This window comes from Bufo gargarizans, chromosome 2, assembly GCF_014858855.1.
Source record: "Bufo gargarizans isolate SCDJY-AF-19 chromosome 2, ASM1485885v1, whole genome shotgun sequence".
Lineage (NCBI taxonomy): Eukaryota > Metazoa > Chordata > Amphibia > Anura > Bufonidae > Bufo > Bufo gargarizans.
In genome coordinates this window covers 319,430,333-319,502,421 of record NC_058081.1, presented here as the reverse complement: position 1 = coordinate 319,502,421, position 72,089 = coordinate 319,430,333, and positions in this window count along the sequence as shown.

Below are 72,089 nucleotides of genomic sequence, written 5' to 3'. Positions count from 1 at the left end.
AGCTGCTATTAACCTGCAATTTCTGAGGCTGGTGACTCGGATGAACTTATCCTCCGCAGCAGAGGTGACTCTTGGTCTTCCTTTCCTGGGGCGGTCCGCATGTGAGCCAGTAACTTTGTAGGGCTTGATGGTTTTTGTGACTGCACTTGGGGACACTTTCAAAGTTTTCCCAATTTTTTGGACTGACTGACCTTCATTTCTTAAAGTAATGATGGCTACTCGTTTTTCTTTTCTACTTGGCTGCTTTTTTCTTGCCATAATACAAATTCTAACAGTCTATTCAGTAGGACTATCAGCTGTGTATCAACCTGACTTCTCCACAACTCAACTGATGGTCCCAACCCCATTTAGAAGGTAAGAAATCACACTTATTAAACCTGACAGGGCACACCTGTGAAGTGAAAACTATTTCAGGTGACTACCTCTTGAAGCTCATCAAGAGAATGCCAAGAGTGTGCAAAGCAGTAATCAAAGCAATAGGTGGCTACTTTGAAGAACCTAGAATATGACATATTTTCAGTTGTTTCACACTTTTTTGTTATGTATATGATTCCACATGTGTTAATTCATAGATTTGATGCCTTCAGTGTGAATCTACAATTTCCATAGTTATTAAAATAAAGAAAACTCTTTGAATGAGAAGGTGTGTCCAAACTTTTGGTCTGTACTGTATATACATAAAAAACAGTTCAATAAGCAGAAATATATTTCTCAATCTTTACTTTGTTTTGGCTGCACTTTTGATTTTTTTCCCCTATAATTAAAATTTGTAGTCTTACAATTCTAACATGAATTCTAAAATTTTTGTATATATTTGCTCTGCACTAAGCCACATTTGCAGAGGCTTATAGGTGCCAGAATAATAGAAACAACCCAGAAGTGATGTCATGTAAAAAAAACTTTGACTCCAAGTAATAGGGCGTGTAACAACAATGACTGAGCTCTCCCTCATGAATATTTGTTAGTGTTAATAATCTGCCCTTCCCTGTCCCTGCTCTGCAGAACCTAACCTTGCATAAAAACACAGTCACATGAACACATCCTAGCTGACACAGGCAGAAGATCTGCACTAAATAAATCACAAACATGTATACATCACACACTGCAATACATACATCACACACATATATACATCACACACGTACACATTACATACTGCAATACATACATCACACATACAGTAAGGTCGATAAATATTGGGACATCAACACAATTCTATCATTTTTGGCTCTATACACCACCACAATGGATTTGAAATGAAACAAACAAGATGTGCTTTAACTGCAGACTGTCAGCTTTAATTTGAGGGTATTTAAATCCAAATCAGGTGAACGGTGTAGGAATTATAACAGTTTGCATATGTGCCTCCCACTTGTTAAGAAACCAAAAGTAATGGGACAGAATAAACATCATAAATCAAACTTTCACTTTTTAATACTTGGTTGCAAATCCTTTGCAGTCAATTACAGCCTGAAGTCTGGAACGCATAGACATCACCAGATGTTAGGTTTCATCCCTGGTGATGCTCTGCCAGTTCTCTACTGCAACTGTCTTCAGTTCCTGCTTGTTCTTGGGGCATTTTCCCTTCAGTTTTGTCTTCAGCAAGTGAAATGCATGCTCAATCGGATTCAGGTCACGTGATTGGCTTGGCAATTGCATAACATTTCACTTCTTTCCCTTAAAAAACTCTTTGGTTGCTTTTGCAGTATGCTTTAGGTCATTGTCTATCTGCACTGTGAAGCGTGTTCAATGAATTCTGAAACATTTGTCTGAATATGAGCAGATAATCTTGCCTGAAACACTTCAGAATTCATCCTCCTGCTTTTGTCAGCAGTCATATCATCAATAAATACAAGAGAACCAGTTCCATTGGCAGCCATACATGCCCACGCCTTGACACTACCACCAACATGCTTCACTGATGAGGTGGTATGCTTAGGATCATGAGCAGTTTCTTTCCTTCTCCATACTCTTCTCTTCCCAACACTCTGGTACAAGATGATCTTGGTCTCATCTGTCTATAGGATGTTGTTCCAGAACTGTGAAGGCTTTTTTAGATGTCATTTGGCAAACTCTAATCTGGCCTTCCTGTTTTTGAGGCTCACCAATGGTTTACATCTTGTTGTAAACCTTCTGCATTTACTCTGGTGAAGTCTTCTCTTGATTTTTGACATTAACACACATACACCTACCTCCTGGAGAGAGTTGTTGATCTGGCCAACTGTTGTGAAGGGTGTTTTCTTCACCAGGGAAAGAATTCTTCGGTTATCCACCACAGTTGTTTTCCGCGGTCTTCTGGGTCTTTTGGTGTTGCTGAGCTCACCGGTGCGTTCCTTCTTTTTAAGAATGTTCCAAACAGTAATTTTGGCCACGCCTAATGTTTTTGCTATTTCTCTGATGGGTTTGTTTTGTTTTTTCAGCCTAATGACGGCTTGCTTCACAGACAGTGACAGCTCTTTGGATCTCATCTTGAGAGTTGACAGCAACAGATTCAAATTGCAAATAGCACACTTGAAATGAACTCTGGACCTTTTATCTGCTCATTGTAATTGGGATAATGAGGGAATAACACACCCGGCCATGGAACAGCTGAGAAGCCAATTGTCCCATTACTTTTGGGTCCCTTAACAAGTGGGAGGCGCATATGCAAACTGTTGTAATTCCTACACCGTTCACCTGATTTGGATGTAAATTCCCTCAAAATAAAGCTGACAGTCTGCAGTTAAAGCACACCTTGTCTGTTTCATTTCAAATCCATTGTGGTGGTGTATAGAGCCAAACATGTTAGAATTGTGTCGATGTCCCAATATTTATGGACCTGACTGTATATTTACACATCACACACGTACCCATTACACACTGCAATACATACATTACACATATACATTACACCCTGCACTACATACATCACACGCTGCACCACACATATCACAAGCTGCAAAATACGCATCACTAGTTGCACCATACACATCACACGCTGCACCATATACATCACACGCTGCACCATATACATAGAAACATAGAATGTGTTGGCAGATAAGAACCATTTGGCCCATCTAGTCTGCCCAATATACTGAATACTATGAATAGCCCCTGGCCCTATCTTATATGAAGGATGGCCTTATGCCTATCCCATGCATGCTTAAACTCCTTCACTGTATTTGCAGCTACCACTTCTGCAGGAAGGCTATTCCATGCATCCACTACTCTCTCAGTAAAGTAATACTTCCTGATATTACTTTTAAACCTTTGCCCCTCTAATTTAAAACTATGTCCTATTGTAGCAGTTTTTCTTCTTTTAAATATCCTCTCCTCTTTTACCTTGTTAATTACCTTTATGTATTTAAAAGTTTCTATCATATCCCCTCTGTTTCTATTTTAGTTGCCAGATTTTTGACCATTCCTCTAGTTTTCCTAAATCCTTTTCCATTTGGTGTTTCCCTCCAGGAACATCAACCCTGTTACAAATATTTGTGTCATCAGCAAAAAAAAACACCATCGAGGCCTTCTGCAATTTCGCTGATAAAGATATTAAACAATATAGGTCCCAGAACAGATCCCTGAGGTACCCCACTGGTAACAAGACCATGGTCTGAATATACTCCATTGACTACAACCCTCTGTTGTCTGTCCCTCAGCCACTGCCTAATCCATTCAACAATATGGGAGTCCAAGCATAAAGACTGCAATTTATTGATAAGCTTTATATGTGGGACGGTATCAAAAGTCTTACTAAAGTCCAGATAATGTCTGCTGCACCGCTGCCATCTATTATTTTAGTCACCCAATCAAAAAAATCAATAAGATTAGTTTGACATGATCTCCATGAAGTAAACCCATGCTGTTTTTCATCTTTCAATCCATGGGATTTTAGATGTTCCACAATCCACTCTTAAGTATGGTTTCCATTAATTTCCCCACTATTGATGTCAGGCTTACTGGCCTATAGTTGCCCGATTCCTCCCTACTACATTTCTTGTGAATGGGCACAACATTTGCTCATTTCCAATCTTCTGGGACGACTCCTGTTGCCAGTGATTGGTTAAATAAATCTGTGGATGGTTTTGCTAGTTCACCGCTGAGCTCTTTTAATAGCTTTGGGTGTATCCCATCAGGCCCCTGTGACTTATTTGTATTAATTTTAGACAGCTGACTTAGAACCTCTTCATCTATAAAGACGCATGCATTAAAAGATTCATTAGTCTTCTTTCCTAACTGAGGTCCTTTTCCTTCATTTTCCTTTGTAAAAACTGAACAGAAGTATTCATTGAGGCAGTCAGCTAGTTCTTTATCTTCTTCCATATACCTTCCTTCTTTTGTTTTTAATTTTGTAATTCCTTGTTTTAGTTTCCTTTTTTCATTTATGTATCTGAAGAATGCCTTATTGCCTTTTTTCCCTGACTGAGCTAATTTCTCTTCTGCCTGTGCTTTAGAAGCCCTTATAACTAGAGTTGAGCGAACACCTGGATGTTCGGGTTCGAGAAGTTCGGCCGAACATCCCGGAAATGTTCGGGTTCGGGATCCGAACCCGATCCGAACTTCGTCCCGAACCCGAACCCCATTGAAGTCAATGGGGACCCGAACTTTTCGGCACTAAAACGGCTGTAAAACAGCCCAGGAAAGGGCTAGAGGGCTGCAAAAGGCAGCAACATGTAGGTAAATCCCCTGCAAACAAATGTGGATAGGGAAATTAATTAAAATAAAAATTAAATAAATAAAAATTAACCAAAATCAATTGGAGAGAGGTTCCATAGCAGAGAATCTGGCTTCCCGTCACCCACCACTGGAACAGTCCATTCTCAGATATTTAGGCCCCGGCACCCAGGCAGAGGAGAGAGGTCCCGTAACAGACAATCTGGCTTCATGTCAGCAGAGAATCAGTCTTCATGTCATAGCAGAGAATCAGGCTTCACGTCACCCACCACTGTAAGAGTCCATTTTCATAAATTTAGGCCCAGCACCCAGGCAGAGGAGAGAGGTCCCGTAACAGACAATCTGGCTTCATGTCAGCAGAGAATCAGTCTTCATATCATAGCAGAGAATCTGGCTTCCCGTTACCCACCACTGGAACAGTCCATTCTCAGATATTTAGGCCCCGGCACCCAGGCAGAGGAGAGAGGTCCCGTAACAGACAATCTGGCTTCATGTCAGCAGAGAATCAGTCTTCATATCATAGCAGAGAATCAGGCTTCACGTCAGCCACCACTGCAACAGTCCATTGTCATAAATTCAGGCCCAGCACCCAGGCAGAGGAGAGAGGTCCCGTAACAGACAATCTGGCTTCATGTCAGCAGAGAATCAGTCTGCATGTCATAGCAGAGAATGAGGCTTCACGTCACCCACCACTGCAACAGTCCATTTTCATAAATTTAGGCCCAGCACCCAGGCAGAGGAGAGAGGTCCCGTAACAGAGGATCTGGCTTCATGTCAGCAGAGAATCAGTCTGCATGTCATAGCAGAGAATCAGGCTTCACGTCAGCCACCACTGCAACAGTCCATTGTCATAAATTTAGGCCCAGCACCCAGGCAGAGGAGAGAGGTCCCGTAACAGACAATCTGGCTTCATGTCAGCAGAGAATTAGTCTGCATGTCATAGCAGAGAATCAGGCTTCACGTCAGCCACCACTGCAACAATCCATTGGCATATATTTAGGCCTAGCACACAGGCAGAGGAGAGAGGTCCCGTAACAGACAATCTGGCTTCATGTCAGCAGAGAATCAGTCTTCATATCATAGCAGAGAATCAGGCTTCACGTCAGCCACCAATGCAACAGTCCATTGTCAGATATTTAGGCCCAGCACCCAGGCAGAGGAGAGAGGTCCCGTAACAGACAATCTGGCTTCATGTCAGCAGAGAATCAGTCTGCATGTCATAGCAGAGAATGAGGCTTCACGTCACCCACCACTGCAACAGTCCATTTTCATAAATTTAGGCCCAGCACCCAGGCAGAGGAGAGAGGTCCCGTAACAGAGGATCTGGCTTCATGTCAGCAGAGAATCAGTCTGCATGTCATAGCAGAGAATCAGGCTTCACGTCAGCCACCACTGCAACAGTCCATTGTCATAAATTCAGGCCCAGCACCCAGGCAGAGGAGAGAGGTCCCGTAACAGACAATCTGGCTTCATGTCACCAGAGAATCAGTCTGCATGTCATAGCAGAGAATGAGGCTTCACGTCAGCCACCACTGCAACAATCCATTGGCATATATTTAGGCCTAGCACACAGGCAGAGGAGAGGTTCATTCAACTTTGGGTAGCCTTGCAATATAATGGTAAAATGAAAATAAAAATAGGATTGAATGAGGAAGTGCCCTGGAGTCCAATAATATATGGTTATGGGGAGGTAGTTAATGTCTAATCTGGACAAGGGACGGACAGGTCCTGTGGGATCCATGCCTGGTTCATTTTTATGAACGTCAGCTTGTCCACATTGGCTGTAGACAGGCGGCTGCGTTTGTCTGTAATGACGCCCCCTGCCGTGCTGAATACACGTTCAGACAAAACGCTGGCTGCCGGGCAGGCCAGCACCTCCAAGGCATAAAAGGCTAGCTCTGGCCACGTGGACCCAGAAGTTGAATGGGGCCGAACCATCAGTCAGTACGTGGAGGGGTGTGCACACGTACTGTTCCACCATGTTAGTGAAATGTTGCCTCCTGCTAACACGTTGCGTATCAGGTGGTGGTGCAGTTAGCTGTGGCGTGTTGACAAAAGTTTTCCACATCTCTGCCATGCTAACCCTGCCCTCAGAGGAGCTGGCCGTGACACAGCTGCCTTGGCGACCTCTTGCTCCTCCTCTGCCTTGGCCTTGGGCTTCCACTTGTTCCCCTGTGACATTTGGGAATGCTCTCAGTAGCGCGTCTACCAACGTGCGCTTGTACTCGCGCATCTTCCTATCACGCTCCAGTGCAGGAAGTAAGGTGGGCACATTGTCTTTGTAGCGTGGATCCAGCAGGGTGGCAACCCAGTAGTCCGCACAGGTTAAAATGTGGGCAACTCTGCTGTCGTTGCGCAGGCACTGCAGCATGTAGTCGCTCATGTGTGCCAGGCTGCCCAGGGGTAAGGACAAGCTGTCCTCTGTGGGAGGCGTATCGTCATCGTCCTGCCTTTCCCCCCAGCCACGCACCAGTGATGGACCCGAGCTGCGTTGGGTGCCACCCCGCTGTGACCATGCTTCATCCTCATCCTCCTCCACCTCCTCCTCATCCTCGTCCTCCTCGTCCTCCAGTAGTGGGCCCTGGCTGGCCACATTTGTACCTGGCCTCTGCTGTTGCCAAAAACCTCCCTCTGAGTCACTTCGAAGAGACTGGCCTGAAAGTGCTAAAAATGACCCCTCTTCCTCCTCCTCCTCCTCCTCCTCCTGGGCCACCTCCTCTTCCATCATCGCCCTAAGTGTTTTCTCAAGGAGACATAGAAGTGGTATTGTAACGCTGATAACGGTGTCATCGCCACTGGCCATGTTGGTGGAGTACTCGAAACAGCGCAACAGGGCACACAGGTCTCGCATGGAGGCCCAGTCATTGGTGGTGAAGTGGTGCTGTTCTGTAGTGCGACTGACCCGTGCGTGCTGCAGCTGAAACTCCACTATGGCCTGCTGCTGCTCGCACAGTCTGTCCAGCATGTGCAAGGTGGAGTTCCACCTGGTGGGCACGTCGCATATGAGGCGGTGAGCGGGAAGGCCGAAGTTACGCTGTAGCGCAGACAGGCGAGCAGCGGCAGGATGTGAACGCCGGAAGCGCGAACAGACGGCCCGCACTTTATGCAGCAGCTCTGACATGTCGGGGTAGTTGTGAATGAACTTCTGCACCACCAAATTCAGCACATGCGCCAAGCAAGGGATGTGCGTCAAATTGGCTAGTCCCAGAGCTGCAACGAGATTTCGCCCATTATCACACACCACCAGGCCGGGCTTGAGGCTCACCGGCAGCAACCACTCGTCGGTCTGTTGTTCAATACCCCGCCACAACTCCTGTGCGGTGTGGGGCCTGTCCCCCAAACATATGAGTTTCAGAATGGCCTGCTGACGTTTACCCCGGGCTGTGCTGAAGTTGGTGGTGAAGGTGTGTGGCTGACTGGATGAGCAGGTGGAAGAAGAGGAGGAGGAAGCCGAGAAGGAGGAGGTGGCAACAGGAGGCAAAGAATGTTGCCCTGCGATCCTTGGCGGCGGAAGGACGTGCGCCAAACAGCTCTCCGCCTGGGGCCCAGCTGCCACTACATTTACCCAGTGTGCAGTTAGGGAGATATAGCGTCCCTGGCCGTGCTTACTGGTCCACGTATCTGTGGTTAGGTGGACCTTGCTACAGATGGCGTTGCGCAGTGCACACTTGATTTTATCGGATACTTGGTTGTGCAGGGAAGGCACGGCTCTCTTGGAGAAGTAGTGCCGGCTGGGAACAACATACTGTGGGACAGCAAGCGACATGAGCTGTTTGAAGCTGTCTGTGTCCACCAGCCTAAATGACAGCATTTCATAGGCCAGTAGTTTAGAAATGCTGGCATTCAGGGCCAGGGATCGAGGGTGGCTAGGTGGGAATTTACGCTTTCTATCAAATGTTTGTGAGATGGAGAGCTGAACGCTGGCGTGTGACATGGTTGAGACGCTTGGTGACGGAGGTGGTGGTGGTGGTGTTGGTGGTACATCCCCTGTTTGCTGGGCGGCAGGTGCCAACGTTCCTCCAGAGGCGGAGGAAGAGGCCGAGGCGGCAGCAGCAGAATAGGCCGAGGCGGCAGCAGCAGAAGAGGTAGCAGGGGGAGCCTGAGTGACTTCCTTGGTTTTAAGGTGTTTACTCCACTGCAGTTCATGCTTTGCATGCAGGTGCCTGGTCATGCAGGTTGTGCTCAGGTTCAGAACGTTAATGCCTCGCTTCAGGCTCTGATGGCACAGCGTGCAAACCACTCGGGTCTTGTCGTCAGCACATTGTTTGAAGAAGTGCCATGCCAGGGAACTCCTTGAAGCTGCCTTTGGGGTGCTCGGTCCCAGATGGCGGCGGTCAGTAGCAGGCGGAGTCTCTTGGCGGCGGGTGTTCTGCTTTTGCCCACTGCTCCCTCTTTTGCTACGCTGTTGGCTCGGTCTCACCACTGCCTCTTCCTCCGAACTGTGAAAGTCAGTGGCACGACCTTCATTCCATGTGGGGTCTAGGACCTCATCGTCCCCTGCATCGTCTTCCACCCAGTCTTGATCCCTGACCTCCTGTTCAGTCTGCACACTGCAGAAAGACGCAGCAGTTGGCACCTGTGTTTCGTCATCATCAGAGACATGCTGAGGTGGTATTCCCATGTCCTCATCATCAGGAAACATAAGTGGTTGTGCGTCAGTGCATTCTATGTCTTTCACCGCTGGGGAAGGGCTAGGTGGATGCCCTTGGGAAACCCTGCCAGCGGAGTCTTCAAACAGCATAAGAGACTGCTGCATAACTTGAGGCTGAGACAGTTTCCCTGGTATGCATGGGGGTGATGTGACAGACTGATGGGGTTGGTTTTCAGGCGCCATCTGTGCGCTTTCTGCAGAAGACTGGGTGGGAGATAATGTGAACGTGCTGGATCCACTGTCGGCCACCCAATTGACTAATGCCTGTACCTGCTCAGGCCTTACCATCCTTAGAACGGCATTGGGCCCCACCATATATCGCTGTAAATTCTGGCGGCTACTGGGACCTGAGGTAGTTGGTACACTAGGACGTGTGGATGTGGCAGAACGGCCACGTCCTCTCCCAGCACCAGAGGGTCCACTAACACCACCACGACCATGTCCACGTCCGCGTCCCTTACTAGATGTTTTTCTCATTGTTATGGTTCACCACAACAACAAATATATTATTTGGCCCAATGTATTGTATTCAAATTCAGCGGGATATAAATTTGAGGCCTAGTATTTAGGCGCTGGGTGACCGGTATGGATTTAGTGACAGAATTAGACTTGGAAATGCACAGAAGCGTGTGTGTGAAGTTATTCTGAATGACCCTATGTGCACCTTGAATATTATATACCCTTTTTGGGATAGATTTCAAATAGCTCTGATATAGCAGGAACCACTAAATTATGAAATTGCTAAATTGGGAATTGTATTTCAACCCAGAACAAAAAATGTGCTTTGACGGACACTAAATATCTTGCCCAGCAACAACAGTACAGCGGTAACGAGAGATTTAGCAGGATATAAATTTGAGGCCTAGTATTTAGGCGCTGGGTGACAGGTATGGGTTTAGTGACAGAATTAGACTTGGAAATACACAGTAGCGGGTGTGTGTGAAGTTATTCTGAATGACCCAATGTGCACCTTGAATATTATATACCCTTTTAGGGATAGATTTCAAATAGCTCTGATATAGCAGAAACCACTAAATTATGAAATTGCTAAATTGGGAATTGTATTTCAACCCAGAACAAAAAATGTGCTTTGACGGACACTAAATATCTTGCCCAGCAACAACAGTACAGCGGTAACGAGAGATTTAGCAGGATATAAATTTGAGGCCTAGTATTTAGGCGCTGGGTGACAGGTATGGGTTTAGTGACAGAATTAGACTTGGAAATACACAGTAGAGGGTGTGTGTGAAGTTATTCTGAATGACCCTATGTGCACCTTGAATATTATATACCCTTTTTGGGATAGATTTCAAATAGCTCTGATATAGCAGAAACCACTAAATTATGAAATTGCTAAATTGGGAATTGTATTTCAACCCAGAACAAAAAATGTGCTTTGACGGACACTAAATATCTTGCCCAGCAACAACAGTACAGCGGTAACTAGAGATTTAGCAGGATATAAATTTGAGGCCTAGTATTTAGGCGCTGGGTGACAGGTATGGGTTTAGTGACAGAATTAGACTTGGAAATACACAGTAGCGGGTGTGTGTGAAGTTATTCTGAATGACCCAATGTGCACCTTGAATATTATATACCCTTTTAGGGATAGATTTCAAATAGCTCTGATATAGCAGAAACCACTAAATTATGAAATTGCTAAATTGGGAATTGTATTTCAACCCAGAACAAAAAATGTGCTTTGACGGACACTAAATATCTTGCCCAGCAACAACAGTACAGCGGTAACGAGAGATTTAGCAGGATATAAATTTGAGGCCTAGTATTTAGGCGCTGGGTGACAGGTATGGGTTTAGTGACAGAATTAGACTTGGAAATACACAGTAGCGGGTGTGTGTGAAGTTATTCTGAATGACCCAATGTGCACCTTGAATATTATATACCCTTTTAGGGATAGATTTCAAATAGCTCTGATATAGCAGAAACCACTAAATTATGAAATTGCTAAATTGGGAATTGTACTTCAACCCAGAACAAAAAATGTGCTTTGACGGACACTAAATAACTTTCCCAGCTACAACAGGACAGCGGTAACGAGAGATTTAGCGGGATATAAATTTGAGGCCTAGTATTTAGGCGCTGGGTGACAGGTATGGGTTTAGTGACAGAATTAGACTTGGAAATACACAGTAGCGGGTGTGTGTGAAGTTATTCTGAATGACCCTATGTGCACCTTCAATATGATCTACCCTTTTAGGGATAGATTTCAAATAGCTCTGATATAGCAGAAACCACTAAATTATGAAATTGCTAAATTGGGAATTGTATTTCAACCCAGAACAAAAAATGTGCTTTGACGGACACTAAATAACTTTCCCAGCTACAACAGGACAGCGGTAACGAGAGATTTAGCAGGATATAAATTTGAGGCCTAGTATTTAGGCGCTGGGTGACAGGTATGGGTTTAGTGACAGAATTAGACTTGAAAATACACAGTAGCGGGTGTGTGTGAAGTTATTCTGAATGACCCAATGTGCACCTTGAATATTATATACCCTTTTAGGGATAGATTTCAAATAGCTCTGATATAGCAGAAACCACTAAATTATGAAATTGCTAAATTGGGAATTGTACTTCAACCCAGAACAAAAAATGTGCTTTGACGGACACTAAATAACTTTCCCAGCTACAACAGGACAGCGGTAACGAGAGATTTAGCGGGATATAAATTTGAGGCCTAGTATTTAGGCGCTGGGTGACCGGTATGGATTTAGTGACAGAATTAGACTGGGATATGGCCAAAAAATAACCACACTATTGCTGGTTAAATGCACTTGGTGACGGGCGCAGCTTGCCCCTGATGTAGTATATGGCCAAAAAATGAACAGACTATTGCTGGTTAAATGCACTTGGTGTCACAGCTTGACCAACCACACTACTGAGGGTTAAATGCACTTGGTGACGGGCGCAGCTTGCCCCTGATGTAGTATATGGCCAAAAAATAAACAGACTATTGCTGGTTAAATGCACTTGGTGTGACAGCTTCACCCTGATGTAGGCTTTAGCCAGAAAACAACCACACCATTGAGGGTTAAATGCACTTGGTGACAGGCGCAGCTTGCCCCTGATTTTGTATATGGCCAAAAAATGAACAGACTATTGCTGGTTAAATGCACTTGGTGTGACAGCTTCACCCTGATGTAGGCTTTAGCCCAAAAACAACCACACCATTGAGGGTTAAATGCACTTGGTGACAGGCGCAGCTTGCCCCTGATTTTGTATATGGCCAAAAAATGAACAGACTATTGCTGGTTAAATGCACTTGGTGTGACAGCTTCACCCTGATGTAGGCTTTAGCCAAAAAACAACCACACCATTGAGGGTTAAATGCACTTGGTGACAGGCGCAGCTTGCCCCTGATTTTGTATATGGCCAAAAAATGAACAGACTATTGCTGGTTAAATGCACTTGGTGTGACAGCTTCACCCTGATGTAGGCTTTAGCCAAAAAACAACCACACCATTGAGGGTTAAATGCACTTGGTGACAGGCGCAGCTTGCCCCTGATTTTGTATATGGCCAAAAAATGAACAGACTATTGCTGGTTAAATGCACTTGGTGTGACAGCTTCACCCTGATGTAGGCTTTAGCCAAAAAACAACCACACCATTGAGGGTTAAATGCACTTGGTCGCAGCTTGTGCTGGCGCACCACAAGACACAAAATGGCCGCCGATCACCCCAGAAAAATGTGACTGACAAACGGTCTGGGCAGCCTAAAAACAGTGAGCAATTGAGGATCAGCAGCTCAATGATCCACAGCTGCAGATCGATCAGTTAATCAAGTCCTTTGGAGGAGTTAATCTGCCTAATCTCGCCCTACTGTCGCAGCCGCAACCTCTCCCTACGCTAATCAGAGCAGAGTGACGGGCGGCGCTATGTGACTCCAGCTTAAATAGAGGCTGGGTCACATGGTGCTCTGGCCAATCACAGCCATGCCAATAGTAGGCATGGCTGTGATGGCCTCTTGGGGCAAGTAGTATGACGCTTGTTGATTGGCTGCTTTGCAGCCTTTCAAAAAGCGCCAAGAAAGCGTCACAAAAGCGCCAAGAAAGCGACGAACACCGAACCCGAACCCGGACTTTTACGAAAATGTCCGGGTTCGGGTCCGTGTCACGGACACCCCAAAATTCGGTACGAACCCGAACTATACAGTTCGAGTTCGCTCATCCCTACTTATAACTTGTTTGGCCTCTCTCTGCCTAATCTTATAAATTTGCCTGTCATCCTCGTTTTTTTTTTTTTTTTTTTTTATAATTCCTAAATGCTTTCTTTTGGTTTTTAATGATTTTGGCCACTTCTGCTGAGTACCACAGTGGTCTCTTCCTTTTTTTGCTTTTACTGACAAGCCTAATGCAATTTTCTGTTGCCTTCAATAGTGTCACTTTAAAGTAGTCCCATTTCTCCTGGACTCCAATGAAACTGTTCCAATCTGATAGGGACTCGTACATGTATGCGGTGCAATATGTAGTGAATGCAGACTGGCTACTATAGCTAAGTGATAAAATACAGGGAAGATCCGCCATATTGGACTGGACAAGTAATGGCTCCCTGCATAAATACCCACCTCTTAGGTGCCATCATCTAATGGTTTTTGTCATACGATCAACATACACAACAGATGCCATACTGTGAAATCCAGTACCATGGAGTAAGAAAAAATTTTTTTTTATATATATAATACTTTGTTTTAGGACTCAGCAGGATGAGAAAGCACAGTGTACCATGTTTTTCCATCCTACAAAGTCCAGCAAAAAAACATGTAGGCTAACATATATTTTTTTATATATAAATTATTTATACTGTATGTATGTTAAAAGAGATATTTATTTACCAATCTATGTACATTTATATAGCTGATATATATATATATATATATATATATATATATTTGTGTGAGGCACTTACGGTAGTACAGTGAAGAACCTAAGGAATCAGGGAATAAGCGTAGTCGGTTGTGGTGTGCCGAAACCGAGGATGAGGTAGGCCTGAGAAAGAAGAGGGCCCACCCAAGGAAAGAGATGTGGAAGAAATGAGTTATAAATGAGTGGAGTGGTGGGAGGGTCAAGTTCAGACCTCGGACGGTGCAGGAGCCAGGTAGAGGGGTGCCCTAAATAGGCTGGAGGCGGACCTCAGCCCCTCCCACAAATCCAGGCCAAAGCCTTCACACTTGTGTGAGGCACTTACGGTAGTACAGTGAAGAACCTAGGGAATCAGGGAATAAGCGTAGTCGGTTGTGGTGTGCCGAAACCGAGGATGAGGTAGGCCTGAGAAAGAAGAGGGCAAAAATAAAATAAACAGTTTATTGTATTCGATGACTTCCAGCGCCCCAATTTCTTAATGACATGAGCCGGGATGTTGGCACTGGAGGCCGTGGACGCGGCCCCGATCAGAAAGGAGTGCCCTGAGTAGTTGGATGCGTTGAGGCCTAGTTGAGTGAGGGATGACCTGACATAGGTCATAAAGGTGGTGGTGGTGAGTACAGACCCATGCAGTTGAAGTAGTGGCTGAAAGGGTAGGAACTTGTGGTGCTGTTTGTAAGCGTCCAGAACCCCGACTGGGCACCATCTGTTCTGCGTAGGGTAATATGGAATGTTCACGGGTGAGAGCTGACTGCTTTTGGAGTGAGGTAAGGTTAGGATATAATGATCCCCGTGTTTCACAGAGGTCGTGGTGAATTCCCCGGGCCTCAGGAATCCTGTAGAAGGCCAGGTACATCGCTGTTTTGATGATGGAGTTGGTATCAGCTTCAAAAGGTCTGGTGTCTAGTAAGTCGGATAATGCCTTGAAAATGTGACTGTTAATGGGTAGTCTCTGTGTCGGCCGTGCGGGTTCTGTCTTCTGAATGCCTTTGAGTATGGTTTTGATCTGGTGCGAGGCCATGAAACTGATGTTGTTAGGGTGTATGATCAGCATATGATGTTGAATGCTGGTGAGATAGAGTTTGATGGTGTTGTATGATATTTTGAGCTTGAGGTGGCAAAAAGAAGCAAACCCCAGCAGAGAAGTCATGACAAATGGGTGCGTGATGTTGTGTTCCAACAGGAACTTGTTAAAAAGTGTGAACGCTCTGTTGTATGACCTGCGTGTGTTGTCTGATAGTGCAGAATGGGATAATGACTGGCTATGGCGCATGATGACATCTAATCCAGAATGAGCTGGTGAAATGACGGGGTGATGGAGGCCGTGGGTGACGCTGACGGGAGAGCCTGATGAAACGCCTGAAATTGGAAACGAGACAGATTGTCAGCTGCCGTATTGCACCTTCCCGGGACATGGAAGCAGTGTATGAAGAAATTGTTGCAAGCTGCCAACCAAGTAAGCCTGCGCAGGAACCTCATGATTGTGAGGGATTTGGACCGACCCTTGTTAATGATCTGGCAGGTTGCCTGGTTGTCTGAGTAGCATCGGACCGACCTGTTTGCCCATGAATGACCCCACGCCACGGCGGCCGCCACGATGGGGTAGATCTCGAACAGAGCCGAGGTAGTGGAAAATCCTTCCAAACCCTGGACCGCAGGAGGCCAGCTACCCCACAGCCAATCGTTCCCAAAAATGGCCGCAAAGCCTGTGGTGGATGCCGCGTCTGACCAGATAGATGGGGAAGAGTCCGATAGCTGAGGGAGGAACATGCTCCTGCCGTTCCAGGTGGACAGAAATCTTCTCCACATACCCAGATCTGCAGTGGCGTGGGCATCCAGGGGCAGCCTGTGAGAGTCGTGAAGAAAAAAGGGGAAAAGGCGCAGAAGCCGTGAAATGAACGAGCGACCCTGGGGGATGATGCGCATGGCAAAGTTCAGGGAACCCAATAGGGACTGTAATTCCTTGCGATTGCAGTTGCCGAGTTGAAGGTAGTTGTATGTGGTCGAGAATAACCTGGATCTTCCCGGGTGGCAAACTGGCTTGCATAGAGGCAGAATCCAACTGAATGCCCAAGAAGGTGATGACTGTGTCCGGCCCCTCTGTTTTCTTAGTGGAGATGGGTACCCCAAGTTCCCCGAGCAGCTTGATGGTGGCCCTGAGGCTGGCGGGAGGGGAGATGTTTTTCTCCACGAGTAGAAAGTCATCAAGGTAATGCAAGACCATCGGGCATCTTGCTACGTTTAAGAGCAACCAGCATAGTGCCTCCGCGAATGTGTCAAAAATGGCCGGGCTACTCTTGGATCCGAAGGTCAACCGGGAGAAAAAATAATAGTTTCCGGACCACTTGATGCCATGAAGGTGCCACAGTGACGGGTGAATTGGTAGCAATTTGAACGCATTGGCGATGTCGGTTTTGCTGAGCCATGCTCCGACCCCTGCTTGCCTGATGGCGGTGATGGCGTGATCTATGGTGGTGTATTGGAGTGAGAATTCCTTGGACGGAATGAGGGAGTTGAGACTGGGGTCGGCTGAACCGTGTGGTGCCGATAAATCGATGATTAGCCTCTGTTTCTGGGAAGATTTCCCGGTGACGATGCCAATGGGATTGGTGCGCCATGTGGTGAATGGGGGGGTCTTGAATGGTCCTAGCACGAAGCCCTCTGCGACTTCCTGGGCTTTGAGGGCGTCAATTGCGGTGGGGTTGCCTTGGGCGGATAGGAGATTTGGACACTCCAGGGTGCCCGTCTGCATGTGCAGGATGCCCGTGTGGAAGCCTTCTGTCAGCCCTGCCACGAGGAAATCCGTGAGATGCCTGGATGGGTGCTGAGACATAAATGCTGTAAAAACCAGCATTTTTATGGTCGATATATATGGTTTAGAAAACATTTTATTTGGACACATTGATTTGGCATGTGCCCGGAAACAATTGGTACAAATGTGCAACAACCTACACCCGCTATAATTGCAGGATCCCACATTAAAATTGTTGCAAATCTGGGACTTGCCCAGAAACTTGATTGGCCGCCCCAGCTTGTCCCGGCCTGATTTCTCTGTGACCCCGGAGGGGCCGGCCGCTTGAGAGGGGGCCTGTCTGTCCACCGCGTTCGGGCAGAAATTGGTGGTGTGGGCAGTGGAGGAGCAGTGCGCACAGGCTGGCGTCCTCAGGCCTGCAAAGTGTCGGCAAAAAATGACAGTGTCGATTCTTGCCCAGTTGGAGCGAACTCCGTACTGGGAGAAAGCCCCTGCCACCTTTGCCGAAAAAGATCTATGGTAGTCATAGAATGCCGACCCCCCATATTTGTTGCCCAGGTCTACCAGTTTGTGTATGTAGAGGTCGAACTCCTCCCTTCTGTTAGGGTAGACCGTGCAGATGACATCCCTGTAGATGCCGAAAGCCAAAACAAATTCTGGAATAGACAGTTTTCTATTGAGACGGGCATCCCTGGATTTGACCACAACTGAGACATCGTCGTAGGCATAAGTTTTGTTCTCGACAATATCTTGAGAGGCAATCAGGAGGGAGGCCAGGTTCACATCCTTACCTTCCAGAATGTCCCTTTTCAAGTGCTCCGGTATCATGTGCGCCGGGCTGACTTCTTGGTCATCTGGGTTGATGGATGGCACGCCCACTGGCAAACTGGATGGTGTCGGTGACGCTGCCGGTGGTGGCCCTGCCAAGGAGAGGGACGTGGTGACCGACTCCAGCCTCTCCAACCTGTCGTTGACCCTGGACATGGACGTCATCAAAGAGGCCAGCATGGCGTGTATATCCCCCGTGCTGGACTGGCTAGGTCCTTCCCCTGCCTCCGCGTTACTGGTTGACGTGCGCAGTAGTCGGAAAAGCTCTGCTTTCCTTGCCGTGGCGGGGAAGGGAATCTGCCGTCTCCTCAACTCCGTCGTGATACGCGGAATTGTCCAGGATCTGATGGACGCTGGGCTGGCAAGATCGTCTCCCTGGGCTAAGGTGATGGATCTAGCCGGAGTGCCAGGAAGGGAAAAGTTCTCAATTCCTTCCAGAGACATGCTAAAACAGAATAGTTTGTTAGTGTGGGGAAACACAGGATCGTGCTGGCAAGCTAGCTATGTCGGATGGCGAAATAATTAAGCCTAGGATGGTGACAGATGAGGCCCTGCTAATTGCCGAGCGGCTTGAGAGGCTCTATCTATGAGTTGGCGCGAGGGGTTGATGAGGCCACTGACGTGGTGGCAGGAGTGTGAGGCCTCTCGGTGACTTGTAAGACAGGACTAGGGGAAGGGAGTGACAGGTGAGGCCCTCTCTATGCAACAGCGAGGCGGCTTACTAACGAGTGGCGCGATGGGCGGCTGCCTCCGAGCGTGTGAGGCGGGGTGTTGGCCTCGCGGACCACTGACTGATGGCGAAGCCAAGAGGGGGTTAATCTAGTGGGATTCCGGAGCCCCTAACGCCAGCACACTGACCCTAACGGGAAGGACAGAAATGTAGGAAAAAGAAACGATTTGAGCAGGTGTACGTACCTGGTAGCAAGAAAAAAGTCACTGGATACGTGCAGCGTAAATAAGTCTAAGCTTGACCGCCTAAAGGAGGGGTAGACAGAAAGTGTTATGACGAGAGTTGACTGTGGTCTGAACGTTAGCATGACCTGAGAGGATTGCGCCGTGAGTCGCAACGGTGACCCGGTATTGTGGATGGTATGTGAAATGAGGCCCCGTGCCGTAGCGGAAGGTGTGAACGCGGACCCCTTTTTTTTTTTTCACATGGCGGGTTTCTCTGAGATATTAATGTACCAATTGAAAAAGGTTTTTTTATTTTTATTTTTTCCGTTTTTCCCGGGTTTCCTCTGTGATATTAATGCACCACTTGGCAAAGTTTTGTTTTATTTATTTATTTATTTATTTTCCTTCCCTCGGCGGGTTTCTCTGATATTAATGCACCATTTTAATATACATATATATATATTTTTCCATATGGCGGGTTTCCTCTGTGATATTAATGTACCACTTGGCACAGTTTTTTTCTTTTTTTTTCTTTACATATGGCGGGTTTATTCCTGTGATCCTAACGGACCCCTTGATTTTCTTTATTCATAGATTTTTGGCATGGCGGGTGTGTTCCCTTGATGCATGCTCAGTGATGATGACTTGCGCTCCCCCTGAATGCGCTGCCTGATGGAGGGGAGCGGTAGCTGGATCTGTGGTGCTGGTGCAGGGGTGTGCATGCGGCACCCCTCGGCCCCCCACCCCCACATATATGCGCACGTGCGCGGCACCGGCGGCCGGCCGCCAGGCTACCGCGCATGCGCCGACGCAGCCGCGCACGCGCAGCACCCCAGCCGCGCATGCGCAAACCGGGCGCCGGGACGCGGCGGCCGCCATCGGCAGCGCGGCAGGAGGACGGAGGCGCGGGCCGGCGCGGCGGTGGGGAAGAGGGGGACCGCGGCAGTGGTGTTGGTTTGTGGAGGGGGAGAGTGTGGAGCGGCCGGGATGCGGCGAGCATCTGGTGAAAAGTGAGGGGTGCGGGCGTGCCGCTGAGCTGGATGAGGGGTGTGAGGGGTGTGAGGGGAAGGGGACGGAATGTGTGTGAGAGATGATTGGTGAGGAGGGGAAACGGCGTTGGTGGCTGCCATGGGAACCTGGTACACGTGTTGGCAGCGCTAGGAGTGGGGATGCGGTGTGGTACGCGTGCATGCATGACCGGAAATAGTGGCAGACATGAAAACCGTGACTTGGAGTGAAACTGTGACAGGTTGAAATGAAAATGGTGAAATGAAACGAGCTGGTACAGGGGCAGCCGTGAGGCCCTGTGCTGTGCTGTATGAAAGACTCACAGTTTAACGGGCAAAAAACGTGACCCGCAAGGAACCAGGTGAAGCCGGACGGATGGAACCGGGAAGCTCCAAATCCTGGACCCGAAAGCAACGAACTTCAGAAAAATACAGCAACTCGTAAGTAACTCTCCAGTTAACTCCACAAGCGACTCTCTCTCTCTCAAGTTCAGACCTCGGACGGTGCAGGAGCCAGGTAGAGGGGTGCCCTAAATAGGCTGGAGGCGGACCTCAGCCCCTCCCACAAATCCAGGCCAAAGCCTTCACACATATAGATATATATGTATATAGTGATATAGATCGGTAAATATATATTTCCATATACATATACAGTACAGACCAAAAGTTTGGACACATCTTCTCATTCAAAGAGTTATCCTTATTTTCATGACTATGAAAATTATAGATTCACACTGAAGGAATCAAAACTATTAATTAACACATGTGGAATTATATACATAACAAAAAAGTGTGAAACAACTGAAAATATGTCAAATTCTAGGTTCTTCAAAGTAGCCACCTTTTGCTTTGATTACTGCTTTGCACACTCTTGGCATTCTCTTGATGAGCTTCAAGAGGTAGTCACCTGAAATGGCCTTCCAACAGTCTTGAAGGAGTTCCCATAGATGCTTAGCACTTGTTGGCCCTTTTGCCTTCACTCTGCTGTCCAGCTCACCCCAAACCATCTCGATTGGGTTCAGGTCCGGTGACTGTGGAGGCCAGGTCATCTGGCGCAGCACCCCATCACTCTCCTTCATGGTCAAATAGCCCTTACACAGCCTGGAGGTGTGTTTGGGGTCATTGTCCTGTTGAAAAATAAATAATGGTCCAACTAAACGCAAACCGGATGGAATAGCATGCCGCTGCAAGATGCTGTGGTAGCCATGCTGGTTTAGTATGCCTTCAATTTTGAATAAATCCCCAACAGTGGCACCAGCAAAGCACCCCCACACCATCACACCTCCTCCTCCATGCTTCACGGTGGGAACCAGGCATGTAGAGTCCATCCGTTCACCTTTTCTGCGTCGCACAAAGACACTGTGGTTGGAACCAAAGATATCAAATTTGGACTCATCAGACCGAAGCACAGATTTCCACTGGTCTAATGTCCATTCCTTGTGTTCTTTAGCCCAAACAAGTCTCTTCTGCTTGCTGCCTGTCCTTAGCAGTGGTTTCCTAGCAGATATTCTACCATAAAGGCCTGATTCACACAGTCTCCTCTTAACAGTTGTTCTAGAGATGTGTCTGCTGCTAGAACTCTGTGTAGCATTGACCTGGTCTCTAATCTGAGCTGCTGTTAAACTGCGATTACTGAGGCTGGTGACTCGGATGAACTTATCCTCCGCAGCAGAGGTGTCTCTTGGTCTGGGGCGGTCCGCATGTGAGCCAGTTTCTTTGTAGCGCTTGATAGTTTTTGTGACTGCACTTGGGGACACTTTCAAAGTTTTCCCAATTTTTGGGATTGACTGAGCTTCATTTCTTAAAGTAATGATGGCCACTCGTTTTCCTTTACTTAGCTGCTTTTTTCTTGCCATAATACAAATTCTAACAGTCTATTCAGTAGGACTATCAGCTGGGTATCCACCTGACTTCTCCACAACGCAACTGATGGTCCCAACCCCATTTATAAGGCAAGAAATCCCACTTATTAATCCTGACAGGGCACACCTATGAAGTGAAAACCATTTCAGGTGACTACCTCTTGAAGCTCATCAAGAGAATGCCAAGAGTGTGCAAAGCAGTAATCAAAGCAAAAGGTGGCTACTTTGAAGAACCTAGAATATGACATATTTTCAGTTGTTCCACACTTTTTTGTTATGTACATCATTCCACATGTGTTAATTCATAATTTTGATGCCTTCAGTGTGAATCTACAATTTTCATAGTCATGAAAATAAAGAAAACTCTTTGAATGAGAAAGTGTGTCCAAACTTTTGGTCTGTACTGTATATAGATGGTGGTCATATATATATATATATATATATATATATATATATACAAACACCATCTTTATATAGGTATATGGAGATTCATATTTACCGATCTATATCACTATGTACATTTAGATAGATGGTATATATAGATATATATGTATATAGCGATATAGATTGGTAAATATATAATCTCTCTCTCTCTCTCTCTCTCTCTCTCTATATATATATATATATATATAGATGTTGTGTGTGTATATATATATATATATATATATATTTAAATGATATGTATACACCATCTCTCTCTCTCTCTCTCTCTCTCTCTATATATATATATGTATATTTACTGATCTATATCACTATATACATATATGACCAGGTTATTCCATCAATGGATTTTTTCTTCCCGGATGGCACGGACATATTCCAAGATGACAATGCCAGGATTCATCGGGCTCAAATTGTGAAAGAGTGGTTCAGGGAGCAATTTTCACACATGGATTGGCCACCGCAGAGTCCAGACCTTAACCCATTGAGAATCTTTGGGATGTGCTGGAGAAGGCTTTGTGCAGTGGTCAGACTCTTCCATCATCAATGCAAGATCTTGGTGAAAAATTAATGCAACACTGGATGGAAATAAATCTTGGGACATTGCAGAAGCTTATCGAAACAATGCCACAGTGAATGCATTCCGTAATAAAAGCTAATTTGTTTGTGACCTTTTTTTTTTTGGGTGGCAACTTTTTTGGGGGACAGGCAGTGTATATATCATGGGCAAGGGGGAGGGGGAGGTGGCTTTTGGGTCCTATTACCTGCATCTGACAGGACTCTTGATTTCATATGGCTGCCTGCACTGATAGCAGGAGCCATCTGGCAGCCAGACGCAGAGAGAGGGGGGAGGGCACACCAGTGGGTCAGGGCACTGGTGTTTTCACAGGGCTGCTGGCACTGGTAAGGATCACGCATGCGCGATCCCTCACAGGAGCCGTCCGGCAGCCAGATACAGGGAGGGGGCGGGTACCCGGGCTATGATGTTTCGTGTACAGAGGAAGGGAAAAGCCTGTACATGAAACGTCAGCACAGGGAGCCTTGTGGACTTCGTTGTGGGTCACATGACCCACATTTTCCCTGCAGAATCCCGGTACTATAGAAATAAAATGTAAATCACAAAAGTGTTATTATATAGGTTATAAGGCACATGGGCATATATTTATATAACAGAAATGTTTAATCTCATTTCTCCTGTCTTCAGAAATGTCCCTATTGTGGCCCTAATCATATGTCTTGACACACGGCAAGACCCAAATGTAAAGGAGAGGCTTTCAGAACATAAATTTTGCATTAAAATATTTCAGGTCCCATTGCACACTTATAATGGTGTTAAGTAGAGATGAGTGAATCGAAGCTGATGAAGTGCAATTCGATCCGAATTTCAGGAAAAATTTGATTCGCACCGAAGCCGAATTACCTTGCGATTCGTGGGAACGAATCACACTTTTTGGGTAAAATAGCTGCTGCACGTGTGAGGACATGGAGCAAGGAACTGTGGATGACACTGTTATGGAGGGGGATCTATGGATGACACATACCGTATATAGCATCCTAAGCTATATGTGTCATCCACAGATCCACCCCATGACAGTGTCATCCCCATTTTCCCCTCCATAACAGTGTCATCCACAGATCCCCCTCCCTATAACAGTGTAATCCACAGATCCCCCTCCCTATAACAGTGTCATCCACAGATCCCCCTCCCTTTAACAGTGTCATCCACAGATCCCCCTCCCTGCCGCTCACAGGAGTGTACATTTGACATTTCTAAACTGTAATCCATATCCTGCAGTAACTTTAACTTTAAATCAGGATTCAGCAGCCGCTCATCTCTACTAGTACCTTAACCATACACCAATCAGCTAGCTTCGGTAACAGGGCCAGGCTACAGCCTACAGGCACTGCCTGTTAGTTGTTACCGAGCAAGTGCTGATTTCTGCAGGTCAGAGGATACGGATTACAGTTTAGAAGAAATGTACACTCCTGTTAGCGGTCCAGACCAGTGGTGGATCAAAGCCTGGTCTTGGGAGGGGCACTTCCATATTATTTTCTGTCTGCCACCACAAAACAATTGTGCTTATAGAACAGACTCCACAGTGTAGCAGTATACTGTATATTGGGTGGCACAGTGTAGGCTATATGTGTATAACAATCATATTCCACATAAAAACTTACAGTTACTTGGTCTGGCCCTTGGGGATCTCGGACACCACTTCAACACTTTGGCGGGGGATCGGTGGAGCTGATGTTGTGTTTTATCCTAATGAGAAATATTTCATAATAAGGATTTGGAGAAGGGCAGAGGGATAGCACAGCAGAGAGAGGCTGGCGCTGCTACTAGGGGGTCATACCATGGGGGAGTAATAAAGCCCACGATTATGTCCCCCCAGTAGAAATAATTCTCCTTATAATGTGACCCCCTCTATAAATACCCCCTTGAAATGCCCCCAGTTGAACTAATGTCCCCACAGTGCCCCCATAATGTGCCAGTGTAAAATACCCCTATATAGTGCCGCCAGTAAATGCCCCCATAGTGCTCCTCTCCCCCGTCCTCCTAGTGCCCTCCATAATGTACCAGTATAAAATGCCCCATATATCGTGCCCCAATAGATGCCCTCAGTGTCCACCATAATTTGCAAGTATAAAATACCCCTTCTTAGTGCCCCTCGTAGATGACTCCATAGTACTCCTCTCCCCCCTTCCCCATAGTACCCACCATAATGTGTCCCAGTATAAAATGCTACTGTACAGATAAGCTACTGTAAGATTTATCATAATGTGCCAGTAATAAGTGCCCCCAATCATGTGCCAGTAGTAAGTGCCCACCAATAATGTGCCAGTAATAAGAGCCCTTAAACATGTGCCAGTAATAAGTGCCCCCAATCATGTGCTAGTAACAAGAGCCCCCCATCATGTGCCAGTAACAAGAGCCCCCCATCACGTGCCAGTAACAAGAGCCCCCATCATGTGCCAGTAATAAGAGCCCCCCCAATGTGGCATTAATAAGAGAGCCCCCATCACATGCCAGTAATAAGAGCCCCCCCATCATGTGCCAGTAATAAGAGCCCCCCTATCACGTACCAGTAACAAGAGCCCCCATCACGTGCCAGTAACAAGAGCCCCCATCATGTGCCAGTAACAAGGGCCCCCCCATCATGTGCCAGTAATAAGAGCCCCTCATCACGTGCCAGTAATAAGAGCCCCCCAATGTGCCAGTAATAAGAGCCCAGCCCCCCATTACTTGCCAGTAATAAGAGCCCCCCCCAACATGCCAGTAATAAGAGCCCCCATCATGTGCCAGTAATAAGCCCCCCATCATGTGCCAGTAATAAGCCCCCGATCATTTGCCAGTAATAAGAGCCCCCCATCATGTGCCAGTAACAAGAGCCCCCCCCCCATGTGCCAGTAACAAGAGCCCCCCATGTGCCAGAAACAAGAGCCCCCCCATGTGCCAGTAAGAGCCTCCCCCAATCATGTGCCAGCCCAGTAACAATAGCTTAGAGCCCCCTGAATGTGCCTGTAAAACTATTGTACATATAAAAAATAAAAAAACACACTTATGCTTACCTCCATGTCAGCGATGTGATGCAGGCCTCTTCCGGCCTGTGTCCCACTCTGCCGGCCTAGTGCCTGTAGCCTATCATAGGAAAGGGAAGGGACACACCTCTCCCTCCCCTGCCCTGCTGCACTAGCACAGGCATCTGTATCTCTGTCCTAAGGACGGCGATACAGATGACTGTGCCCTGCGTCCACTCAGTTGGGGGGGCATTTCAGTTGGGGGGGCACAGCGTGATGTAGGGGGGGCCATGGCCCCCTCTCGCCCCCCCTTGGCGACGCCACTGGTGATAGAGGTTTTCCATATACCTGCATTCACAAAATTATTGCTTGAGGGTGATATACCAGCTTCAACTAACAACTGAATGAGGCCTTTCATATATCAGCTTCGACAAAATAGTGATAGAGGTTTTCCATATACTTGTGTACACAAAATACAGATTGCGGGTTTTGATATACCTACTTCAACTAACAACTGATTGAGGCCTGCCATATATCAGCTTCCACAAAATAGTGATAGAGGTTTTCCATATACCTGCAGCCACAAAATTACTGCTTGAGGGTGATATACCAGCTTCAACTAACAACTGATTGATACTGCTCTTCTCTAGGGACTTTGGCACAGGGTCATTTTGAAAATAACAGGCAGAGGAAGAGGCAGGCCGTTCTGATTTGTGACTGCCCGACGCACTGGAACTCCACTGTGTATATGCTTGATATGCTGCTCCAGCAGCAACGTGCCAATAACGACTACCTGTGCGAACTCTGCAACAGGACAGGTTCTGGGGAGCTTGGTTTCTTTTCACTGCGCCAGTGGCTGCTCATGCACGATGCATGCAGACTTCTGGTCAGTTGCAGCCAGGGCACCATCAGTGACATCGTACCTTATGCCTTCTTTCTGGAGCTTGCATTGCGTTGTGTCATTGATCAAGCCGTCGAGAAGCAGGAGCTAGAAGATGAGGAAGTTGCAAAGCTGAATGAATTCCCAGGGGGCTACTCCCTCTGAGACAAGTCAGCAGCAGTCTGAAGAGGAGTCAGAGGAGAATGGTGGCTGGGGGGAGGAGGAGGAGCAAGAAGATCATGCTTTAAACTTTTCAGAGATCCCTGGTGTTGTCTGTGGATGGGGGGAGGAGACAGAGGATGACATTCTCCTGGACGATGAAAATGGGGGCCTTCATTCTCCAGTGTTTGAAGAGGGACCCCCGGATAAAATGCATAAAGGTCAAGGACCTGTACTGGGTGGCAACGTACTTAGACCCCTGATACAAACACAAAATGGCAGACATGTTACCAGCATCAAAGAGGGCTGTCAGAATGCATCATTTCCGGGGGCGTGGCCTGCTGCCGTCTGAGATGGCTGCTCGGTGAAGGAGCTCCACAATACCATCCCTGATAAAGCGTCTTACAGCACTTTGGCAAGAGAGGAGCAGAGTCTAAGATCAACTTCCCAAGTTCCCTATCATCTCAGGGATATGATGACTAGGAGAAAATCGTCTCGCCCGGGTATCAGACGTCTGACCGACTTCTTCTCAGCTCAAGAGCCTGATGGCGGCTTCCCGCCATTACGGCATGCCGTTTCACCAGCCCGTCTAGAAGGAGAAGACGTTGCTACTCACACAAGCAGGGGAAGCGCTTCTCGTCCATCACCCAGGTGTGACGATCCAGAGACGAGGGACAAACAAGTACGCACGCCGCATCGATACAGCCCCAGAGGCGGTGAACGCAGGGACGATTCTGGGCTTGAGCAAGGGGCCGCCATGATATCTACATTGCCGGTGAGTGACACCATAGCCGGCTCTATGAAAGGCGTTACTCCTGCCCCAGATAAGGCCCGATCACCATCCTTAGTCACAGATGGAAGCTTAGGGGCTGAGATAATAGACCCCCTTCAAAGCTTTGTTTGCACAGACCAAGCAGTTTCAGAAAGCTCATTTAAAGCAATGATGACGGCGGTCCACCAATCCCTCACATCACAGCTACAGCAGGTAGCATCCACCATTACCTCTGCTGTGGACGACTTAGGTTCCAGAGTGAATCATATAGAATACAAGATGGGGGAATTAACCAACTCCCATAATAATCTCATTGACGCACACTACTCCCTAGATGATGAAGTGGCGGGGTTAAAAGCTAAAATGGCGGACCTAGAGGACAGGAACAGACGCAATAACCTGAAATTCAGAGGGATCTCTGATACGATCACCCCAGCTAACTTGCAGCAGCACTTAGGAGAAATGCTTAAATTAGTGTTCTCGGAAAAGATCCTCAACTTCTTTTGATTGACAGAGTTCACCATCTGCCTAAACCGAAGCATCTTCCAGCTTCAGTGCCCAAAGATGTTATTGCACGTTTTCACTTTTACTGCATAAAAGAAGAATTAGTCGCATACATCAAGAAAAATCGCAATCTTCCAGCTCCATTTCAGGACATTCAAATATTCGCCGATCTTTCGCAAGTGACATTGCAAGCGAGAAAGCAACTTTCCCCAATTACCAGAGTCCTGAGAGATCTACAGATCCCATACAAATGGGGGTTCCCGATGAAACTTCTGATTCACAAAGATGGGAAAACAGTTATTATCAAGAACCCAGAAGAGGGTGAAGCGTTACTTAAAGCCTGGAATATTGGAAGACCGACGTCGCCGACTCCAGTTACGAAGAAAACTAATACCCATATAACCCCAGATTGGTCCTTGGTGGGAGACTGATCCTAAATAATCGGCCTAGAGTGGTCGTTTGTTCCCTTTAGCCATATTGCTATCTACAAAAGGGATGGAGGAGTAGGGCCGGACTGTTTCCCCCCCGATTTCTCTGGTCTAGGTTTTTCATATAACCTCCTCCAGACCAGTCATAACAAGTTCTGATTGCTAACCTTAGTTTACTTTACAGGTTGAATTAATCCTAATGTTGTATTTTCTTTATCTTTTTGTCTCCCTTTTTCTTTTTCTTTGCCTTTTCCTTTGTCTAGATGGTCACATGATATTACCTCTCTCTCCTACAAAATCTAGAGATGTAAAGATCATATTATGTCTACAACCTCAAGGTATTCTCCTATTTGATGGCAGTTAAGGTAATATCTATTAATGCCAAAGGGCTCAATTCCCCATATAAGAGATCCTCGTTGTGGAAAGATGTTCGCTCCTCACAGACTGATATAGTTTGTGTTCAGGAAACGCATTTTGTGAGTGACAGACATCCAGATTTCTCTAACAAGGATTTCTCTATGGTTTGGCTTGCTAACTCTACTAAGAAGAAAGCAGGGGTGGCTATAGCAATAAGAAGCTCACTGGGTTTTCAGGCTGAAACAGTGCTTTGTGACGAGGGTGGGAGATATATTATTCTTGTAGGCCGGTAGCAATGACCCTTGTTAATATATACGCTCCCAATAAATCCCTGGTTAGGTTTTTAAACAAGATCCTAAAAAGAATCCGTAAGGTACAAAAGGGATGTTTAATGATTTGTGGGGACTTCAATATTGTTCCAGACAGGTCCATGGACTCCTCCAGCTCGAATAGAGTATCAGCTCCCTCGTTGGGACGGTGGCTAAGGGAAAACCAGTTGTTTGATACGTTTCGCTGTTTAAATGCGAACTCAAAAGACTATAGCTTCTACTCTGCTAGACACAGATCGTTTTCCCGAATTGATCTGTTTCTCTCAAACAGATCCCTTTTATCTAAGATCTCTAGTTCCTCGATAGGGAAAACATCTTGGTCAGACCATGCGCCAATTTCCTGTTCTATCTCCCAGATTCTACCTGTTAATACACAAAGAATTTGGAGAAATAACACTTTTCTTCTCCGTCATCCCAATTATAATACACGTACAAAAGCAGCTATAACAAAATACTTCTCCCTCAATGACACAGGAGATATTAGCACGTTTACTCTTTGGCAAGCTCATAAAGCAACTATTAGGGGGGAATTGCTTAAACACAGCTCTCATTTAAAAAAAGCCAGGGAAGCCAAATTGACAACTCTCCTAGAAGAGGAGGCTAAACTAGAAGAACAAATAAGATTAGATCCATCTTTAATACTCCATAAAAAATTAATGTCCCTAAGACATGAAATTCACTCTACTCTCCAAATAGATTATGATCGTCAACTAACCTCTATGGGGTTGTCATACTACAAATCCTACAATAAACCAAGTAGATTAATGGCGAGGAAAGTAAAACCATTAGCTCAGAAAATTAATATTCCCTACATACTAGCCCCAGATAAGATATCTAAAATCAAAATCACCCATCCAAACAAAATAGCAGAGGCATTTAACCAATACTACTTGAAGTTATATAACCTTAACAAGGTCTCCTCCACATCCCAACCATCCACAGGGAACATTGCCTCTTTTCTTCAAAAAGTTAAACTGCCCTCTCTAAGCTCTGAACAACTGGCAGAATTAAATTCCCCAATTTCTAATTCCGAAGTTGAAGCTACGATAAAGTCGCTTAAAGCTAACAAATCACCCGGCCCAGATGGATTTTCCAACAAATATTACCAGATATTCTCAGCTATTTTACAGCCTCATTTAGTGAAGCTTTTTAATAAAGTATTAACCGGGGAACAATTTCCATCTGAAATGTTGCAAGCTACAATTGTTACCATACCAAAACCAGGGAAAGCAACAGATTCTCCTGCAAATTTCCGCCCGATTTCCCTTCTTAACTGTGACATAAAGCTATATGCCAAACTGCTTGCTCATAGGCTTCTAAAAATCTTGCCTATGTTAATTCATAGTGATCAAGTGGGCTTTACAAAGGGCAGAGAGGCACCAGATGGTACTCGGAGGACACTGGGTCTTTTGCAAAAAGCTGGGGCTATGGCGACGCCTTCTCTGCTTCTTACTTTGGACGCGGAGAAGGCGTTCGACCGAATACATTGGGGATTTACGGCAGCAGTGTTAGATAAGTTTGGGTTTAATGGCCATATAAAGAATGCAATTCTAGCTCTTTATACTACCCCCTCAGCTAAGGTATTGGTAAACGGGTCCTTATCCTCCCCTTTTTCAATTACAAATGGTACATGCCAGGGCTGTCCCCTTTCACCTTTCCTCTTTTTAATGGTAATGGAGCCCTTCGCGGAAATGATACGGATATCAGATAAGATACGGGGTATCCCAGCAGGCAATCGTCAGCATTAAATAGGACTGTTTGCCGATGACGTCATCCTCTCTGTAATTGACCCCATGCCATCCTTACGGGCTGCTACACAGATTATTAAAGAATTTGGAGAAGTATCGTACTATAAGGTTAACGAGTCCAAATCCCAGATTTTAGCTATCAAGGTCCCTCCATCTCTGAGAACGGTGTTAGAAAACGAATTCCCTTTTCAATGGGCAGCAGACTCTATTACCTATTTGGGTGTCCAAATTTGCTTCCCTCTTTCTAGGTTAGTCAAAAGGAATTATGATGCGCTATACAGTTCTCTTCAAACCGACTTGATAAGATACTCAAAGATAGAACTGTCCTGGCTAGGGCGAGTAGTAATATATAAAATGATGGTACTCCCAAAGATCCTATATCTGTTTCGTACACTTCCTATTCCCATCCCTGCTTCAGTCATTGCTAAATTTAAGTCTCAAATGCTTTCCTTTATATGGAATAAAGGCCCTCACAGAATAGCGGCCTCTATACTCTACAGCCATAGATCTCATGGAGGCCTAGGAGTCCCGAATCTTCAGGGATATTACAACTCTTTTATTTTCAAGCAGCTAAAACTTTGGTTCAGCCAAGAGCAATATCCCAGCTGGAAACAGATAGAGGTAGATCTTAACAAAGGGAAATCTCTCCACTCTCTTCTTTTATTATATGCTATAGACAGGAACTTTCCGCTACCCACAGCACTGACAATGAAAGCATCTATTCAAACATGGAAGTTAATGTTACAACAGGTGAATCCTGCGACACCATTGAAAACTATACAGATCCCCATAGAGATTTTGCAGTATTATATCTCAGACTTCTCGGTGAGTGGCTGGCGGAAAGCTGGGGTACAGGTGCAGAACGATATCTATGCTGGAAATGTCATTAAGTCATTTGCGAGCTTGCAAACCTCATTTGACCTACCGGACTCTTATAGCTACCATTTCACCAGGGTAGTCCACTTTCTAGCTAAAGGGCCTAAAAGAGAGGTTGAACTTCCAGTGGTTCTTCTCAATACCATGCTTTGTACACAAGGAGTTCCACGGGTTCCCACAAGTGCACTATGTAAAATTGTGATAAAAGATGAACGCTTAACAAAGAAAGCACATTTCCTGAATTGGGAAAGAGATCTTAAGCTCTCATTTCCTTTGGCCAAATGGCAAAATGCGATCAGAACTACCTATAAAGCTACTAAATGTTCTAACCTGTTAGAATGTTATCTCAAACTTCTCACACGTTGGTACTTCACCCCGGTCAAACTTACTAGATTTTACCCTAATGTTGAGAATACATGTTGGCGTTGTCAATCAACGCCTGGCAACTTGATGCACATATTTTGGGAATGGGTTGGACTCCTTCCCTTCTGGGTTGAGGTTACAAGACTAATAGAAGATGTCATAGGCCTCAGTTTTACAATGTCTCCAGCTATGGCACTCTTATCATTAGACATTGATATGATTCCCTCACAGTTTAGAATTTTAAACTGTCATATTCTGCTTTCGGCCAAGATCCTGATTGCTAAACATTGGAAATCATCTAAGATTCCTTCCTTGAGTGATCTAACAGAAAGAATTTCCACGCATGTTATCTTTGAACATCTATGGGCTCAGAGATCTGGTAGGTTGGAGCATTTCCATGCCTCTTGGTCCCCTTGGCTTGCAAAATTTCCTATGCCCCGTTAATCAAGCTTCCCCATTCGGATTCTTGATTGATACCATAGTTTGGCCTGGTTTGGTTTAACTTTCGTAGAAAACTATATGACCATCGACTTATTTTCATTTTTTCCCTTTTTTCATTTTCTTCTTTTCTTTTTCCCTATTCCCGTATTCCTGTTTCCCTTCCTGGTAACTAAATGTACTAACGTTTTGGTTGTTTTCCTTTTTATAAGTTCTACATTGGCAGCACCCGAGCGGGTGCCGTAGGACTTCCTACATTATAAAAATTGTAAAGCAACCAAAGTGGTGGCTGCGTCCACTAAGCATTGAACTCAAGTGATTGTATCACTATTTGAGTGGCTGCGTCCACAACATATTTGTTGCCATTTCATTATGCTTATTTGACAATAAAAATTTTCTTGAGGAAAAAAAAAAGAATGCATCATTTCCAGGCCTTGATGCAAGAGATGCTGCATTCTGCTGTTTCAGGCACTGGCAGAGGAATTTTCACTCACAGCAAAACAGGTGCGGGTACCAATCCTACTGCACCTGCAAAAAAGAGGGAGGTTTAAAGATGTGTTGCTTACTTCGGATAGGAGATCATTCTTGCAGCCAACCCATCAACCCGGATCCAGCCTCAGGGAACACCTAGACCGGCAGGTGTCCGACTACATCCGGTTAACGGCCGATGAAGACACTTTGAGAAGCGAGGAACCCCTTGACTACTGGGTGTGCAGGCTTGACCTGTGGCCAGAGCTGGCACAATTTGCCATGGAACTCTTGGCTTGCCGCTCGTCGAGTGTCCTGTCCGGCAGGGCGGATCATGACCAATAAACGCACTCACCTAGCTCATGAAAGTGTGGACTACCTCACATTTTTTAAAATGAATGAGGCATGGATCTCAGAGGAATTCAACACCTGTGATGACCACATGTAATTTAATTTCCTCATGCCAGCCCACACATATTCGCCACTACCCAGAACAAAGAATGGTCCTCTCCTTGCCTTATGTACAGTCAGGTCCATAAATATTGGGACATCGACACAATTCTAAAAATTTTGGCTCTATACACCACCACAATGGATTTGAAATGAAACAAACAAGATGTCCTTTAACTGCAGACTGTCAGCTTTAATTTGAGGCATTTACATCCAAATCAGGTGAATGGTGTAGGAATGAGAACAGTTTGCATATGTGCCTCCCACTTGTTAAGGAACCAAAAGTAAGAAGTAAAAATCAAACTTTCACTTTTTAATACTTGGTTGCAAATCCTTTGCAGTCAATTACAGCCTGAAGTCTGGAACGCATATACATCACCAGACGTTGGGTTTCATCCCTGGTGATGCTCTGCCAGGCCTCTACAGCAACTGTCTTCAGTTCCTGATTGTTCTTGGGGCATTTTCCCTTCAGTTTGGTCTTCAGCAAGTGAAATGATGCTCAATCAGATTCAGGTCAGGTGATTGACTTGGCCATGGCATAACATTCCACTTCTTTTCCTTAAAAACTCTTTGGTTGCTTTTGCAGTATGCTTTGGGTCATTGTCCATCTGCACTGTAAAGCGCCGTCCAATGAGTTCTGAACATTTGGCTGAATATGAGCAGATAATATTGCCCGAAACACTTCAGAATTCATCCTCCTGCTTTTGTCAAGCAGTCATATCCTCAATAAATGCAAAAGAACCAGTTCCATTGGCAGCCATACATGCCCACGCCATGGCACTACCACCACCTTGCTTCACTGATGAGGTGGTATGCTTAGAATCATAAGCAGTTTTCTTCTTCATACTCTTCTCTTCCCATCACTCTGGTACATGTTGATCTTGGTCTCATCTGTCCATAGGATGTTGTTCCAGAACTGTGAAGGCTTTTTTAGATGTTGTTTGGCAAACTCTAATCTGGCCTTCCTCACCAATGGTTTACATCTTGTGGTGAACCCTCTGTATTCACTCTGGTGAAGTCTTCTCTTGATTGTTGAGTTTGACACACATACACCTAGTGTTCTTGATCTGGCCAACTGTTGTGATGGGTGTTAACTTCACCAGGGAAAGAATTCTTCGGTCATCCACCACAGTTGTTTTCCGTGGTCTTCCGGGTCTTTTGGTGTTGCTGAGCTCACCAGTGCGTTCCTTCTTTTTAAGAATGTTCCAAACTGTTGTTTTGGCCACTCCTAATGTTTTTGCTATCTCTCTGATGGGTTTGTTTTGCCTTTTCAGCCTAATGATGGCTTGCTTTACTGATAGTGACAGCTCTTTGGATCTCATCTTGAGAATTGACAGCAACAGATTCCAAATGCAAATAGCACACTTGAAATGAACTCTGGACCTTTTATCTGCTCATTGTAATTGGGATAATGAGGGAATAACACACAACTGACCAGAGAACAGCTGAGAAGCCAATTGTCCCATTACTTTTGGTTCCTTAACAAGTGGGAGGCACATATGCAAACTATTGTAAATCCTACACCGTTCACCTGATTTGGATGTAAATACCCTCAAATTAAAGCTGACAGTCTGCAGTTAAAGCACATCTTGTTAGTTTCATTTCAAATCCATCGTGGTGGTGTATAGAGCCAAAAATGTTACAATTGTGTCGATGTCCCAATATTTATGGACCTGACTGTATTTACAGCGGCATAAAAGGCCTTTTATGTCAGGTGAATGCCTAAGTTTTGGAGCCTGTACTGGCCGACAGTTACATATTTATCCTGTGACTGCCTAATGTACCTCCAGCCACAGAATCCAAAGTTCTTTGCTGTCAGGTGAATGCCTATTGGCAAATTTTTGGGGCCTGTTCTGGCCGACAGTTACATATTTATCCTGTAACTGCCTAATGTACCTCCAGCCACAGAATCCAAAGTTCTTTGCTGTAAGGTGAATGCCTATTGCCTAATTTTTGGGGCCTGTACTGGCCGACAGTTACATTTTTTATCTCTAGCCACATAATTACACCCTTGTCACACTCCTCTGCCTCTCATTACGGTGGCGTATGAACTGCATTCATCATAAGGACCTTCTAATGTCACAGGGTCATGTGACTGTGCCCCCCACCCCGTACTGTGCCCCTCACCCCCTACTGTACCACCTTGTATCCTGCATTGTGCCCACTTACCATACCCTGTGCAGTGCCCCTAGTCATTCCCTGTACTGTGCCCTCTTATACCCTTTTATCTAGTCACAGTAGTGGCTGTGTTATCCGGTCACTGTACAGAGGAGTTATCCGGTCAATATATGGCGGTGGTATCCAATAACTGTATGGCCATAACTGTATCCCTTTCCCTGCCCACGCCATCCTTTTTTAGACCTGGCATAAGCATGAAAAAATATGCAGATTGCGGTGCTTAGGACCTTAGCGCCACAATCTATGTCAGAAATACACCTAACATAGACATATTACTATATAATAAATGATTACCTAATTGTATTATTATTTGCGGGTAGGGCTAATATCTTTATATTATATAGATTCTAGTGTATTATACTGTGCCCTGTATTTCCCAGTAGAAAATGATTCTTGGGAAACACAGTCCTCATCCCTGACCACCAGGACCAGGTAGCGCTCTGTCAGTACATGGCGGCATCCCCTCTCCACCACGGAAAAAAAAAAAAACATGTGGTGCAATAAATAGGTTGTCAACCCTGGACTGAGGTCTGGAGTTGTATTTATTTTAATGACTGTACTTACAGTACTTTGTGGTCTGAGGTTTTTATTTATTCTGGTTTTGCATCTGAACACAATTTGGGGTCACGTTAGGGGTGTATATTCACTTGAGGTTTCATATGCTCTACTTGTGCATAAGCTAGTGATGTTTGGAGGACATATGTAAATGGATGGCATACTGTATGTTAAAAATGTATGTGTATAACCTAACATTAGAAATGAGCGAATCGAAGCTGACAAAGTGGAATTCGATCCGAATTTAGGAAACATATGATTCACACTAAATATGAATTCCCTCACTCTTCCTGGTACTGAATTACATTTTTTCCTAAAATGTTTGCTGCACGTGTTTGGACATGGAGCAACGAACTCTGGGAATGAGTGATCATCCACAACGCCATGCATGCAGTCTATCAGCAGCCAGCCAGCAATGTGATGTCAAAGTCCTATAAATAGCCTCCGCCATCTTGGATTCAGCCATTTTCCAGTGTACTTAGTGCAGGGAGAGACATCAGCAGGCACTAGGGACAGTGCTAGAAAAGGCTTTTAAACTTGTATTTTGCTGTATAGAAGTTCAGGAAAAGGATAGGGAGGAATCATTCCACAGTATTGAAGCAGAACAGGGTTCAGTAGGGGAGGTTACAGCCTGGGTAATAGGAACAATCCTTGCTGCACTGACTGGGGATCCAAATTGCCATTATACAGATCTGAAGTTTTCAGTAAACTGTTCTTGTTATTGGGGTGCTTTTTGGTGTTTTAATTTCCTTTTTATTTATTTATTTGATCTAACACTATGTCAGACAGGGAAGTGCCAGTCCCTGCACAGGGGAGTGGCCGAGGCCTAAATGTTTCTGGCGCAGGCACAGATCGCAGCAGAGTACGGGGATGTAGCAGCAGGAGTCACAGCAAGAGGCCTGAGCTCCTGATGTCATCTAGCGGTCTTGTCTTGACCAGCAACCCAGCAATTCTTGAATAGTTGACTCGGTCATCCACTTCATCCCGAGTGACATCAGACAACCCCAGCCAAGAGTTTGTGGGTTCGTCAGACACAACCATTAGTTGGCATGGCCGGGGAGTGCCCTCACCTGTCCTCAACCTGCCTCTGTCCTTTTCTGTTCCGTCAGCCAGACAAGTATTATATGCTGTGGGCTCAGCTCCAGTATACAGCGAGGACGAGCTACTAGAGGACAGTCAACAGCTATTGGCCAGCCAAGATGTGGAGGAGACATCCGCTGCTTCCTTTGGTAGGCGGGCTAGTAGTGATGAGGAGAGTGGTGTGGGAGCTGGTGTTGTGAGCGGTCAGGCTCCTGATCTAGAGACCATTCAGGAGGACATCAGTGACGTGCAGATAGTACTCGATGATAATGATGTAGCTGATCGCACTTGGGAGCCGGATAAATTAGGGGCTTTATCATCATCGGCAGAAGAGGGTGGCAGCTTGCTCGTGAGGCAGCCGCAAAGCCAGCAAGTCACTAGCGTGGTCGGGACTCATCAGTCATTCAATCAGCAATCTATCATCGAAGCGATTGCCAAGAGACAACAGTATGCATGCACTCATCTAAAGGCGCAGAAGCTGAATGTGCTCCTGGCCAAGTTGATGGTGCTGCAGTCCCTCCCTTTCCAAGTGGTGGACTCTGCACCTTTCAGATTAATGATGGCCCAAGCCGTCATTTCTTTGCAAAAAAGGCAGTGCTGGCCCTGCACACATATGTAGAACAGAAGGTGGGCCAGTCCTTGAGCCTGTCAGTGTCTGCCAAAGGTATTGAGTTAGGGACAGTACATGTAAATTACAGTCCACTGGGTGAATGTGGTTCCTGCACAGCCACACACCAGCAACTTGACCTGGTGACGCTGCTTCCGTCTCCACGTACTCACGCCGTTAGTCCTGCGACAATGTCTACCTCTGCCTCCTCATCTTTCATTGTGTCCTCAGTTTCCACTGCAGGGACAATTCACAATGCCCCTCCAGCATACCACATGTGCAGGGCACGGCGGTGTCATGCTGTTCTGCATCTCGTTTGCCTGGGTAAACTGAGTCACACAGGGGAGGAACTGCTCCGTGTCCTTGATCAAGAAATGGAAGGGGTTGCAAAAAAATTACTGGGGGAGGGGGGTCCCATTCAAAAATTTGCTGTGGGGCCCAGTTATTTCTAGCTACGGCACTGATGTTACTGTATTGCCTTCATATGGTTAAATGCTTCATTGGCCTATCAATGGCTTTATAATTAACTCTGCTATATTTCTGTAGCCTGCAACCTCTAACTGCCCAGTTGGGCTGAAACTACTACAACCAACATGTTCTGACAGTAATAGTAAATATTGGTGCAATTCTGAGCTACTTGTCTATATAATACATACAGTGCTGCCCATAATTATTCATACCCCTGGCAAAGTTTGACTTAAAGTTACTTTTATTCAACCAGCAAGTAATTTTTTGATGGGAAATGACATAGGTGTCTCCCAAAAGAAAAGATAATAAGACAATGTACAAGAGGCATTATTGTGGGGAAAAAAAAAAACATTTCTCAGCTTTTATTTACATTTGAGCAAAAAATACAAGATGTTCCGCACTGTGGAAAATCTCAGAAGACGTGTTTGGAAGCCAAAAGTGACACCTGTGCTGGCCAGGAGGATAGTTAGAGAGGTGAAAAAGAATCCAAGGATTACCACCAAGGCCATCCTGGTGAATCTGGGCTCTGCTGGTGGCAATGTCTCAAGGTAGACAATCCAACGGACACTGCACAATGCAGACCAAGGAGGACGCCACTTCTCCAGATAAGGCTACATGCACACGACGTATGTGTTTTGCGGTCCGCAAAAAAAACTGATAACATTCTGTATGGCATACTTTTTTTTGTGGATCCGTTTTTTTTGCGGATCCATTGTAATAATGCCTATCCTTGTCCGCAAACTAGAAAAAAATAGGACATGCACTATTTTTTTGCGGAGCAACGGAATGGAAATACTGATGGTGTGCTGTCGGCGTTTTTTTTTTTTGCGGACCCATTGAAATGAATTGGTCCGCTTCCTATCCGCAAAAAAAACGGATCGGACACGGAAACAAAATACGGTCGTGTGCATGAGGCCTTAGGAACACAAAAGCTCGCTTGGCCTTTGCAAAACCTCATCTGGACAAAGAAGAAGACTTCTGGTCTTCAGTTTTATGGTCAGATGAAACAAAAATTTAATTGTTTGGTCACAATGATGTTTCCTTCATTTGGCGTAAAAAATGGAGAAGCCTTCAACCCAAAGAACACCATCCACACTGTCAAACATGGTGGTGGGAACCTAATGCTTTGGGGGTGTTTTTCAGCCAATGGACCAGGGAACCTAATCACAGTAAACGGCACCATGAAAAAAGAGCAATACATGAGGCTTCTCAACGACATCATCAGGCAGTCTGCAGAGAAACTTGGCCTTGGGCACCAGTGGACATCTCAGCATGACAATGACCCAAAACACAAAGCAAAAGTGGTGAAGAAGTGGTTAGCAGTCAACAACATTAACGTTTTGGAGTGGCCCAGTCAGAGTCCAGACTTGAATCCAATTCAGAATCTGTGGAGGGAGCTAAAGATCAAGGTGATGGCAAGAAGACCCTCCAACCTGAAAGATTTGGCGCTCATTGCTGAAGATGAATGGGCAAAAATACCTGTGGAGACATGCAAAAAACTGGTCTGCAATTATAGGAAGCGTTTGCTGTGATAGCCCAAAAAAAACTTCTCTATTGATTATTGAGAAGGGTATGAATAATTTTGGACTGGACACATTTTGCTCAAATGTAAATAAAAGCTTTTTTCCCCCCCACAATAATGCCTCTTGTACATCGTCTTATTATCTTTTGGGAGACACCTATGTCATTTCCCATCAAAAAATTACTTGCTGGTTGAATAAAAGTAACTTTAAGTCAAAATTTGCCTGGGGTATGAATAATTATGGGCAGCACTGTATGTAGGCTACATATGTATTATATAGACTAGTAGCTCAGAATTGCACCAATATCCATTTACTATTACTGCCAGAACATGTTGGGTGTAGTAGTTTCAGCCCAACTGGGCAGTCAGAGGTTGCAGGATACAGAAATATAGCAGAGTTAGGCTACTTTCACACAGACGGATCCTCACCGATAATGCAAACGCTTGTATCCGTTCAGAACGGATCCGTTTGCATTATTCTTTAAAAAAAAGTCTAAGTCAAAACGGATCCATCCTGACTTAAATTGAAAGTCAATAGTGGACGGATCCGCTTTCAATTGCACCATATTGTGTCAGTGAAAACGGATCCGTCCCCATTGACTTACATTGTAAGTCAGGATGGATCCGGTTGGCTCCGCATCCCAGGAGGACACCAAAACACTGCAAGAACTGGAATAAGTTAGACATCTTCTGGTATATTAAAATGTATAACTTATGCCAGATGTACATATATAATCATATAAGGAGATACCTAGGTTATATCATCAGCGTGGTCCACTATATCACTATATACAAGAAGATGTTATACCGAATATCATCCTCTTGTATATAGTAACGTACAGTATATAATATATTTGTGGTCATGGCTGCGGATGAGAGAACCTTGTGTGGAAGAAGTGGTGAGGATCAGACCTGACCTGTTTACCTACTACTGACTTGGACTGGATGGCTGGTGGTGTGCCCTTAGCCATTAACGAGGGTAGGTCTATAAGGGGGCAAAAAGCAAGACAGGTAGCGTATAAAGGAGTTTATTAGAAACACAGCAAGTCATAAAACCAAACTAACCAAACTACAGAAGGCCTTTAGATATCTCCACGTGAGGGTTCGGAATGTACCGACCGTAACATGAAGAGTGCCAGCGACCCATTTTTTGAATAATGTGACCTGGAACATTGTGCTTTGAAGCTGCGGATTCAGCCCCATTACGGAAAGAATGCCACAAAATGGTTTTTGGGTCATACCCTAAACTGGCCGCTAGTAAGCGGATGGGATGAAGTGATGGACCTAACCTTGAACGGGAGAAAAGGGCTGTCTTGGGCCGAGTTTCCCAAAGCCACCAGTAACTTCTGGAAAACCTGAACCGAGCACCATTCATTGAAAGTCTGGAAGTACCTGATTTCTACTGGTGGCCCGACTTGGGACGTTTTGGAAGAACGAGGTACAGTATGAATTGGTCGTTGCACCGGACTAGTTGACCCCTGGTTAAACCCTTGACTCTGGCAGGGGACTCCCCTGGCCTTAAGAAACCGTAAAAGCTAAGATACAAGGCCGCTTTCAAAACTGTGCTAGAAAGGAGCCCAAAAGGATTGCCATCTAGGGAAGTAGATAATTTCCTGAAAAGCCCTCCTGATACCTGCTGTCTGCGAGTGCCAGTCCCCCCGCTGCTCTTTTGTATGCCCCTGACGGTAGCTTTTATCGCCTGTGACAAGAAAACCGACCTACTGTCTGGATCTTCTAACGTGAGGAAATGCTGTACCCCGGCCAGGTATAATTGTATGGAGTTGTAGGAAAGTTTGAGTTCCGAGTGGCAGTACGCCAAAAAGGCCATGATGTATGTGGTCTTGCCGGTATTATGTCTTGGGTGAAGGTGTGTGAATCTGTTGAAAACATTCCAGCCGGTTTTATCATTTCTAGAAGTGTTGATAGACAAAGACTTTTGCACCAGATTTTTTGCTGGTTCCGCCTCCGGCATTGCCTGGATTGAAAAAATTGTGAAAATTAAATTGTGACAAGGCATCTGCGGCAACATTTTGTGTGTCCTGGATGTGCCTGCATGTTATATGAAAATTGTGGCACAGGGAAAGCCAGACCAACCTGCGGACAAAAGACATGATGAAAGGTGACTTGGATCTGCCTTTGGCGATGATGTCTACTACTGCCTGGTTGTCGGTGATGAAAACTACTGAAGAGTTGGCCCATTGACTGCCCCAAACTTGGGCCGCTGTTACAATTGGGTACACCTCTAGCAATGGGGAAGACTTCAAAGCACACTGAGCTGAAGATACTTCTTTGGGCCAGGAACCAGCAAACCACTGAATCCCGCTGATTCAGGAGATGAGTGCTTCCATTGAAGAAGCGCTCATCTCCATAGCCTATCAGAGGCCGGCGCAGGCTGTGTGATGACGTCATCGCGCTGCCTGAGCCGTATAGCGAGGGACACAGGCCGGAAGAGGCCTGCATCGCATCGCTGGAGGTAAGTATAAGTGTTTTTTTTATTTTTTATATAGGTACAATACTAAATCATGATGGGAAGGGGGGGCTACTGGCACATGGGGGGCTATTGGAACATGATAAGGGGGGCTACTGGCACATGATAAGGGGGGCTACTGGCACATGATAAGTTGGGCTATTGGCACATAATGGGGTCTACTGGCACATAAGGGGGCTGCTGGCACATGGGGGTCTATTAGCACATGATAAGGGGGCTACTGGCATATAAGGGGCGCTGCTGGCACATGATAAGGGGGGCTGCTGGCCCATGATAAGGGGGCTACTGGGACATGATATGGGGGCTATTGGCACATGATATTGGGCTACTGGCACATAATGGGGGCTACTGGCACATAAGGGGGGCTGCTGGCACATGGGGGCTATTGGCACATGATAAGGGGGGCAACTGGTACATGATAAGGGGGGCTACTGGCACATGATAAGGGGCGCTATTGGCACATAATAAGGGGGGCTATTGGCACATGATAAGGGGGACTATTGGCACATGATATGGGGGCTTTTTGCACATAATGGGGCTACTGGCACATAAGGGGGGCTGCTGGCACATGGTGGGCTATTTGCACATGATAAGGGGGCCACTGGCACATAAGGGGGGCTGATGGCACATGGGGGGCTATTGGCACATGATAAGGGAGGCTACTGGCACACGATAAGGGAGGCTATTGGCACATGATATGGGGGCTATTGGCACATGATATGGGGGCTATTGGCACATAATGGGGGCTACTGGCACATGATAAGGGGGGCTGCTGACATGATAAGGGGGATACTGGCACATGATAAGGGGGGCTACTGGCACATGATAAGGGGGGCTATTGGCACATGATGGGGGCTAATGGCACATAAGGGGGGCTATTGGCACATGATAAGGGGAGCTACTGGCACATAAGGGGGCTACTGGCATGTGATAAGGGGGGCTACTGGCACATAAGGGGGGCTGCTGGCACATGATAGGGGGCACTCTGGCTACTGGCACATGATATGGGGGGCTCTGGCTGCTGGCACATGATGTTGGGGGGGCTCTTATTACTGGCACATGATTGGGGGGCATCTTACTGGCACATGATTGGGGGCATCTATGGGGCACATCTTACTGGCACATGATTGGGGGGCATCTATGGGGGCACATCTTACTGGCACATGATTGGAGGCATCTATGGGGCACATCTTACTGGCACATGATTGGGGGCATCTATTGGGGCAGTTATTACTGCCAGATTATTGGGTGGCACTATAGGGACATCTACTGAGGCTAAAAAGAAGGGGCATTTTATACTAGGACACATTATGGTGGGTACTATGGGGAAGGGGGAGCACTATGGGGCTATCTACGGGGGCACTGAGAAGGGGTATTTTATATGGCACATTATGGGAACATTAGCTCAACTGGGGGCATTACAAAGGGGTATGTTTTGCACATTATAAGGAGAATTATTTCTACTGGGGGGGGGGCATTATGGCGGGCTTTATTACTCCCACATGGTATGACCCTCTAGTAGCAGCACCAGCCTCTCCATGCTCATTATCTCTCTGCCCCTTCGCCAAATCCTTATTATGAAATCTTTCTCATTGAAATATGTTTATGTTTGTAATTGATCTTTATTATCGATTTTACATTGCAGATTTTTTTTTTTTTTTGCAGCATATGGGTGAGATTTTATAAATATTTTTATTATTTGGTCGAAAGGATCATTGGGCGGGGGTGGGGGAATTGTAACAGGACTGCCATAGAATATAAAATAAAATAGCTGGTCAAGTAAAATGTTGCATGCAACAATCATTAAATAGGGGGCCAACAAAAAAGGGGAGGGTCAAAGTGCGTGGTCAAACACTGACTGAGCATGCTAACAGTTGTAGTTTTGCAACAGTTGGAGGCATCCTGGTTGGGAAAACACTGTGATAATATGAACAGTGGGGGTTCTACAAAAGAGCTATCGTGGGGCAAAGTTCATATTCGTGCTTACACACGTGTTTTAAAATGAATGGTTTCCCCTTTTATAAACAAGTAAATGATGACGCAAAGCTGTGGGGCTGGTATGCAACTTTTTCGAGGGCTGGTTTTTATCCCCAGTCCGGCCCTGCTCATATCTCCTTTTCTATGGAAAATGATGTGCCAATAAAAATGTAATAATGGCACAGACCTTCTGGAAATACTGGCAAGGCATGTGGTTTACCAGATATGTGGCAACTCTACCTGTGCACTATACTTGGAAAGAGCTGTATGGTTCTCTTGGCAACTGTACTGCCCAGCGTACAGCTGCTTCTCTATATATCAAATGTCAGACTGGATGTAAGGGTATCCCTCAAGGTACATTTTAATAAAGTGAAAGATAGTAGTAAATACTTAAGGACAATAATATGCTACCCTATAGTGACGTGTTTTGACTGTAAATCATAGTCGTCTTCATTAACCAAGAAATATGTCTTTTTCAGAGCTTCAGGCAGCTTGCTGTCTGCACCTGGACTGGTAGACTTTGCATCTGGACTTTACCTTCAGGCCAGGATAAGACAACTGAACCCAGTGAATTTAGCGTCATTTAAAGACCTGTATAGCTATGTGCATGACTTCACTTGAAAGAAATAACTCCCTTAGCACATTGATCTTCAGACCAACAACTCATAAGTTAAAAAGAATCAAATCATAACTGTGAACAAGCAGATATTCACTCTGCTCAACTATTCCTTTCCCTGAAGTATATGGTGTCCTCTTAAGGCTTAGACCTGTCTTGTCAGGTATCCTGGTGCACTTACATTGTTTACAAAGCATTATAGCCCATTACAGCGTGGTTCACTCTTTGTAAACATGCACAATTTTATAGGATAATTGTTTAAATATTAATCTCCTAATTTAGTGTTTTTATTAGAATATTTAATTTATCTGAGCATTGAATCCATCAGAACACACCTTTCATGATTTTATTAGAAAGTTGTATATTGTATTTGTCAGATTCACAGGGCAACCATTAAAAGGCAGAACTCAAACCCACAGTAGCATATCAACATGCTGTACAAAATAGTGGAGCAGCACTTGTCCTTTCCTTTAAAGGGGTTTTCTGAGATTTTGATATTGATGACTTATCCTCAAGACAGGTCATCAAGATCTGATCGGTGGGGGTCTGATTTCCAGCACCTCCACTGTCATCGGTACTCAAGGCAGTGGCACAGCCTCTTCCTAGGCTAGTGATATCAGGTTCATCGTCACGGTGCGGTTCACTGTGACAGTTGTGGCCGTGTAGGTTGGCTGCATGCCCTCTCGCTTACTGGCTGCAGGCTGACTCCTGTGTATGCTGGTTGCTTGGGGCTGCGTGCTGGCTGCAGTGTATTGTGTGAATCATGCCTGTGAATGTGTGTTCTCCCTGTGTCTGCATCTCTCTGCAGTTCTTGTCACTGTTGTCGTGTAGGCTGGCTGCTGGCTCTCTACTGGCTGCAGGCTGACACCTGTGCATGCTGGTTGCTTGAAACTACGTGCTGGCTGCAGTGTTGTGTGTTAACTGCTGCATCTCTGTGGTTCCTCTCACCGCTGCAGTGCAGGCTGGCTGCATGCACTTTGTATACTGGCTGTGGGTGTTCACATGTATGCTGGTACTGTGATGCATACTGGCTGTGGACTTGAGTGTGTACAGGGTCTGAGTATGGATGCAAGTCTGTTGTATCACAATGCAGTTCTGTTACGTTGTTGTGTAGGGTGGTTGCCTGTAACCTCGTACTGGCTACAGTTTCCCTGTGTATGCTGGTTGTCGTTTCGGGCACGCTGGCTGCAGCATTCTGTGTCTGGTGTGAACTGACACTTGTGATTGCATGTTCTGTGCTTCTGGTACTCCTGGTTCTGATGGGGTTAACATTTCCTGGTCTGTTCCTGAGTGTGTCTTAACAGGCGCCCTCGTTATTGCAGCTATATCTACCTGTGAGCTGTGGGGCTTGCTTGTGGTCAGTCTGTCCTGTGCCTTGCTGGGTGTAGCTCCTTGCTGACCCAGCGGGCTTTGCCATCTGCCCTTCTGTGTGGTGTCGCCTGGTAAATTGCTGATGTTGTTGGTGTTATGATCTTATATCCTTTTCCATGTCTTGCCTGATGTTCTGTACCTGTTCTATGTTTTGATCCACTCTGTTCCATGTCTAGCCTAGCAGTGCTCTAGCTGCATCTGACAGCTTGGCAGTGCTAAACTGATTCTGATCCTGTCTGTTCTATGTCCTGCCTGGCAGTGCCTACTGCTTCTGATCCAGTCTGTTCCATGTCTTACCTGCAGTGTTTGCTTCTGTTCCTGACTTGTGTATGTACTGCCTTCATGAGAGGGCTCCTGGGTTCTCTGGTGGGAGGATCTCTAGTCTGTGTGCAGCTTTGCCTGTGACCGCAATGCTTTCGTTCCGCATGGGGTCCAGGCATCTGCTTCTGTACTGGTTCCTGTTTGTCTTATTGTCTGATCCATGTCCTGAGTTTGTTTGGGTTCCAGTCCTGTTGTCTGTGGTTCTCTGCAGGTAGGGGCCACGTGAACCGGGACCTTCCTGGAGGTGTGACCAGTAAGCCCTCGGCCCAGTTCATCCCCACCACCAGGAGCTCTGTGAAGAACGGGGCTCACTGGCTCTTTGTCCTCCTGGGTTTTGCCTCTGGTCTGCTGGCGCACTTGTTTCTGTGGTAGTTCTACCACTATTGCCTAACCTGCATATCGTTACTGTCATGTTCATTGATTATATGTGTAATAAAGTATTCTGTTGGTTTCCTGGTCTGTATCTGAATGTTTCCTGTTTGCAAGACGTCCCGGATGTCTGCCTTGGGCCCTCAGAACGTGACATTCATTAGTCATGTGTCCTAGGCGCAGCTCAACACCATTCAAGTGAATAGGGTTGTGCTGCAATACCAAGTACAGAAGCTATCCAATAGAGGGTTCTGTGCTTGGTAACTAGCAGCGGCTACTTGGTGGGGATCCCAGGTGTAAAACCCTCACCAATCTTCAGTATAGGTCATCAAGATCTAAGAAAACCACTTTAAAGGGCATCTGTCACCAGATTTGTACCTATGAAAATGAATGACCTGTTACATGTGCGCTTGGCAGCTGAAGGCATCTGTATTGTTCCCATGTTTATGTGCCTGCGTTGCTGAGAAAAATGAATGTTTAGTGTATGCAAATGAGTCTCTAGAAGCAATGGGGAAATTACTTATACCTAGAAGCTCTGCTTTCTTTGCAGATACCGTGCCTTCTATACTTTGGTAGACAGGTCCAGACAGTGTAAGCATCAGTTCACACGACTGATTTTGAAAAACATGTTTAAAAAAAACAATATGTGGTTTTTGACAAGTGGTGAGCAGCAGGGGCAATATTCCAATTCGCAATATTTTGCAAATATTTTGTAGAATATTCGTGAATTTGTGAATTTGAGATTATATTCTTGATTGCGAAAATCGGCAATGTATTATTTGCGTAATGCGTGCGAAATACCGATGTGGGGTAGGCAACTTTTCTATTGGTTGCTAAGCTGTGACAAAGCTTTCTCATTGGCCCACAAGCTAGAAGAAGGGAAGAATGATTATCTGATATGTACTGTGTAGAAGAAAACGAATATTCGTCATTACGAATATATAGCACTATAGTCTAAATATTAGCAAATTCTCAAAGTGCTGATATTCGCGCAAAAAAAAATTGCTTTTCGAATAGTCAAACTCAACACTATTTTTGACACATTTTTGATACAGTTTTTTTACGCATCCATTTTTTTAAACAATGGGTGTTCACTTGATTATAAAGTTGAATTTTCAGCTTAAGGTTTTTGAAGCATATCAGCGCAGATTCTGCCCCAAGATAGGGAATGCTGCTTCTCTTTTAAACGCTTCTTTTTTCCACGTATAAAAAAAAAAGAAAATGCTGTTTCCCATTGAAATGAATGGTAGGCTGTTTAAAGGAATTTTTACAGATTTTTAGCTAGAAATGCTTCAAAATCAACACCAACAAACTCAGGGTGAACTGATCCTAAAATTAATCACACCTGCCTGGCCCTGTCAATGGAAGTGCAGAGAATGCAACAGTAGAAGAGAGAGCAGACCCTTCTAGGAGTAATGGCAACAACTCATTGCTCCTAGATGCTCATTTGCATATATTAAAACATCATTTTTCTTAGCGATGCAGGCAGTAATTCACCGCATCTAAGGGATTAATTGGCCAGGATCAGCTATATCTCTGATCCCAGTCACTGCAGTCAGTTGGCATAACACAGCAGGGACATATGGAGTGGGTTCAGCTCTTGAGCCAGCACCATATTTTGCCTGCACACACCTGCCATGCACATTTGGTGGATGTTGATAAAGGAATTAATATTTTCAATTGCAGGGGTGTAACTAAAGGCTCATGGGCCCTGGTGAAAGAGTGCACCTTGGGCCCCCTTCCCTCAGTGCTTTGTGGCAAGTGGCAGGGGAGCACATAGCCTTCATGCTGCCTGAGGCAAAAATTGAAACGGCACCCCCACCATGCCAAATTCTTTACCTAACGCCTTCCCTCCAGCCAGAGGTGTAACTTTAAGATTCTGGGCCCCAGTGCATAATCCATGATAGAGCCCTCCCACTGTGCACTATATAATACCACTCTATAATAATACTCTATAATACTGCTGTCTTCTTATGTGCCACAAGGGTCTTTGGGCCCCCTTAGGCTCCTGGGCCCGGTAGCGACTGCTACCTCTGAACCCCCTATAGCTACGCCCCGGTTATAAGGGTATTCTAAATTTCCAATCTTAAACATCAATGGCATAAAGAGCTAGGATACGCCACCAATATCAGATAGGTTCTACCTCTGGGACCCACTCCTATCTCCAGAACAGGGCCACCAAAATGAAAAAAACACATTGTGCATACATGGTATGCTCTCCATTTACTGCTATGGGATTCCAAAAATAGCTGAGCAAGCGCTTCCAGAACTCGGAACTCCCATTCCAGTGATCACATGCACAGCTCCTTTCTATTGACTTAAGGGGTACCGTTCTGGAGATAGGAGCGGGTTCCAATATCTGAGATGGGAATACCCTTTTAAGTCAATTTTAAACTAAATGACCTCACAATAGTGCAGTGAATAAAATGTAACTTACTGTTCTCTCTATACAGTTGTGGTATTATATTAGAATGTTGAACTGCATATGCTAAAGCCATTAGCCAGTATTATTATGAACTGGTATCACTTAAACATAAAATTCCATTTTCATGACAGGATTCTGTGGTCTTTTTTGCTTGTGTCAGCAAATTCCTCCCTTACAAACATTTTCTAAAATGTTGAGGGCACTTAAAGCATAAAAATCGGTATAAATCAAGAAAATACATACTATAATGACGCTTTTTTTGTATATATCCAATGTTATAAAATAAATAGCTTACCATATTTTTCGCCCTATAAAACACATTGGCCCATAATACATAACTTAGGAGGAGGACAATAAGATTTTTTTTTTTATTTATTGGATCTCAGATTTGACCAGCAATCAGACCCCCAATATTTATCAGACCTCAGCTCACAGCCCCAATCAGACCGCCAATATTATTAAGACCCTCAATCAGACCTCAGATCAGACTCCCAATGTTAATAAGACCCCAATAAGACCTCAGATCAAACCCACAATTAGATCTCAGATCAGACTCCAATGTGAATGACCCCCAATCAGACCTTAGAAAAGAGCCCCAATAAAAAAGACCCCCCCCCCCCATTTAGACCTGAGATTAGACCCCAATGCCTCATATCAGCCCTCATGCCACAGATCAGCCCTTCATGCCTCAGATCAGCCCTCCTTGCCACAGTTCAGCCCTTTATACCACAGATCAGCCCCTATGCCTCAGATCTCTTTGGAGAGATGAGCAAACCAGTCGAGATTAATTTCAAGTCCGGTTAGCCAAATTTTTCTAAATCTTCGGTTCGGACCCAAATCGGTTTGGGCCAAATCGAAGTTGCTCCAGTTGCCCTGAAAGTTGATATATAACTAGGGATGAGCGAACTCGAACTGTATAGTTCGGGTTCGTACCGAATTTTGGGGTGTCCGTGACACGGACCCGAACCCGGACATTTTCGTAAAAGTCCGGGTTCGGGTTCGGTGTTCGTCGCTTTCTTGGCGCTTTTGTGACGCTTTCTTGGCGCTTTTTGAAAGGCTGCAAAGCAGCCAATCAACAAGCGTCATACTACTTGCCCCAAGAGGCCATCACAGCCATGCCTACTATTGGCATGGCTGTGATTGGCCAGAGCACCATGTGACCCAGCCTCTATTTAAGCTGGAGTCACATAGCGCCGCCCGTCACTCTGCTCTGATTAGCGTAGGGAGAGGTTGCGGCTGCGACAGTAGGGCGAGATTAGGCAGATTAACTCCTCCAAAGGACTTGATTAACTGATCGATCTGCAGCTGTGGATCATTGAGCTGCTGATCCTCAATTGCTCACTGTTTTTAGGCTGCCCAGACCGTTTGTCAGTCACATTTTTCTGGGGTGATCGGCGGCCATTTTGTGTCCTTGTGGTGCGCCAGCACAAGCTGCGACCAAGTGCATTTAACCCTCAATGGTGTGGTTGTTTTTTGGCTAAAGCCTACATCAGGGTGAAGCTGTCACACCAAGTGCATTTAACCAGCAATAGTCTGTTCATTTTTTGGCCATATACAAAATCAGGGGCAAGCTGCGCCTGTCACCAAGTGCATTTAACCCTCAATGGTGTGGTTGTTTTTTGGCTAAAGCCTACATCAGGGTGAAGCTGTCACACCAAGTGCATTTAACCAGCAATAGTCTGTTCATTTTTTGGCCATATACAAAATCAGGGGCAAGCTGCGCCTGTCACCAAGTGCATTTAACCCTCAATGGTGTGGTTGTTTTTTGGCTAAAGCCTACATCAGGGTGAAGCTGTCACACCAAGTGCATTTAACCAGCAATAGTCTGTTCATTTTTTGGCCATATACAAAATCAGGGGCAAGCTGCGCCTGTCACCAAGTGCATTTAACCCTCAATGGTGTGGTTGTTTTTTGGCTAAAGCCTACATCAGGGTGAAGCTGTCACACCAAGTGCATTTAACCAGCAATAGTCTGTTCATTTTTTGGCCATATACAAAATCAGGGGCAAGCTGCGCCTGTCACCAAGTGCATTTAACCCTCAATGGTGTGGTTGTTTTCTGGCTAAAGCCTACATCAGGGTGAAGCTGTCACACCAAGTGCATTTAACCAGCAATAGTCTGTTTATTTTTTGGCCATATACTACATCAGGGGCAAGCTGCGCCCGTCACCAAGTGCATTTAACCCTCAGTAGTGTGGTTGGTCAAGCTGTGACACCAAGTGCATTTAACCAGCAATAGTCTGTTCATTTTTTGGCCATATACTACATCAGGGGCAAGCTGCGCCCGTCACCAAGTGCATTTAACCAGCAATAGTGTGGTTATTTTTTGGCCATATCCCAGTCTAATTCTGTCACTAAATCCATACCGGTCACCCAGCGCCTAAATACTAGGCCTCAAATTTATATCCCGCTAAATCTCTCGTTACCGCTGTCCTGTTGTAGCTGGGAAAGTTATTTAGTGTCCGTCAAAGCACATTTTTTGTTCTGGGTTGAAGTACAATTCCCAATTTAGCAATTTCATAATTTAGTGGTTTCTGCTATATCAGAGCTATTTGAAATCTATCCCTAAAAGGGTATATAATATTCAAGGTGCACATTGGGTCATTCAGAATAACTTCACACACACCCGCTACTGTGTATTTTCAAGTCTAATTCTGTCACTAAACCCATACCTGTCACCCAGCGCCTAAATACTAGGCCTCAAATTTATATCCTGCTAAATCTCTCGTTACCGCTGTCCTGTTGTAGCTGGGAAAGTTATTTAGTGTCCGTCAAAGCACATTTTTTGTTCTGGTTTGAAGTACAATTCCCAATTTAGCAATTTCATAATTTAGTGGTTTCTGCTATATCAGAGCTATTTGAAATCTATCCCTAAAAGGGTATATAATATTCAAGGTGCACATTGGGTCATTCAGAATAACTTCACACACACCCGCTGCTGTGTATTTTCAAGTCTAATTCTGTCACTAAACCCATACCTGTCACCCAGCGCCTAAATACTAGGCCTCAAATTTATATCCTGCTAAATCTCTCGTTACCGCTGTCCTGTTGTAGCTGGGAAAGTTATTTAGTGTCCGTCAAAGCACATTTTTTGTTCTGGGTTGAAATACAATTCCCAATTTAGCAATTTCATAATTTAGTGGTTTCTGCTATATCAGAGCTATTTGAAATCTATCCCTAAAAGGGTAGATCATATTGAAGGTGCACATAGGGTCATTCAGAATAACTTCACACACACCCGCTACTGTGTATTTCCAAGTCTAATTCTGTCACTAAATCCATACCGGTCACCCAGCGCCTAAATACTAGGCCTCAAATTTATATCCCGCTGAATTTGAATACAATACATTGGGCCAAATAATATATTTGTTGTTGTGGTGAACCATAACAATGAGAAAAACATCTAGTAAGGGACGCGGACGTGGACATGGTCGTGGTGGTGTTAGTGGACCCTCTGGTGCTGGGAGAGGACGTGGCCGTTCTGCCACATCCACACGTCCTAGTGTACCAACTACCTCAGGTCCCAGTAGCCGCCAGAATTTACAGCGATATATGGTGGGGCCCAATGCCGTTCTAAGGATGGTAAGGCCTGAGCAGGTACAGGCATTAGTCAATTGGGTGGCCGACAGTGGATCCAGCACGTTCACATTATCTCCCACCCAGTCTTCTGCAGAAAGCGCACAGATGGCGCCTGAAAACCAACCCCATCAGTCTGTCACATCACCCCCATGCATACCAGGGAAACTGTCTCAGCCTCAAGTTATGCAGCAGTCTCTTATGCTGTTTGAAGACTCCGCTGGCAGGGTTTCCCAAGGGCATCCACCTAGCCCTTCCCCAGCGGTGAAAGACATAGAATGCACTGACGCACAACCACTTATGTTTCCTGATGATGAGGACATGGGAATACCACCTCAGCATGTCTCTGATGATGACGAAACACAGGTGCCAACTGCTGCGTCTTTCTGCAGTGTGCAGACTGAACAGGAGGTCAGGGATCAAGACTGGGTGGAAGACGATGCAGGGGACGATGAGGTCCTAGACCCCACATGGAATGAAGGTCGTGCCACTGACTTTCACAGTTCGGAGGAAGAGGCAGTGGTGAGACCGAGCCAACAGCGTAGCAAAAGAGGGAGCAGTGGGCAAAAGCAGAACACCCGCCGCCAAGAGACTCCGCCTGCTACTGACCGCCGCCATCTGGGACCGAGCACCCCAAAGGCAGCTTCAAGGAGTTCCCTGGCATGGCACTTCTTCAAACAATGTGCTGACGACAAGACCCGAGTGGTTTGCACGCTGTGCCATCAGAGCCTGAAGCGAGGCATTAACGTTCTGAACCTGAGCACAACCTGCATGACCAGGCACCTGCATGCAAAGCATGAACTGCAGTGGAGTAAACACCTTAAAACCAAGGAAGTCACTCAGGCTCCCCCTGCTACCTCTTCTGCTGCTGCCGCCTCGGCCTATTCTGCTGCTGCCGCCTCGGCCTCTTCCTCCGCCTCTGGAGGAACGTTGGCACCTGCCGCCCAGCAAACAGGGGATGTACCACCAACACCACCACCACCACCTCCGTCACCAAGCGTCTCAACCATGTCACACGCCAGCGTTCAGCTCTCCATCTCACAAACATTTGATAGAAAGCGTAAATTCCCACCTAGCCACCCTCGATCCCTGGCCCTGAATGCCAGCATTTCTAAACTACTGGCCTATGAAATGCTGTCATTTAGGCTGGTGGACACAGACAGCTTCAAACAGCTCATGTCGCTTGCTGTCCCACAGTATGTTGTTCCCAGCCGGCACTACTTCTCCAAGAGAGCCGTGCCTTCCCTGCATAACCAAGTATCCGATAAAATCAAGTGTGCACTGCGCAACGCCATCTGTAGCAAGGTCCACCTAACCACAGATACGTGGACCAGTAAGCACGGCCAGGGACGCTATATCTCCCTAACTGCACACTGGGTAAATGTAGTGGCAGCTGGGCCCCAGGCGGAGAGCTGTTTGGCGCACGTCCTTCCGCCGCCAAGGATCGCAGGGCAACATTCTTTGCCTCCTGTTGCCACCTCCTCCTTCTCGGCTTCCTCCTCCTCTTCTTCCACCTGCTCATCCAGTCAGCCACACACCTTCACCACCAACTTCAGCACAGCCCGGGGTAAACGTCAGCAGGCCATTCTGAAACTCATATGTTTGGGGGACAGGCCCCACACCGCACAGGAGTTGTGGCGGGGTATTGAACAACAGACCGACGAGTGGTTGCTGCCGGTGAGCCTCAAGCCCGGCCTGGTGGTGTGTGATAATGGGCGAAATCTCGTTGCAGCTCTGGGACTAGCCAATTTGACGCACATCCCTTGCTTGGCGCATGTGCTGAATTTGGTGGTGCAGAAGTTCATTCACAACTACCCCGACATGTCAGAGCTGCTGCATAAAGTGCGGGCCGTCTGTTCGCGCTTCCGGCGTTCACATCCTGCCGCTGCTCGCCTGTCTGCGCTACAGCGTAACTTCGGCCTTCCCGCTCACCGCCTCATATGCGACGTGCCCACCAGGTGGAACTCCACCTTGCACATGCTGGACAGACTGTGCGAGCAGCAGCAGGCCATAGTGGAGTTTCAGCTGCAGCACGCACGGGTCAGTCGCACTACAGAACAGCACCACTTCACCACCAATGACTGGGCCTCCATGCGAGACCTGTGTGCCCTGTTGCGCTGTTTCGAGTACTCCACCAACATGGCCAGTGGCGATGACACCGTTATCAGCGTTACAATACCACTTCTATGTCTCCTTGAGAAAACACTTAGGGCGATGATGGAAGAGGAGGTGGCCCAGGAGGAGGAGGAGGAGGAGGAGGAAGAGGGGTCATTTTTAGCACTTTCAGGCCAGTCTCTTCGAAGTGACTCAGAGGGAGGTTTTTGGCAACAGCAGAGGCCAGGTACAAATGTGGCCAGCCAGGGCCCACTACTGGAGGACGAGGAGGACGAGGATGAGGAGGAGGTGGAGGAGGATGAGGATGAAGCATGGTCACAGCGGGGTGGCACCCAACGCAGCTCGGGTCCATCACTGGTGCGTGGCTGGGGGGAAAGGCAGGACGATGACGATACGCCTCCCACAGAGGACAGCTTGTCCTTACCCCTGGGCAGCCTGGCACACATGAGCGACTACATGCTGCAGTGCCTGCGCAACGACAGCAGAGTTGCCCACATTTTAACCTGTGCGGACTACTGGGTTGCCACCCTGCTGGATCCACGCTACAAAGACAATGTGCCCACCTTACTTCCTGCACTGGAGCGTGATAGGAAGATGCGCGAGTACAAGCGCACGTTGGTAGACGCGCTACTGAGAGCATTCCCAAATGTCACAGGGGAACAAGTGGAAGCCCAAGGCCAAGGCAGAGGAGGAGCAAGAGGTCGCCAAGGCAGCTGTGTCACGGCCAGCTCCTCTGAGGGCAGGGTTAGCATGGCAGAGATGTGGAAAACTTTTGTCAACACGCCACAGCTAACTGCACCACCACCTGATACGCAACGTGTTAGCAGGAGGCAACATTTCACTAACATGGTGGAACAGTACGTGTGCACACCCCTCCACGTACTGACTGATGGTTCGGCCCCATTCAACTTCTGGGTCTCTAAATTGTCCACGTGGCCAGAGCTAGCCTTTTATGCCTTGGAGGTGCTGGCCTGCCCGGCAGCCAGCGTTTTGTCTGAACGTGTATTCAGCACGGCAGGGGGCGTCATTACAGACAAACGCAGCCGCCTGTCTACAGCCAATGTGGACAAGCTGACGTTCATAAAAATGAACCAGGCATGGATCCCACAGGACCTGTCCGTCCCTTGTCCAGATTAGACATTAACTACCTCCCCATAACCATATATTATTGGACTCCAGGGCACTTCCTCATTCAATCCTATTTTTATTTTCATTTTACCATTATATTGCAAGGCTACCCAAAGTTGAATGAACCTCTCCTCTGCCTGTGTGCTAGGCCTAAATATATGCCAATGGATTGTTGCAGTGGTGGCTGACGTGAAGCCTCATTCTCTGCTATGACATGCAGACTGATTCTCTGGTGACATGAAGCCAGATTGTCTGTTACGGGACCTCTCTCCTCTGCCTGGGTGCTGGGCCTGAATTTATGACAATGGACTGTTGCAGTGGTGGGTGACGTGAAGCCTGATTCTCTGCTATGACATGCAGACTGATTCTCTGGTGACATGAAGCCAGATCCTCTGTTACGGGACCTCTCTCCTCTGCCTGGGTGCTGGGCCTAAATTTATGAAAATGGACTGTTGCAGTGGTGGGTGACGTGAAGCCTCATTCTCTGCTATGACATGCAGACTGATTCTCTGCTGACATGAAGCCAGATTGTCTGTTACGGGACCTCTCTCCTCTGCCTGTGTGCTAGGCCTAAATATATGCCAATGGATTGTTGCAGTGGTGGCTGACGTGAAGCCTGATTCTCTGCTATGACATGCAGACTGATTCTCTGGTGACATGAAGCCAGATCCTCTGTTACGGGACCTCTCTCCTCTGCCTGGGTGCTGGGCCTAAATTTATGAAAATGGACTGTTGCAGTGGTGGGTGACGTGAAGCCTGATTCTCTGCTATGACATGAAGACTGATTCTCTGCTGACATGAAGCCAGATCCTCTGTTACGGGACCTCTCTCCTCTGCCTGGGTGCTGGGCCTAAATATCTGACAATGGACTGTTGCATTGGTGGCTGACGTGAAGCCTGATTCTCTGCTATGATATGAAGACTGATTCTCTGCTGACATGAAGCCAGATTGTCTGTTACGGGACCTCTCTCCTCTGCCTGTGTGCTAGGCCTAAATATATGCCAATGGATTGTTGCAGTGGTGGCTGACGTGAAGCCTGATTCTCTGCTATGACATGCAGACTGATTCTCTGGTGACATGAAGCCAGATCCTCTGTTACGGGACCTCTCTCCTCTGCCTGGGTGCTGGGCCTAAATATATGAAAATGGACTGTTGCAGTGGTGGGTGACGTGAAGCCTGATTCTCTGCTATGACATGCAGACTGATTCTCTGGTGACATGAAGCCAGATCCTCTGTTACGGGACCTCTCTCCTCTGCCTGGGTGCTGGGCCTAAATTTATGAAAATGGACTGTTGCAGTGGTGGGTGACGTGAAGCCTCATTCTCTGCTATGACATGCAGACTGATTCTCTGCTGACATGAAGCCAGATTGTCTGTTACGGGACCTCTCTCCTCTGCCTGTGTGCTAGGCCTAAATATATGCCAATGGATTGTTGCAGTGGTGGCTGACGTGAAGCCTGATTCTCTGCTATGACATGCAGACTGATTCTCTGGTGACATGAAGCCAGATCCTCTGTTACGGGACCTCTCTCCTCTGCCTGGGTGCTGGGCCTAAATATCTGACAATGGACTGTTGCATTGGTGGCTGACGTGAAGCCTGATTCTCTGCTATGATATGAAGACTGATTCTCTGCTGACATGAAGCCAGATTGTCTGTTACGGGACCTCTCTCCTCTGCCTGTGTGCTAGGCCTAAATATATGCCAATGGATTGTTGCAGTGGTGGCTGACGTGAAGCCTGATTCTCTGCTATGACATGCAGACTGATTCTCTGGTGACATGAAGCCAGATCCTCTGTTACGGGACCTCTCTCCTCTGCCTGGGTGCTGGGCCTAAATTTATGAAAATGGACTGTTGCAGTGGTGGGTGACGTGAAGCCTGATTCTCTGCTATGACATGCAGACTGATTCTCTGGTGACATGAAGCCAGATCCTCTGTTACGGGACCTCTCTCCTCTGCCTGGGTGCTGGGCCTAAATTTATGAAAATGGACTGTTGCAGTGGTGGGTGACGTGAAGCCTCATTCTCTGCTATGACATGCAGACTGATTCTCTGCTGACATGAAGCCAGATTGTCTGTTACGGGACCTCTCTCCTCTGCCTGGGTGCTGGGCCTGAATTTATGACAATGGACTGTTGCAGTGGTGGCTGACGTGAAGCCTGATTCTCTGCTATGATATGAAGACTGATTCTCTGCTGACATGAAGCCAGATTGTCTGTTACGGGACCTCTCTCCTCTGCCTGGGTGCCGGAGCCTAAATATCTGAGAATGGACTGTTCCAGTGGTGGGTAACGGGAAGCCAGATTCTCTGCTATGATATGAAGACTGATTCTCTGCTGACATGAAGCCAGATTGTCTGTTACGGGACCTCTCTCCTCTGCCTGGGTGCTGGGCCTAAATTTATGAAAATGGACTATTACAGTGGTGGGTGACGTGAAGCCTGATTCTCTGCTATGACATGAAGACTGATTCTCTGCTGACATGAAGCCAGATTGTCTGTTACGGGACCTCTCTCCTCTGCCTGGGTGCCGGGGCCTAAATATCTGAGAATGGACTGTTCCAGTGGTGGGTGACGGGAAGCCAGATTCTCTGCTATGGAACCTCTCTCCAATTGATTTTGGTTAATTTTTATTTATTTAATTTTTATTTTAATTAATTTCCCTATCCACATTTGTTTGCAGGGGATTTACCTACATGTTGCTGCCTTTTGCAGCCCTCTAGCCCTTTCCTGGGCTGTTTTACAGCCGTTTTAGTGCCGAAAAGTTCGGGTCCCCATTGACTTCAATGGGGTTCGGGTTCGGGACGAAGTTCGGATCGGGTTCGGATCCCGAACCCGAACATTTCCGGGATGTTCGGCCGAACTTCTCGAACCCGAACATCCAGGTGTTCGCTCAACTCTATATATAACCCCCTCTAGCGTCCTAGGACTCTAAATTTTGGGGAAAATTTGATATCTCTTTTCATTTATTTTTTATTAATTATTTTTATTTTTCTCCCCAAGGTCTGGAACACAATGACAGCAATAGTAAATTATGTCTGAGTAACACTGACATACATAGCTACACGTAAACGCACAGTTGATGGCGTTAACATACAGCGTTTTTAAAAACACACTGCGTTAGCATATGTGTTATGGTTTTTCATATTCCAAACCTTCCAAAACATTTCCCTTTTTGGGGGCAGATGATGTTTAACCCCTTCTAACCTAGCCAAGTTTTCACCTTCCTGCCCAGTCCTATTTTTGCAAATCTGACGTGTCACTTTATGTGATAGCTCTGGAATGGTTTTACTTATCTAACCAATTCTGAGAATGTTTTCTTTTGACACATGGTAGTTCATGCTAGCGGTAATATTTTTTTCCTTCATTTATAAAAATGTTTTAAATTAGCTGAAAATTTGGAAAAAGTCACAATTTTCTAAATTTGAATTTCTCTATTGTTATGTAATAAAAAACTAATGCTAGGTTGTGTAGACGACAATACAGTCATGGTTCAAGGCCAAACAGTAAGGCGTGTTAATAGACAAGACAAATATCTCTAAGAGGGAAGATATATAAAAAGGAGGGTACATGAGAGATCAGACGAGTTAAGAGAAGTTTCTATATTTTCTACATGCTGACCAGATCGAAAGAAATTTCTTTCTAGTTCTCATCTCCCAATTAGAAAGCTCCTCTAGGCAGTAGATTTGGTCTATTTTATTTTTCCAGTAATCAATTGAGGGAGTTTCTGAGGAGCGCCACCTAGCAGGGATTAACAGACGAGCTGCTGATAACATAAAGTATAGTAGAAAGGTGTTTTGGCTGTCAGAAGCGGTTAGGCCAAGGGACAGGAGAGCAGTTTCTGGTAAGCATGGAAAGTTAGAATTGCAAATGTTATTGCTAATCTGGAAGATTTTCTTCCACCAAACCTGTAGAGGGGGGCAAGACCACCAGATATGCATAAAAGTGCCTATATCTGAGTTACATCTCCAACATGTATTGGGAACGTCGGGGTACAGGAGAGCTACTTTATCTGGAGTTCTGTACCATCTAGATAAGATTTTATATCCGTTCTCCTGTACCCGAACGCACCTAGAGAGTTTATGTGGGACAATGAGTAGGTATTTGATTTCTCTATTGGAGAATTGTTTATTTAGGTCCTTCTCCCATAAACCTAAAAATGCGGCTTTGGTCTCAATAAGGGGCAGTTTTAGTTTTTTATAAATGAGGGAGATCAATTTGGGGGGGGGGGGTAGCAAGTATCAGACATCAAAGATACAAACCAATTAGGAGAGTTTTCCTGAGATATGGATTTGGTTAGCAAGTTCAGTTCCGCTCCCAGGAATTTAAGAGTGAGGAAGTTAGAAGTTGGGATATTAAGAGAAGTGGCTATTTCTGGCTCTGATAGTACACTACCATCATTGTCAAGGAGGTCCATTATTAAGGTGGATGAGGATCTAGCTTGTATAGGGGCTGTAGATCTGACTTCTATAGGAGCTAGAGAGAGAAGGTCTTTAACCTGCAGAAGGGGGGGGGGGGAGAGATGAAGGGACCTTGTAGGTAGAAGAAAACCAGTTCCACACTTTAATGGTGGAGCGTATCAATGGATTGGGTAGATCTAAAAGAGGTTTGTCAGCCAGTAACAGAGATCTAAGGGGTGAGCTAAAATTTGCGTTTTCAATTGGGAGCCAGAGCTTATGAGGGGGGCAGCGTATCCAATCAATCACTCTACATAGATGGATGGACTTCAAATAAATTTCGGGATCTGGGAGGCCAATGCCACCCAAATGTTTGGGTTTGGAAAGAGTGGCGAAGGAGATTCTGGATTTCTTCCTTTGCCATGAAAACTGTCTGATAAGTGAGTTCAATTGTTTGAAATAAGAGCGAGGAATCACAATGGGTAGCACCTGGAGGAGGTAGGTAAGTTTAGGGATGATCAGGGACATCAATATATTTTTCCTGCCAAACCAGGAAAGAATAGTGTCCTTCTAATGAGTCCAATTGAGCGGCGATGGATTTTAATAGGGGGGGTGTAATTCAATCGGAACAGGTCAGGAAGATGGGAGTTCATTTTAATGTCTAAATAAGTTAGTCTTTGTTCAGTCCAATTAAAGGGAGAAGACAGTTGGAGAGTTTTAATGCAGGAAGGGGATAGGCCCATATGTAAGACCTGTGATTTTTGAGGGTTTATTTTGAAATTTGATAGAAGGCTAAATTGGTTAAGTAAAGAAAGTATTTTGGGCATGGAGGTGCGGGGATTAGTGGATAGAATTAAGAGGTCATCAGCAAATGCAGCCAGTTTGAATTCTTGAGTTCCAACTTTCAAACCCTGGATAGAGCTCTCCTGTCTTAGGTCCTGCATAAGTGTCTCCATAACTAGGACAAAGATAAGGGGGGGAGAGGGGACAGCCCTGGCGTGTACCATTGCTAATCTGAAAAGTAGCCGAATTAAGGTTATTCACTAGGACCAAGGCGGAAGCGTTTTTGTACAAAGATGGCATGTATATTTGGTTCCGGGAAGTTGAATTTAAGCAACGTAAGTTTAATTTAAGACCAGTCTATGTGGTCAAAAGCTTTTTCCGCGTCATTACCTAGAAGAACCAACTGTAGTTTTTTATGGGCGGAGTAGAAGAGTGCGTCTAATATTTTAGTTGTATTGTCCTTACCCTCTCGGCCTTTGACGAAGCCTACTTGATCTGGATGTATCAGGACAGGGAGAAGGGATTGGATTCTTGTTGCTAGCATTTTTGCTAATAATTTCAGATCAATGTTTAGGAGGGAGATGGGACGGTAATGAGCACAAAGATTAGGATCTTTACCCTCTTTAGGTATAATTGTAATCATAGCATTAGTCATACTAGTGGAAAGTGGGCAATTTTGGAGGGCTAAATTTCATACTTGTAGCAGGTGAGGGAGTAAAATGGACTGGAAGGTGGAGCAATAAGTAGTTGGGAGTCCATCTGGTCCGGGACATTTGTTTTTTGGGGAGCTGCTAAGAGCTAAGCTAAGTTCTGAAATGGAAAATGGTTTTACCAGGTATTTGCTTTGGGAAAGGGATAGGGCAGGTAAGTTCAATGAGTCTAAAAAGGATTTAGTCAGTAAGTTTATGTCTTTCTTGGACAAAGTGTCAGAGGGGGAAGGTAAGTTATAAAGATCTTTGTAAAACAGACAAAATTGTTCAGCTATGGAATCGGGCGAGAATATCTTATGGCCTTGAGGGAAATTAATGAGGTAACGTAGCTGGATGTTCTTTTACGTTTAATACGGTTTATCATAAATTTCGACGCTTTGTCGCCGTGTGCATAAAATTTATGTTGGGACGAAAGATAGTATTTGGCAGACTTTTTATTAAGTAAATTTTTGAGTTTTGATCTGAGTGCAGAGAGGTCCGAAAGATGTTGAAGGTCTAAGGATTTTTTATGTATCTTCTCCATAGCATGGATACGGTCCAAAAGGGATGCTAATTGGCTATCTGCTTGCTTTTTTACATAGGAGCATTTGCTGATGAAGTGGCCTCTAATAAATGCTTTATGAGCATCCCATAATACCTGTGGGGAAATATCTGGGGTATCATTAGAAGTGAAGTATTGTTCTAAAAGGGAGGAAAAGTGCTTTACATGGGTATCGTTGCTCAATATGGACTCATTAATTCTCCAGGAAGGGGACTTACCAGACTCAGGCAAAGGACGAAAAGTACAGAAAATCGAAGAGTGGTCGGAGATGGTTATATTACCAATTTCAGGGTCAAAGCTTTGGTGCAAAGCTTTGGGTACAAAAATATTATCAATTCTACTATATGATTGACCTGGAGTTGAATAAAAAGTATAATCATTAGATGTAGGGTTCATACATCTCCAGATATCTATTAGGCCTAGTATATATAGTTTAGCATTACGTTTTTTCAGAAGCTTAGTAGAAGTAGAGGATTTTTTGGAGGACGTATCCACCGAGGGGTATAGGGCCAGATTAAAGTCGCCAGCTAAAATAAGTGTACCTTCACGGACTGATTCCAATAGGGAAAGGACTGATAAAAGCCACTGGGACCTGGTTCAGAATTGGGAGAGTATATGTTCACGAAAGTGAATAACTTAGTGCCCAATGAGGCCTTTTAGGATAATATACCTTCCCTCAGGGTCTAAAATGTGTGTAGAATATTGAAAAGGGACGTTTTTTCGGAAGCCAATGCTGACTCCTCTCGAGGCCACCCCATCTGCACCACAGTGGTACCATTCCGTAAATCTAGAATGGGATAAGTCTGGAAATTTGCACTGCTTGTAATGGGTCTCTTGCAAGAAAATTACAGAGCAACTCTTTCTCCATAAGAGATCAAGAATTTGACACCTCTTAGATGGTGATCTAATACCCTTCACATTGAAGGATGCTAACTTGAAATCAGACATGAGGGTTTAAGTAAATGGAGAAAAAGAAATCCCATACCATATTGCTGATTCCAGATGCATATGACAGTGGAAAAGTGAGGCGTGGCCTCGAGAGGAAACAAGTCCTGGAATGACACAACTTTATATTTAAAATCATACATCTGCATATTTCTCAAATAAGGGAATAACAAAGAAAAAGTATAACTTATAACAAACCCATAGCAAAATCGCATGGGGAAACAATTTTCATCAAAATGTAATATGATGTAATATATGGTGGGGATCACAAGGGGGGAAATGGTTAATCAACCCTGTTGCAAACCCCCTCAGCACTAGGAAGATAACCTCTGACAAGAGGATTTCCGACAGACGGCATTGAGGTCAGGTACTGGTACAATGTGGGCGGGAGGTAATGATAAAGGGAAAGAAAGCGTCAGCAGCTGCTGACTGATAGGGAGGGAGGGAGGAGTAAGGAATAAGGATGAGTAGGACAGGGATAGAAGAGGAAAGGAAGGCAAGAACTTTGCATAGATGTTAGAGCAAGGTGATTACTCTTATATGGTCAGACTCTATGGAGTTAACTGCGTGATCTTCAGCTTAAATTTTTGGGATGCACGGCAGTTCAAAGAGAGAAACCTTTGTGAGTTCTGGCACCTCTGTGAGATCTTGGTACAGTTCCCAGTTTTCAATTTCTAGAGGGGGTATTTGAAGATGCTCATAAGCTCCAATCAGGTCATTGAATGTGCAAATGTTGAGACGACGACCCGCATGGAAGAAAGATATTCCAAATGGAAAGGTCCATTTGTATAGGATCTTGTTGGCTCTGAGACAATCAGTAAGAGACTTCAGGTTTCTCCTCTTCTTCAGTGTTGATGGAGCTAGGTCTTGATATATTGTGATAGCAGCCTCCTCATATCACAGATCGCCATGATTCCTAGAAGCCTCCAGGACATCAGCTTTAACTTGAAAGTTAAGAAATCTGCATATTATATCTCTGGGGGGCTCTGAGATTTTAGGCTTGGGCCTCAGTGCTCTATGAGCACGTTCAATGATTATTTCAGATTGGTATTCCGGACCAAGGAGAGAGCAGAAGATTGCGGATATTGCTCCAGGGATGTCAGCTGCAGCAACAGACTCTGGTATCCCTCTAAACCGCAGGTTGTTCCTGCGGCCCCGGTTTTCTTGATCTTCTACCGCATCATGGAGCTCATTTAGGTAAGTGCGGCATCTCTGTAGAGAGGTTGAGGTCGCGTTTTGATGTTACAATACTGCGGCCTGGCGAGTTTCTAGGGATACTACTCGGTCCCCTATATGGTGCATGTCATGGCGAAGGGCCGTAATCTCGCTCAGTAACGGCTCCATGGCTTTGGTGAGTGAGTGCTTTAGGAAGCGGCGTGTGATCGAAAGCGCTGTTTTACCATGGGAGTCTTCAGCATCGCTTTCTCCATCAGAGAAGTCGGCTGAGCGTTCGCTCACCTTCTGTGGCGGGTTCCGCGCCATCTTGGGCTCCCGGGACACCAGCGAGGCAGTGGCCTTTTTGATAAATTTATCCATGTCCCCGCTGTTGTTAGCCGTTCTGTTAGTAGATGAGGGTTCCCCGGATCTAGCTTGACCTATTTTGACCATTTTGTCGACTGTCTGCTAGCGTATGCTGGTGCTGTAGGGTATCTATCACAGAGAGCTCCTGACTATGCGGCCATCACAGTCCGGCGCTAGCTCTGCCCCCCTCCGAATTTCTCTATTTTTAAGACAGATAGCAATACTTCATAAAATAGTTATCAATCAACATTCCCCATATGTCTACTTTATGTTGGCATCATTTTGTAAATGTCATTTTATTTACAAAATTTCCAAAGCTGTTTTTTTTAAGCACCGCTTCAGTTATAAGTGATTTTGTGAGGCTTACATAATAAAAATCTGTCATAAATGACCCTATTTTAAAAACTACAACCCTCAAGTTATTCAGAACTGATGTTACAAACTTTATTAACCCTTGAGGTGTTCCACAAGAATTAAAGGAAAATAAAGGTGAAATTTCAAAACTTACATTTTTTTTGCTAATTTTTTATGTTAATCTATTTTTTTCCTGCAACACTGCAAGGGTTAACAGCGAAATAGACCGTAATATTTATTACCCTTATTCTGCAGTTTACAGAAATGTGTGGTAGTAAACTGCTCTATGGGCACATGGCAATCTTTGGGCACCATGTTGTATTTGAATAGACCCTGAGGTACCCCTACAGTGGAAACCTCCAAAAAGTGACCCTATTTAGGAAACTACACCACTCAAGGAACTTAGTAAGGGATGTACTGAGCACTTTGACCACACAGGCGTTTTACAGTATTTAGAAACACTTGGCTGTGAAAGTGAAAAATTTAATTAATTCCAATAAAATGTTGCCTTATCCACAAATTATTTATTTTCATAAGTAGTAACAGGAGAAAAAGCATCCCATAATTTGTTACTCATTTTCTCCTGAATATGGCAACACCCCATATGTAGTCGTATACTGCTGTAGGGGCACACCGCAGGACTCAGAAGGGAAGGAGCACTACTTTTGCAGTGCAGATTTTGATGGATTGTTTTACTGGTACCATGTGGTATTGAACAGTCTTGAATATCTCTACAGCTATTTTCTGACAACCATAAGTTTTTCTCCATGTGAGGACTTATTTTTTGTGCCATGCGTTGCCATCATCATGGTTCTATTTTGGGGCACATACAACTTTTGGATCACTTTTTATTAAATTTTTTGGGAAGTAGGATAAAGAAATGCAACAATGCTGCCGCTGCTTTTTGGGTTTTGTTACACCGCACAGAAAAAATGACACGCTATTCTGCTGGGCAGTATGATTACAGAGATACCAAGTTCATATTGTTTTTTTTTTAACTTCTTTTACACAAAGCATTTTCATAATGAAAAATCATGTCTTTGCATTGCGATTTTCTGAAAGCCATATTTTTTGGGCGATTGTCTTATGTGGGGGCCCATTTTTGGAGGGATGAGGTGAAGTTTTGTAAAAAATTACTGTTCTGGCATTGTTTTATTTATTTCTTTTTACAGCTTTCACCTGATGGGGTAGATCATGTGATACTTTTATAGAGCAGGTTGTTATGGACGTGATGATAACTAATATGTCAATATTTTTTTTTCTGAAAAACATATTTTTAAATTCTCCAGGTGATTGCCTTATGTAGGGGCTCAATTTTTGCAGGTTTAGATGACGGTTGATTGGTACCACTTGGTATTATACTTTTTGTGAGGCAAAGTGACCAAAAATGGCTATTTTGGTTATTTATATTTTTTACAACATTCATTTGATGGGGTAGATCATGTGATATTTTTATAGATGGTCGTTAGTTACTCGGCAATGTCTAATACAGATGTAGCTAACATTAAAGTCAATCCTAATGCATTATCCCACTAGCTTATCTCACTAACTTTAGTTTAATTATCTGCAAAGCTTCTAAAGCTAAAAGCCTCATGCAGACGTCCGTGGAACACGGTCCGTGAGATACCGGACTGGCATTGCAAGAGCGCACGGCATCATAGCAACCAATAACGCTGTGTGCTCCTGCAATGCCAGTCCGGTATCTCGCGGACCGTGTTCCACGGACGTCTGCATGAGGCTTAAAGGTGGAGTTGAGTTACACTGCTAGGAAGACACACTGATTTTGGTGCTGGCTACATTTGTATGTTTATTTTTTATTTTTGTTAAGTTTTACAGCATTTTTAAAAACATAAAATCTTGTTTTTGTTGCCATTTTCTGAAAGCCAAATTTTTTAAAATGTATATATATTTTTTTTTTTACTGCCTTTCACTTGAAGGGGTGGATCATGTAATATTGTTATAGAGCCAATCGATATGGACACGCGATTAGAAACTAGCGAATTTTTAAAAAATTAGATTCGTCCAGTTCGCAAATTTTTCGGAAAAATTTGCTTCTATACGAATTTATTCACGGCATAAAAAATGGCTATTTACGCGCTGCAGAGAGCCTTTATAGGGGTGTAGAACACTGTGCCTTGCAGTAACACGCATAGGTAGTGAAATAATACTGTTAGTCAGTATGACATGCAGATGCCAGGGGTCGCTCTTAGAATCACTGCATACTTAACTTATTTTGGCAGTCACGGGGGCCAAAACTGACCAATTAACTCAAGTATCAACTCAGCCTTACAGTAGATGTTAGCGTCAAGAAGAAGCGCAGTCCTTTTACACCCTCATCAGCTGATTCCACATAGATGTCTACGGAACCTGTTCTATTAAACTGTCACCATCAGATCTTTGAGAAGTTCTGATAGACGCTCTTCAGTACCTCCTGCATGATCTTCTTTTGTTTTGCTTTCGTTTTGACCTCTCTCCTCCCTCTCCCAGCTTTCATCTATTAGCAGTGATTGCCTCCCTATATATCTCCTCCCCATACTGCCTCACCTTGCGGTTTATACAACTTCCTGAAGTGTGTGCTCATGCTGCAAACTGCAACTGATGCTTCTACAGATAAGTCTGTTCATTTATTTGTGTTTTCCTGTTGCCTTGATCCTAGGTGACCCTGACTCCCTCCGTATTAAGTGTAGGGAGCCGGTGGTCGTGTCCCCTCACTATTATAGGGTGTTTAGGTGTCATACAGTCGAGGCACGAGGACATGCAATTTTCTATCATAGAGATCTTTGCATGGGCTGAGAAGACAGGGAGAGTTTCAGGGCTTAAATAGGGGTCACCCTTTTGTTCCTTAGTTTCGGATCAAGCCAGTCGGATCCTTATTTGTAACTTCCTGTTTTCTGTTACACCATCCGTGACATAAACGCTTATACAAGTGAAGCCCCCCTGGCAGAGTGGAGAGGGTGTCAGCAGTAAGTTTGTGTTGACGTCACTGACTAATTTGCCCTTTCTCTGATCCTTCAGAACAATAACACTCAAAAATAGGGTTCTGTATGTGGAGCATACGCCTTCACTTAGTCAGCATTTGCTCAATAATCCATCAGTATTGCTAATGCCAAAAAAAACAGGAGTGGAGCTAAACAGATGACACGTGAATGGAATTTTTGCATGTCTTCTGTGTTTTGTACCCGCTCCTGCTTTTGGCTACCAAATCATAAGTCAATTCTGATGGGACCATACAGGCCTTACAGCTGCTATACAGACAGGGTCCATTGTGCAGCTCATTTTTCCTTGCTTCTGACAGATCAGAAAAAAGGGCAAATAAATTATGATGTCAGCCAGGCCGAAAGCCAAAATAGTGGACCAGTCATGAAGTGTGGAGGTGGCAGCAGCATGAGTAGGCCACAGAGTGACACAATGGCCGAGTCTGAAGGTGGTGGTGGCAGCAGTAGCAGCATGAGTAGGCCACAGAGTGGCACAATGACAAAGTGTGGATGTATCAGCAGCATGAGGAGACCACAGAGCGGCACATTGACAGAGTGTGGATGTGGCAGCAGAATCAGGAGGCTATAGAGTGGCACAATGACAGAGTGTGGAGGTGGCAGCAGCATAAGTAGGCCACAGAGTGGCACAATGACAGAGTATGGAGGTGGCAGCAGCTTCGGGATACCACAGAGAGGCAAGGTGACATAGTGTGGAGATGGGAGCAGCATCAGGATACCACAAAGTGGCAAGGTGACAGAGTGGGGTGGTGGGTGGCAATACCAGTACCTGCTGACGAAGGTGGGTGAAAGAAGGAGCACTTGGCATCAGATGTGTGGCATCAGGCAGGTGGCAGCATCAGAGTAGTAGCTGAGGCAGGTAGCCAGAAGAAACCGATCTATTTTTTCAAGGTTTGGGTAAGGCGGCATGGATGATCTAATCAGATGCATCAGGCATTAGTGGGTGGAAATTCTGGCTGATCCACGTCTGATTCATCTTGACAAAGGTCAGTCTCTCCACATTTTGAGTGGACAGGCAAGTTCTCCTTGGGGTCACTATGGCCCCCGCTGCACTAAACACCCACTCTGATGCCACACTACTGGCCGGGCAGAACAGCTTTTCCAGGGCAAACTCTGCCAGTTGCGGCCACAAATCCAGTTTGGATGCCCAGTAGTCCAGCGGATCTTCAATGTGGGTTGGCAGGGTGCTGTCCAAGTATGCCACCACCTGCTGGTTCAGGTCCTGCTCCAGGTCTAGCTGCTGCTGGTGAGTAGTTTCTTCACTATGCGGGTGAAGAAAGCTACTCATCAGCGACTGTAGACTCAGGCTGCACTGATGGAGCTGGTACTGCTCCTGCCACCCCACCCCTCCCCTCCCCAGCAGCCGTGGAACGCGAGTGCAGAGGGCCCCCCGGTCAGACCTGAGAGAGGATGGACAATGGCTCAGATAGGCTGCGGGCAACTGACTACATAGGATGTCTCTGTAGTAGTTCAGTTTGTCTTCCCTCTCAGTGGGTGTAAAACAAGCCCCCATTCTTGACCAGTAGTGAGGGTCCAACAAAGTAAAGAGACAGAAGTCGTCCCTCTGCCAAATGGTGACAATTCGGCTGTCACTATGCAAGCAAGTGAGCATGCAGTGGGCCATTTGTGCAAGTGACTCGGAGGGACTCCCTGCTTCTATCTCCACTGCATACTGCCACGGGGTGTCTTTCTCATCGCCCTGTAGCTCCTCTGAATGTTCCTGCTCCTCCTCTCCTGACAGCGGAGTAGAAAAACCACCCATTTCGCTACACATTGCCTGCGCTCCAATGTACTTCTCCCCCTCCTACTCCTCTTCCAGTTCAGCCACCACATGGCTCATGTGGCCATGAGATCTAGGCGCCACGTCTTCAGTCCCCTGACCAGCCATTGTTACCGCCATCTGTTCCAGTACATGAAGCAGTGGAATGACGTAGTTCAGCCCGTAGTCCTGGTGACTGACAAATAACGTGGCCCCCTCAAAGGGCCTGAGCAAACGGCAGGTGTCACGCATGAGCTTTGCTGTGTACGAGTGGCTAAAGTGCATGCAAAGTTTCCTGGACATTTAAATGATGTTTTGCAGATGGGTGGAAGACTTGCAGGGCACATGGCTCAGCTTTCCTTGATGCAGCGCCAACACAATGTTTTTCCCGTTGTCGGTCACCATGGTTCCAATTTTAAGTTGTCACGGAGAAAGCCAGGATTCGATTTCTTGACACCGCCATGCCCTGCACATGTGGTATGCTGGAGGGGCACTATAACTTGTCCCTGCAGTGGAGGCTGAGGACATGACGGAGGATGAGGAGGCAGAGGCAGACATTGCCAAAGGACCGACGGCGTGACAACATGAAGGCGGAAGCGGCATGACCTGGCCAAGTTGATGGTGTGGCTCTGCAGGAACCACATTCACCCAGTGGGCAGTAAAGGACATGTACTGTTCCTAACCATAGTTACAGCTCCACACATCGGTGCTGCCATGCATTTTGGAAGACACTGACAAGCTCAAGGACTGGCCCACCTTCTGTCATACATATTTGTGCTGGGCTGGTACTGCCTTTTTGGCAAATAAATAACGGCTTTGGACTCTCCACATCGGCTCGGTGCAAGCCATAAAGTTCTCTGAAAAGTGCAGAGTCCACCACTTGGAAAGGGAGGGACTGCAGCACCAGCAACTTGGACAGGAGCAGTTTCAGCTTTTGCGCCGTTGGATGCGTGTACGCATACTGCTGTCTCTTGCCAATCGCTTCGGTGATTGATTGCTGATGGAATGACTGACAAGGAGTTGGAGTAGGAGGAGCATGAGCATTTGGACCAGCAGAAGATGGGAATGACAGACAGCTCCTTTTGCAGGGGTTGCTGCAGCAGGCTGTACCACCACATCGGAGCCACAGTTCTCCCAGGCCACTGTACGGCGACGCTGTATATGTTGATGCAGGGCCGTAGTGCCAACCCTGTCCACTCTTCACCTTCTGCCCACAGATTCGACATATGGCCACGTTTACCTCCTCCGGCGCTTTGAAAAAAACTGCCACAACGCCGAGATTTTACCCCCAAGAGTCTGCACTGACTGACTGCTACTGCCACTGCCTCCGTGAACCCCTGCACCACTATTTTCCGGGCAGGTAGGCTGCTGCAAAGCAGGTGGTCTACCCCGGGCATGTTTGGCTCTTGACCTCCCACTGCTGCCACCCTGCTGACTCCCAGCCCTGCTACCACTTTTCTGTCTCGGCTGCTGCCTCATGGGCAAGCTGCCACCCTCTTCTCATGATGATGATGAATTACCTTCTGCACTTGGCTCCCAAATGCAATCGGCTTCATCATCATCGAGTAGTCTCTGCATATCACTAATGTCCTCCTCAAAGGCCTCTGGGTCCTGAGCCACGCCACCACCACCCACGCCACTCTCCTCATCACTACTTGCCCGCCTAGCAGAGGAAGTGGTGGATGTCTCTTTCAGATCTTGACTGGGCAGTAGCTGCTGACTGTACTCAAGTAGCTCTTCCTTCCTGAAAAGTGGAGCTGAGCCTACAGCTTATACTACTTCTCGTGGTGAGGGAACAGAAAATTATAGAGGCAGGTTGAGGACAGGTAAAGGCAGAGGGCCTGCTCCCAGGCCATGCCAACTAAGGGTTGTGTCTGACAAACCAAACGACTGTTGGCTGGGGGTGTCTGTTGTCACTTGGGATGAAGTGGATGACCAAGCTAATCAATCAAGAACCGCTGGGTTGCTGGTCAAGACACGACAGCTAGATGACACTGGAAGCTGAGGCCTCTAGCTGCGACTCCTGCTGTCACGCTC